Here is a 60948-nt window from a genome sequence, read left to right as displayed (position 1 = left end):
CCTCTTTCCTTGAAGTTCTTGATGATCCTATAAATTGTTGATTTAGGTGCAATCTTAGTAGCCACAATATCCTTGCCTGTGAAGCCATTTTTATGCAACGCAATGATGGCTGCACGCGTTTCTTTGCAGGTCACCATGGTTAACAATGGAAGAACAATGATTTCAAGCATCACCCTCCTTTTAACATGTCAAGTCTGCCATTCTAACCCAACTCCAGCCTTGTGCTCGTCAACATTCTCACCTGAGTTAACAAGACGATTACTGAAATGATCTCAGCAGGTCCTTTAATGACAGCAATGAAATGCAGTGGAAAGGTTTTTTTGGGATTAAGTTAATTTTCATGGCAAAGAAGGACTATGCAATTCATCTGATCACTCTTCATAACATTCTGGAGTATATGCAAATTGCTGTTATAAAAACTAAAGCAGCAACTTTTCCAATTTCCAATATTTATGTAATTCTCAAAACTTTTGGCCACGACTGTACAGTTTGTTTAAAGCTGCAGTCTGTAAGTTTTGCCTCTCTGTCATGATCTCTGTTTGAAAACCTGCAATTGCTGCTGTGTGTGGAATTATGCTCCTTGCCTGGGTTGTGCTACGGCGCAGAAGAATGTAATGTTTTGAGGAGAACGTGTGTGTCTTGGAATAATGACCCTAATAATAATCTTCACTGTATATTGTCATCTGACGAGTGAGTAACAAGTCTGCCACTTTTGTTCTGACCAACTGAGGGAAAAATCATTACAATAAATCACGCTACCAATGGTAAATAAGTTCATATCACAACAGAGCATGCAAATTATTATTATTGTTATAGTTTATTCCCAAATTGTTAATGTTAACAACATCAGCATTAAGTGACTATGTGAATATAGTGTGCATAAGCGAGTAGATTTCATTTTCTGTACAGTCTAATATCTGATTGTCATACCATTCAAATTTCATATTAAGTAATTCTTTTAACCCAAAAAGTAAATTATGCTCCCTTCGAACTGGTTGTCTTTAAAATAAAAATATAGTGTAGAACCAGGCTATTTGTAATCGGTAGCACATTTAAAACTTTAATATCATTTAATTTCATTCACATGTGTTTCATAAACATATTTTTTTCCTGTATTGCAATCCGCCATCAGAATGATACATTTAATTATTCCATCTGCTGTGAGAAAAGGCTATAAACGATCTGCTTCCTGCAGGATCCTCACATGCGATAGCCTCTTAGCCAGGACAACATCTTTGTTTACAGACGTGATGTAATGACAGGGCAACATGCTCCAATTTCTGACAAAACCTACCATTACCACTCAAATTAGAAAACATTATGATAAGCTAACCGATTTGAAACAGGCTGAAGTAAGGTGATAGTTTTAAATACTGGCTGGTTATGTACTTGCTCAAATATTGATTTCAGATAATTTTTAACCAAAAAAGATGACAGACCGCAGCTTTAAGTGATATTTTACAGACTCATTTCTTTACTGTTTTCATCGCATTTGGCACTATTTGTGTGTCTTTTCTGCCATCTTCCGACTGAAATAAACATTTAGTACAGCATGTGAGGAAAATATAAGATGAATTCATTCAGACCTGAGCGATTTGAATGATTTTGTGTGTGTGTTTGTGTGATTGTGTCCATATTTGGAGTGTGAACTGTCAATGTCAAGTCAAAAGTCAAAGTTTGCGATCTGTGAGGAGAATTGATGGGAATTGACCTCAAGTGTTGCTACTGCCACTTTATTTATTTATTTATTTTACTCTTTTGACATTTTTGGATCAAATTTGTCAGTTACTTTACACTGTTAAAATACACTTATACACAGATACTGCTTAATAATTTACTACTTAATAATTTACCTTGAGCCTATACGTGAGACCTTTTAAATCTATAAAGAAATGTTAATCGATAAATATGAATATATTATGACACTGAAAACATTGTTTAGGTTCCTTTTATTTTTGGGTGTATAATTGTCGTCTGTTTCTGCACATACAGAAATGTAACATACATTTTCTATAAGCTTGTTTATTTATGTTTATTCAGCTGTTTTCCTACAATTTATATTTTGAAGAATTGACATTATTTGTTTCAAATAACTTTATGTTTCTATATTTCTATATTTATTTCATTTGGAAACCAAGGTCCTAGAGTCTAGAGGAAGAGTGGAGAAGCTCATAGCCCAAGTTGCTTGAAGTCTAGTGTTAAGTTTCTACAGTCTGTGATGATTTGGGGTGAAATGTCATCTGCTGGCATTGGTCAATTGTGTTTTTTGGTAACAAAAGTCACTGCACCCGTTTATGAAGAAATCTTGGGGCACTTCATGCTTCCTTCTGCTGACCAGCTTTTTGAAGATGCCAATTTCATTTTCCAGCAGGATTTGGCACATGCCCATACTGTCAAAAGCACCAGAAGTTGGTTAAGTGGCCATGGTGTTGGTGTGCTTGACTGGCCAGCCCAACCTGAACCCCAGAGAGAATCTATGGGCTATTGTTAAGAGGAAAATGAGAAACAAGAGACCAAACAATGCAGATGAGCTGAAGGCCACTGTGAAAATAAACCTGGGCTTCCAGACCACCTTAGCAGTGCCACAAACTGATCACCTCCATGGCAAGTGAGGCAGTAATTAAGGCTAAATGAGCCCCTACCAAGTATTGAGTACATGTACAGTAAATGAACATACTTCCCAAAAAGGCCAACAATTCACAAAAAAAAAAATAATAATAATTATTGGTCTTATGAAGTATACTAATTTGTTGAGATCGTGAATTGGTGGGTTTTAACATGAGCCAAAATCATTACAATAAAAATAACAAAAATCTAAAACCATTTCAGTCTGTGTGCATTGCATTTGTTTAATACACGAGTTGAATTGCTGAAATAAATGAACTTTCCACGACATTCTAATTTATTGAGATGCACTTGTATTTGCAGGATCATTGGAGATAAGGAACCAGGAACTGCAGAGAACAGCACAGCAGGATGGTTCAGAGTCCAAGATGAAGGTTTACCCATGTAAGTGCACACAGAGTCTGGAATTAGTTTGTGTGGTGAATGGTAGACCGGACAATTGGTGGTGAGGGTGAAACACTGTGGTGAGGGTGGCTTTGTAGCAAGGCCCGTAGCCAGCTATGAGGTCACAGGATCATCAGAAGATGTTAATTCAGGAAAATGTCTTACTTGACAAAATCACTGCGACCATGAGGTCACAGAGGTCAGGACCTCTGTACATTTTTCATGTTCGAAAATAAAATGTGTTCTCTGATTGACTAATTTGCTGCTAAACTCCTCATATGAATTTCTGCATGTATAATCCAGAATGTTAAGCGTTTGTGATATGAAAATGATCGGTGCGAGACGCTGCTGAAGTGAACGAGTCTTTGGAGAGTTGTGAGAGAGAGAGTGAGATGCAGCCTCCATGTTGCCAGATGCAACACGTTTTGACTTGTTTTTCCACTTATTTTGACACTTTAGAAAGTTAATAAAGTAGGATGTTGCGGTTTAGAGCCAGTGGTAACTTTATCTTATCTAATTTTCAAAATATTTGAAATAATTTAGGTTATTTTATTTATTTATAGGTTTATGTTTATTTTAATAGCAATATCTGGCAACATTGCATCGCCGACTGTTAGTCTGGCAGTAATCAGAAAAGGCAGCGGCTATTTACACTAAGTGCAAATAACTGTAGATACCATGTTAAAATAGCAGGATTTTCTGCTATTTATACTACTTACTGCAACTATCTGCTCCTCAGTATTGTATTAAATTATAAAACATTATGCAATAATAACTTATTGAGTGTAAATTGTAATTTTAATTCAAATTATTAAATGGATGCCACCTTATTGGGACAATAAAGACCTCCCTACACCTACCCTCACCCCATCCAATACTTTTTAAACTTTTTGATTATTTACTTCATTTTCATTGAAAATAACCTCTCTGATTTGATTTGAAATTTGAAAAGGGAGAAAAAATTTCACCAAAAGGCGGATTCGAACCAGGGTCGATCACGTCAAAATATGTAATTTTTTTTCCTTCTGCGCTACTGGAGCTAACGTTCAAGCATTGACTGCGCTTACATGCAGCCAATAACCCATTCAAAACCGGGATATTAGCAATAACCCGGTTGCGCACGGCCATGTAAACACCGGCAAGAACACGGATATGCTCATATCCCGTTTTTTAAAAACCGGGATATTATATCTGGGGTACCCCTTTTCTAACCCGAATATTTGGTCTTGTAAACGCGTTTCGGCATATCCCCATCAAAATATGTGTTCTGCGCATGTTCTATTCGCAAGGAATCTTAGTCTTTTGAGTAGAGACGCCACATAAAAAAACCCTGCGTGGAGTATAGAGGCACAGTAGTGTCAAGTGCTGCTGGTGGATCAGTACCAGCACCAAAGCGCAAACAAAGACTATCGCTATGTGCCCCAAACTATTCATTATCCGCCTGCTGCTGCTGTTGTTGTTGTTGTCTTTGGATACAGGAAGAAGAATCGGAAATGACGCATATTGCGTCTTGTTGTCTGTACGTCCAGACGCTAACCGTGCGTCGCCGTTTACATCGGGATTGGCGACTGATTACACATTCCATGCATACAGGAGTAACTCTCTCTGCTCACGCATATAAACGGGTTATCCCGAATGTTTCAGAAACCCGAATAGTGACCTTAACCCGACCATAACCCGAATTTTAACTGCATGTAAACGTAGTCATTGTAACATGTTTGGTGGGTGAAGTTAGTGTAAACAGACACTGATCAAAAAAGTCCATGGACAGGGTATGACATTCGGTAAGAAAAAAAATAAAAAATACCTGCCAGAAACGTTATCAACGCTATCAAAACGCTGTCTAACACTAGTGCAGAGATCTGTAGAACAAGTAGGGTACTGAATGAAATGAAATACGCAAACACTAGCCATTAAAACCCTTTAACTGTCACCACGCCTACATTTACTTCACTATATTACAATTAAACCTAATCTAATCTTGACAAACTATATATCGTTGGAAATGTATAAGACTCCCTAATCCCTATATATATATTTTACCAATGTTTTTTGTTAAAATTTATGTAGGAAAAGTAATAGATCAATTTATGACAAGAGTGCACCCTCAAAATCTACATTATAACAGGAGCTTTGTCCTTTGTTTAAAAAAATACTTCTTCGTTGCTTTTTTCTCTATAACATTTTAGAAATCATCAGAAATTACATATCGACTGAAAACTTGAAAAAAAAAACTTAAATAAAGAAGTCATATTCAGTAATATTATAAAATATTATTCTTGTTTAAAATAGCTCTTTTCTACGTGAATATATTGTAAGATGTAATTTATTGCTGTGATAAAAGTAGTTGTGTTGCTTCATATATCTGTGGACAGCTTTTTTTTTAAGGGCATTAATATGTTTATTCAGCAAGGATGCATAGATTGATCAAAAGTGACAGTAAGGGAATGTATAATATTACACAAGATTTATGAAATGTTAAGCCTTTTTTTTACTTTGTATTCACCACTGAATCTTGAAAAAACTGTATCAGGCTTTACACAAAAATATTAGGACATTATGAGAGAGAGAGAGAGAGAGAGAGTGAGAGAAAATACCGCAACTCAGTTCCTTCTTTTGAGTTTATTCTGTTTATTCTGTTTAGCTGTGATTACAGCATAGTAAAACTCAACTAATTCAACTAATGCAGAGCTTTACAACCTATTTCAGTTCTGCATATTGGTAATCAGACTAATAAACATAAAAATGATTGAAAGAACAGAAGCATCCTGAAGTTCATTATTCTCTCATAATGTCAAGCAATCTTTAGGAAGTGAGGAAAAGGGAGAAAGGAATGAGGGAGACTGTGAGAGAAAGGGGGAGTAAGAGGAGGCTGGGAACGCTTCCGAAGTTGGAGTTGGATGTTTGAACGAATTGAACAAATCCAGGCGGGTTGGTACCCGTGAAAGACTTGATCCAGTCCTGATACTCAGAGACTCTGGCGTACACACCAGGATATCTGGGCTCAGCACATCCTTCTCCAAAACTCACAACGCCAGACTGAATCCACAGGGAGCCATTCTTGCTGACCATTGGACCTCCAGAGTCTCCCTGTATTGACAAACATTCAGCATTTATATCTCTGACAGTATACAGTCAACAGCTGTTATAGATATAAGTATGCATTAGTGTAGTGCAATAGTTCAGTGTTAAAAGTGTGCCAGCCATGTGTCCACAAAAGCATTTATTTTCTTGAGGCCAGCGTAACTTTTTCAATTGTTTGCATTGGGAGTGCTGAGCAGTTTTCTCTTGTCACCAAGAATTGAAATATGTTCAGTTTTGGTAAAACCAAGTGTCTGACACACATCCTATAAATGAAGCTAAAACATTGTGATCATATTCCCCTGGTTGCTGGCTGCAGGAAAGGTCCTCATTCACTCCATGTAAATGAATGGGATGTGAGACGGGGAAAGAAAATCCAATTACACTTCAAATATAATTTTTTTCTTCCCAAAGATGGTTTCTGCCATTTTAGGTAGTTCCTATATTACTCTGATGTATGTATAAGTATTGTTTCTAATAATTTTGCTTGTAGTTTGTTGTTTGATGCTATAATAATGTTTAATGCTTGTGATTGGGTCTGAGGGAGTTTAGGGCAGGACTTTGACACCGCGCGCCTCCTCGCGATCACTACTGCACAGACTTGGGCTCCAAATGACAGCATCAGCACAAGACGACAGCGCCATTTCTGGGATATTTTAGCTTAATTCTTCTACAGTGACAGGAACTGTTGATGTGTCATCCATCTTTTTCATTCTAAGTGTAAAACGCAGCACTCATCACTGTCACTTTTTACCCAGCTGTCCAATCATTGTGGAGAAGGGGTGAGACAAATGCTACAAAAGCCAACCTTCACATGCTACTTGTCAAATATAAATAAGAATGGAGGATAAGTTCATCCATGATCCAAGATCATCCAGGTGGATGCTACACACTGGTGGTGGATGAAGAGATACCCCCTGACAATGTAAAGTGCTCTGAGTGATTAGAAAAGCGCTATATAAATGTAAGGAATTATTATTATTATTATTATATTATAATATTATAAATTAATATCTATGGTCAATAATTGTGGATAAAATAAATGATCTGTGAAATCAGATACTAGTAACACATTATTAAAATGGATTTTGCCTCCAAGGTGTTCTCAAGCGTGTCCAGCTGGGCGTTTCTACAAGAGCATTTTGCACATAATACTCATGACTACGGTGATGAAAAAATGTATTAATCCTTATTCTGTTGTGCAAGTTACTTCCAAACTGTAATAGATTATAGATTACTTGTTACTGTCATTTAAAAGTAATTCCTTACATTACAATATCACTGTATCAGAATTGTAATGCGATACATAACTCCTGTATTACTTCTGAGTTACTTTCACCAAAATAACTGACAGAAGTAGAACATTCTGAAATAACAAAATGTTCTGCAGAGCATTTCACCTCCAGTAGAGGAGTAGCATAATGACTGTGGGCTATCCAGGATACTAACAATAGAGCTTATAACAGGCAAAGTGAAGGATCAAGACAATGCAAGAAAGAATCAAGAACGAGCCAAGTCTGTTACAAGTGTGGTAGAGGTAAAGTGATTATCTGCCAATATCTGTGAATTGTTGGGTCTATTTATATTAGACGCAACAGGAATTATGTAAACTCTAATGCCATATGCCATTGTAAAATGACGAGATGCGCACACATCCATCTCATGAATGTACAGTCTTCTGCCATCTTCACACACTGGCTTCTTTTCTACTGTCCAGTGTGAGCCGAGGCTAACCGCGAGCCGGACGGAGCTAATAGCCTCAGACCTCAAGCACAGAGGACGAGATTGCCTTGCCGCTGTCGCCTATGGCTTGCTTAGTTGGGGACACTTCATCTACAGCGATATCGTTGACTTGATTGCAAATAAATGCACAGGCACTATTAAACTGAACAGAGATGACATAACTGAATCCAATGATGAACTGCCTTTAACTATCATTTTTGCATTATTGACACTGTTTTCCTAATGAATGTTGTTCAGTTGCTTTGACGCAATGTATTTTGTTTAAAGCGCTTTATAAATAAAGGTGACTTTGGCGCGTTTCCACCGAGTGGTACGGTACGGTACGGGTCGGGTCGGTACGGGTCGGGTCTGTTAACCATGATTTGGCTAGCGTTTCCACCGCCAACAGTACCCTTACTTGATAGGCGTGGTGTATGACGGAAAGTAGCTTGACGTCATTCGATCGCGCGGGAAGAGGAAAGTTCACCGCAAACAACAATGGAGGACATACAGCAGATCCTATTCTTGCTTCTCGGTGTGTGGCTGTTTATCTCAAGGAAGAGACAATATTTGTTTGAGCAAAGGCTACATGCTGCAAGGAAAAACACAGCGGAAAAATACAGGAGAATTTGGGAAATTTTAAGGAGCTGGGACGAGACAGACAACCGCGCGAGTAAAGACAAGGCAAGACAAACACGACGGCGCAGGCGGGTAAGCTTGAGCTAAGCTAACTTTTTTATGTCATGTATTAATGTATTTCGTCTTATGTGCTAACTAAGCAATATTGTTATAGATTAAATAACCCTACACTGAATAAATAAGTACAATAAGCCCTGCCTGTGAAACCAGATTTTAACTGTGCCAACTGTAAACTACAGTCTATTCATTAAGCACTATGAAGGTTACTTTTTAAGATCATTAAACTTTTACATGAATCTGTTGATGCCTATATTATTACAAGTGCAATACTAGTTGTGGTTAATGATAGATTAGAAGTATAATTTTGAGAAAATAGTTATATCTGTAAGCTATTTTTTCTTTGTGCTTTAATGACACCAAAGTTCCCTCTCTGGTGCAGTATATTAGATATTTTTAATTTTAACAAAATTATATATTCTATCGTGTCCAAGGGTAACTCTTACAATGTTTATAATACTTTATATAATAGTTTATGTATTTTTTCATCCGGCGTATGATAGTTGCACTTTTAATTAAATGACCCACCATCACTGCGACATTGTATTAATCTTAACTTTTTTGTTTGTTTGTTTTCTAGATACTCAATCTGGTGCAAAATCAGCGCCGCAGACCAACCGTTTGGACTTTCAGCCGCTCAAATGACTGGTGGGATGTGATCGTTCCAGGATTCACACACACACAGTGGTTGAACAACTTCAGGATGTCTGAAGAAACATTTATATTCCTTTGTGCCTTGGTGCATCCAGCAATGGAAAAGCAGGACACAAACTACAGAGAGTGTGTTCCCCTTAAGAAAAGAGTTGCCATTGCACTATGGAAGCTTGCAACCAACAGCGACTACAGAAGTATTGGCCATCTTTTTGGTGTCAGCAGAACAACAGTGTGTCGGTGCGTCCAGGAATTCTGCAAGGCCGCTAGCATGTTGTTAGTTCCAGAACAGATATGTTTCCCTGACCAGCAGAAGTTCAAAGAGATGGCAGCCTACTTTGAGAACCGGTGGGGGCTTCCACAGTGTGTTGGTGCCATTGATGGGTCACACATACCCATAATAGCCCCAAAGGAGTACCACTGCGATTACTTTAATAGAAAAGGCTGGCATTCCATCATCCTGCAAGGAGTAGTTGACGGAAAAGGACTATTTTGGAGTGCATATGCAGGAATGGCTGGAAGTTTGCATGATGCTCGGGTTCTGAGACTATCTACATTGTGGGAGTTGGTCGAGCGTGGAAGCCTCTACCCAGCTTGCACCAGGAACATCAGTGGGGTGAATGCTGGCTTTTATGTGCTAGGAGACTCTGCCTACCCTTTGCAGAATTGGCTCCTAAAACCATTCCCTGACAATGGCCGGCTGACAGCAGAACAACTGACCTACAACAAAAAAGTGTGCAGGGCTCGGGTGGTGGTAGAAAATGCTTTTGGGAGACTCAAAGGAAGGTAGCGATGCCTTATGAAGAGGAATGACAGCGACATCGAACTGGTGAAGTCCATGGTGTTGACTTGTTGTGCTCTGCACAATCTTTGTGAAAGGCATGGAGAGGATTACCAGCACGAATGGGATACACCTGTTGCTGCAGAGCCTGTGGTGCCACTGGCACAGGGTGCAGAGGAGGAGGGCAGGGATGTACGCGAGGGTCTGATGCGTTATTTGAACAGTTAAATCTGTTGTACAGATAGCAAAGGCACACCTGTGTAAACGCTAAGTTTTGATTTTATGGACATGAATAAATCCTTTTTACTTTTACCCTGCCTCTTCATATTTTGTGAAATATTTTTGCCGCTGCCTCTTATGTAGATGGTGTTTAAACATGAGGTATAATTCATTTTGGGTAACTATATCAAATGGCCAATCTGGTAACGCTTAAGATAATACTGCGCAAGTACACATAATTTACAGCATACCTTTTGGTAATTATAGAGTGTGTACATGTAATTATAGGGGAACAATTTATAATATTTGGTGAATAAAGGAGTAACAACCATGAAAAATACAAATAAAATGCAGTGTTTCATAACTAAGCTACCCAACTAAGGGCTACTTATTTTAATATTACATGGTATGTAGCTTATGACCTATTATGCTAAAAAACATGGAAAATTACAAATAATTTATGCAGTAATTCATGATTACAGCCCGGAAAGTACTGCGTAAGTACACCGAATTTACAGCGTACCTTTCTGTAATTATTGTACATACTTTATAAGTACACGTGTAATTATAAGGGAACAATTTATAATATTAATTTATAATATTTGGGGTAAAGGACTTATTACTCTGCAATACCTATGACTGTAAAAATAAATAAATTCAGATTTTGTTTGCAATAAATGTAAAGTAACACATTGCTAACTAATTTGTATTTAAGGCAAGCATAATCTCCCAAATGGCCATTATGGCCAAGGTAGCAAACAATAGATGTCATTGACACCAGATGACAGGAACATTAATAAAACGACCTCAATTTATAGAATGGGTAAGGGAGGAATTGTGTGAGATGGCCATTGAACACAGGACACATGAGGTAATGAAAAAGTACTTTAATTTAAAAAGTCAAACAAATGCTATTGACAAAAAAATGAGCTGTGCGACAGAAAAAAGGTTTTGTAAACAAGTGCAAACAAAAATTAAAAGTGCAAACAAAGTAAACGAGTGCAAACAAAAAACTAAATAAGTCCAAAAAAATTAAACAAGTCCAAAAAAGTAAACAAGTCTAAAGTGCTGTGTGCAAAAGAGCACAAGTGGCTGGATCATGGCACAGGGTTGGGGCGACTACTAAACGCCTGCACCAGCTGACTGAGCGTGCCGAGGAAGGCCTGATTGAAGCTTGCAGACTGCTCCATGTGTTGGCGAGTTAGTTCAGCCTCATGCCGCCTTGCCTCACGTGCATCCTCCAGCATAAGTTCGAAGCGCCGGTCACGGCGTTCCTCCATCCTCTCCAACCACTCCTGCTGCTTCTCATCAGCTGCCTGCATCTCAACCAGGGCCGCATGAACATCCTGTTGCCCCCTTTTCCTCTTGCCTGGAATGCAAAAGAGACAGGAATGTTGGTTTGTTTAGCGAAGCATTTTGATCCTTGTGATTTGAGAGCCAACCAATATTATGGGGAGATATCTACAGTACTACAATACAATGTCTAAATTGGACATGTATATATTAACATATGACGATTATGAACTCATGATACAATATTGCGATACTCCACGACATATGATAAAAGGTAAAAAAAAAAAATTATTGTCGATTAAAATGAAAACTTGGATATTACATTGTGGGTTTAAATGGATAGGCTTGGACTTGGTGCTTGTAACCCAAGGACAATGGTGACACCAGAATAAAAATATTCATGATTCTGAAGCTGAAAATACTGAATTATTTTAGACGAATATTCTTAACGTTCTGGTAATAAGACATTTGCCATTATGAGGACCCACAAATATTCCCCCATTGCATTAGTATACATCATAAGCAACATTATATAGTAATTTAATGTAGTACTGACACTCTGAAAACATGAATTTTTTCTCACACAGTAATTTTTATTTTGGGAGAACTATCCATGATACATATTGTCAACATCCACAATACGTATTGTTGCGGTTTTGTATAGCGAAATATATTATGGCACGATATATTGTTACACCTCTAGTATATATTATTACAGTATTATACATTTCTTTTCACTCTGGTGTTCATGTCTTACCGATTGTAATACGCCGAGGTTCACTCGAAGTTGATGGAGCAGATTCTGGTGGTGGTGTCGGGGTTGATGTCCTGGCAGGCGAACTTGAGCTTTCAAGGGTGGAAATCTCATCAAGTGCCTCCATTTCCTCCTGACAGCTAGGATGCTCAACTGAAAATTTACAAAAGTCACGTTAATAACACAAACGGCAACAATGCGGTTGAGATAAATACAGAACATACAACGTAGTAGGACTGAGTGGGTAGCCAAACAAAGCATTTTTACTTTGTATAATGTACATAAGTTTTTTTTTTTCAAGTATCTATAATTTTATAAGAGTAACTTTTATTGCACTACATTCCAAAGCATAATATTGTACTTTTTACCCCACAACATTACTGTACTGTTTAAGCCTATTGAATGTGGACATTTTCACCTTGCTCATATTTCATAATAATTTTCAGACGGAGTTCTTACTCTTTCCTTAAGCTATATCATTGGACCCATCTCTCTTTAATATATATTTAGTAGAATATGTTTAGTAATAAAACAGTTGTATTTTATTAGGGTATCTGTAGGCTACAAGTAACGTTACTGGACATGTACTCCGTCCACCACAGGCTAATAAACTAACGTTAGCGTTTTGCTAGCTTGCAAATGATCGGTTGATACCACACTGGCTGGCTGACAGACAAACAACAGACTTGCACAAAAGTTGTGCATTGAACGTAAGCTTTCCCGTGATCGATGTATACTAACGTTATATTTCACAATTACAAACTTACCGGGAGGCTCCATCATCGACTCCAGCAACGAGGTAGCCGTATCGATGCCTCCTTCTCGTCCCAAACTCGCCGGTCTGTGCCCGTAGATGGCGTCCATCATTTCTAGCCACTTCCAATTTTTTCTGTGAACACCACTCCGGCTGTTGTGGTCTTTCACCTTACGATAGTCACTCCGCAGTTTCTTGCATTTAATGCGGCACTGCTCGGACGTCCGCTGGTAACCCTCGACAGCCATCCTCTCAGAAACATGCTGAAAAACCTTTTCGTTTCTCACCATGCCATCGAGTTCCCTTTGCACCCTTTCTTCACCGATGATACCCAAGAAGGTCTGCACCTCCTGGGTCGACCACGGTAAAGTTATGCTGCGCGGCGACATTGTTGCGACGTTGTTGTAATTTAAAAATGGCGCCTCGTGTGTTGTGTCTTTCCCCTTGCGGCACGCGCAAATGACGATTCTCTGTCAACCAATCAACGTTCTGCAGTGAGTCTAGCTCCACCCTTTAGTACCGTTCCACTGTGCTAGGTACCCCAACGGAAGGATACCCAAAAAGTGGTATGGTACGGTTCGGCTTTTTGGTACCATTCTCAACTTTTGGCAGTGGAAACGCAAATAAAAGGGTACCGACCCGTACCGTACCGTACCACTCGGTGGAAACGCGCCATTTGACTTTGACTTTGATGAGATCATTCTGTGTCATGACAGTATCCTCACACACTCCTGTAAACTACGTCACACAATACAGAGTTACACCAGCGAGAGAGAGATGAATGAAATATATCGCTAAAAAATATATCAGAAGCTGACGTTTAGTCTTTATTTCCAAAGTTGGACACCACACGCAGCTCTTGACTGACCACGAACAGGAAATATAACTTATTTGGTGCATCTTTGATTCGTTAATATCTTAAAGTTTTTTTCTTTTTTCTTTTCTTTAAGCAATTTTGGGCTAAAAGTGTGTTGTAATGCGAACATGTATTGAGTAAAATATTACTGAAAATTGATTAGTAATGCCTAGTAATTAGATTAGTAATTGATTAGTAAATTGATTACTACTGCGTTACAGAAAAAAGTAATATGTTACTGTAATGCATTACTTAAGGGGAAGACGTGGCCTAGTGGTTAGAGAGTTTGACTTCTAACCCTAAAGTTGTGGGTTTGAGTCTCGGGCCATCTATACCATGACTGAGGTGCCCTTGAGCAAGGCATTGAACCCCCAACAGCTCCCGAGCGCTGCAGCATATATGATGCCCACTGCTCCAGGTGTGTGTTCACAGTGTGTGTGTGTTCACTGCTCTGTGTGTGTGCACTTTGGATGGGTTAAATGCAGAGCATGAATTCTGAGTATGGGTCACTATATTTACCTGACTGTCATGTCACTTTCACTTTTGTAATGCATTACTCCCAACACTGCTGTTGATATACATATTTGTGTGGCATCCCATTGCAGCAGTGTCCTTCAGGTGTGGGGCAGGTTGCATAAACATGATCACTATGTTAAGACTGTGTGTTTAGAACTAGTTTGACTTAAGGCAAGCTCACACTACACAAAGTTTGGCTGGATATGTATGTATATATATATATATATATATATACACATACATATACAATGTGAACACCTGTGAAATAGGCAATATTTCTTTAAGTTGTTTGACCAAAATTGTTTGTTAATACAGCATCCAGCCTTATAAGAGTAGATTAAAACTTTTAAATAGATTTCAGTTGAATGTTGTCTATTATAAAATCTGCCAGTTGATTCAGAGATGTTGAAAAAGGGAATCAACTACTCTCCAAAAATTCCCCACAGTATTACAATAATATTAAACTCAGGTAATTAAGCTGACCAGAGCAGATGATAAAGTTTATTTTAGTGCTCCAACTGTCCATGTTTTATGATCATAACACCATCTTTTTCACATTTTAGCAGTGTCGTCTGAGATTTAAAGTTTTAGCAATTGCAGTTCACTGGTGTTGGCTTTTTGAAGTTTTCTGTGGTCAGCTTTTGTGAAAACATGATCTTCAGGATAAATACTGAGGTTTGCTGTCACTTTGCTGCAGTTGTTCTGTGTTATTTGGTCAACTAGTTCCTAGAACTGAGTTTCTAGATCTATGCGGTGCTAAAGACCCTATGGACAGCCAGCCATTGTGTATTCTGTGCAAACCTTTTTTTTTCTGCACATATGACTTAAACAGCAAGCATGAGCATGTCTCTAAAGTCTTGTGTGAATTCACAGGATTTTTTTTTTTTTTTTTTCATTTATGAGAGGACAACAACATTTTTACTGCTTGGCCAAATGTCTTGTTTGTGCATCTTATCAGCATTGTGCTATGTAGTATAAGTGCTACTAAAACAAGAAGTTTACAGATGACTAGAAAACGTGATTTAATATGAGCAACATGCCGGTTTATGTAGTCTTGTAGCGTGAGCTTGGCTGATCTACAGTAAATAGTGGTACCAAGTGCTAATCAGTCTTAAAATCAGACCTGTTTATAGTTTTATGTTACTGACTTAAAAGTTATTAAGAGTCTTGCAGAAAAAAATATTAGAAGACAAAATTTGAAGACTATAGGGGCCCTATCATACACGCAGTGCAATGCAGCGCCAGGTGCAGTGCAAGTATTTTTTGCTAGTTTCAGCCCGACGCAGTTATCATTTTCACATCCTGCGCCACATTGTCTAAATAGCAAATGCATTAGTGTTCCCATGGGAGTTACTGGTCTGAAAACGAGCTGTGTTCAGGCGCATTGTTGGCACTTTGTCATTTTGAGGCAGCTGAAATGTGATCAATAGTGCAATATTTATTTATTTATTTTATATTATGTGTGTTAGTAATATGTGTCTATAGACGGGTGCACAATGGGTTTACCATTTTTTTAAATAAAAAATTAAAGGGTTAAAATGTAAAAGATCATTATTTTGTACATAAATATAAAAATGCCTAAATGTCATCATGGATAGTCTTTGCATGTATCAGACTTACGCAGATCCGTTCCCTCAGAGAAGCATTCAGTTTTTCCGCTTGTAAATTCCACCATGTAAATAGCAAATCTGCCATGGCATGAACACAACAGGATTTTAAATAGAATAGGAAATGAGTCTGATTGGTTTATGGCACGTTACGGCCAAATCACACCAATTAATCATTTATAAATAGGGGCAACCCTTTTAGACCAAGCTCCGGGTGCGCAGTGCATTTTTCTAGGCATTAAGCTAACAAAACTAGATTCGGACTCCCTAGGTGCTATTGTGGCATGAGCTTTAAACCATGAAATTACATCGTTAAAATAGGACCCTAGAAAGTAATTAAGAAATTAGACTGGCAGTGTAAAGTTTGCAGTTGATAAAACTGGTGAGTAGTGTTGTGAAATCTGCGTTGGATTAAAAAGGTTTCAAATGAATGAGTGATGTCTTACCTGACATGAATCTTTTCCTCCCTGATTTAACAATCCAGCACAAACCATATTGCCCGTAATTGTGTACATCCCTTCATAAGCTTTAGCACAGGCACTGTTATTCACAACTGGTATCATCACCTAGTGCAGTATGTCAGGAACGCTGCCTGTGACACAGATCAGAGGACAAATATTATAGTTTTTAAAAACATTTCTAGGTAAACGGTCAAGGTTTACAGTAATATTTGCATTCAGTTAACTGTCAGTCAAATGTTTACTCACCTCCAGATTGTAGTCTGTCCCTCCACCAAACACACTCCCAGTCGCTGCCAGACAGACCGGCTTAATGTAATCAGAGAAAGTCACAGAGGAGGAGAGCTGGACCAGAGCTATATCATTGTCTTTAGAACCACTATTATAGTTAGGATGGTTGATGATTCGGCTCGCTGTACTAGACTTCTCATCAGGGTTTGAGCCGGACTGGCTCAGACGACCGAAGTACATCACAACTTTAGACAATACAATACTGCAAATAGAGAGACTCTGGTTTAATCCGACTATTATAAATATACAAGTATATCTTAATCTTTATTTAAGCATTAAACTTCATACCTCTGGAAGCAGTGTGCTGCAGATAACACCCAGTCTTTATTGATGAGAGTCCCGCCACAGTTATGTCCAAACCCAACGACATGTATGCTGACCTGCCACGGCCAAGCTCCTGCCGCCGCATTCCCTCCTCCAACAATCTTGTTACTGAGAGGGGCTCGACCACATACTGACGACAGAAAGACAGATATGAGAAATATTTCTTAAAGCACCTCTCAGATACAGAAGATTCACAATGTGTGAGTTTTGGAGTCATCATGAAAACTTACCATCTAACTGGCAGAGTGAACCTGTTTAAGGAAAGTCGTGGCCTAATGGTTAGAGAGTCGGACTCCCAATCGAAAGGTTGTGAGTTCGAGTCCCGGGCCAGCAGGAATTGTGGGTGGGGGGAGTGCATGTACAGTTCTCTCTCCACCTTCAATACCACGACTTAGGTGTCCTTGAGCAAGGCATCGAACCCCCAACTGCTCCCCGGGCGCCGCAGCATAAATGGCTGCCCACTGCTCCGGGTGTGTGCTCACAGTGTGTGTGTGTGTGTTCACTGCTCTGTGTGTGTGCGCTTCGGATGGGTTAAATGCAGAGCACAAATTCTGAGTATGGGTCACCATACTTGGCTGAATGTCACTTCACTTTCACTGTGTGAAAGACAAAGATAAAATAAACAGACAATCATTCAGACAGAGCTGATAAACTGGTTTGTGTAGTTCTCCTGTTGCATCAGTGCTTGTGCAATATGCATGAAAATAAGATAAATTTAGTATAAAAATAAAAAGTTATAAGTTTAGTATAAAACTAAAAATAAGATAATATTTCACCTAAATAATGTTGTTTCTGGTCTTAGCCAAAATACCGGTTAAATGATTTCACATTCCTGACATGAATGAAGTAACAATGAATGAAGTATATTACAAGTATTTTGATTTGTACAAGTTTGGACTGTATTAATTCTTTATAATTATCACTATTTTCCACAGTTTTGGGATAATATTAAAGTCATAAAATCTATAATTAACATAACAAAAAGAATGAGGTATGTATTGACCAAAACATTAAACAAATCAAAAATATCTAAACTATACAGATCTGCATATAAATATTTAACATTTAGCCTAAATAAAACATTTAATAAATCTATAAACCATGCATTTGTAAATTAATCCATACAAATGCAGAATTTGTACTTATCTACAAAACCAGTTTCAAGCATTAAACTTTAAGTCTTCAGATCCAACACTTTTATCATGAGAAACATTAAGTGTCAAGTGTGTTTACAAAAGTTCTTAGGAATTAAATGGAATTAAATGGAATTAACCATTGAATTAGTAAATGTACATACAAATGTACTAATGATTTTCTGTAAGCTCTCACCTGTTATGTAGAGAAGTGTGATTACAGAAACACTCAAAGCCCTGTTGAACTTCATCCTTCTGCTCTGCTCTCTGATCTGACTGTTTCTTGACCGTCAGCTTTCTGATCAGATGGAAAACAAGAACTACCGCTTTTATCAAGAGTTCTCTGTCTCCACCCCAACTGTACATTAATCTCTGACTCATAATTCTTTGGCAAAAAAAAAAAAAAAGTTTTTTAGCTTTTCAGAGGCATCCTTTTTGGATGTGGGTGGGCCATGTCACCACTTTACTCAAATTTATTTTGTCCCCAAACTTGAAATTCTTTAATAAAAACAGCATACATGAACACAGAAAAAAATCACCCCACAATCCATTCTTCTACATAATTTAATTTACACATGCATCATGAAATACATGTGTAAATTAAAAATATAAAAATACAAATACTGTACACTGTACAATGAGCACATTTCCATATTCACTTTGAAAAAAAAGAAAAACAAACTAAAAATTCAAGATCAGATGTTCTAGTTCATTTTATTTATACAGCATATTTAAGACAGCCACTAGGTTGATCAATGTACTGTACAGAAGAGAAAAAAAACAATCTCACAGAAAGCAAACCAAATACAAATAAGAACAACCCATTTAAAAATCACAGAATAACTGTAATCAGTACACTAAGGAAAACAAATAGAAGGGACTTAAAAACAGACAGAGAAAGGGCCAATCTAATTTCTAAAGACAGGGTTTTCCAATGATGTGGCCCTGCCAACACAAATGCACACTCCATTCTACACTTAAGTCTAACATGTGGAACTACCAACAAAGCCTGGTCGCAAGATCTTAAGCTTCTAGATGGAGTGTATACATGAAGGAGTTCAGAGATATAGACATAAGTTGGGTTATGTAAAGATTTATATGAAAAAGAATAGAGATTTGAAGTCTATTCTCTGATGAACCAGCATGGAGTGATGTGTTCATGTTTGCGACACTTCAGAAGAAGTCTGGCCACAGTGTTTTGGACTAGCCTAAAACTGGAAACTGAAAACCGAAACCAATTAAGTATGGTAGCTTTTAGACCCACCCAGGACTTTAGTCTGGATAATAGTGTGGAGTGGTCTAAAAAAAGAATAAGAACCACAGAGTCTCCATAATCAGCGGAGAGATAAATATTGTTTAACACCCTCAAGAGGGCAGACTCAGTGCTATGAGCAGACTTAAAACCAGATTGAAAAAATTCATGAATACAATTATTTATGAGGTTGATATCTAATAAAAAAAAAATACCTGCAATGTACTTTCCTCATTCTAACTTGTGTACATAATCACCTCTACAATGTGAGAAAGCCGTAAATGTTTATGTTTATGTGCAGTAAAAAACATTGTCACATCAGAAGGAAGATATATTTCAGGGAAATCTTGCATGTGGCTTGAGTCACACTTCCTCAGTTTTCAGCTTTGCCCTACACCTGGGGCCTGAGGTATAAACGTGTTCGCACAAGCAAGCATGGAAATGTGCATATGCAATTTTCCATGCACATATCAGGATTTATAAAAAACTTGTCATAAAAAAAGAGCACACTGATGCTCTAGATCAGGGATAGGCAATGTCAGTCCATGAGTGCCGCTGTCCTGCAGAGTATAGCTCTAACTCTAATTAAACACAGCCGAACAAGCTAATCAAGATCCTCAGGATTACTGAAACTCAGGGGGTTTTATTCAGTTCAATTCAATTCAATTCAATTCAAATTTATTTGTATACCGCTTTTTACAATACAAATCGTTACAAAGCAACTTTACAGAAAATTATGTTTCTACAATATTTAGTAGTAGCTTATGATGGTGGCTGTCAGTTTGTGCACGTTTGACAGGATTTTTAGAAAAAAATGAATACAAGACGTAGTCAGCTAGACGATGAACATTATTAATATTATTAATGAATAATTATTATATGATGCAGTCACACATGTAGCAATATGTGTTAGTTCTGTTTGTTGATTCAAGGTTAGAATCATCTGGGGTCCTCTGAGGATCAGCATCATCTCTTCTCAGGTGTTCTGGATCCAGACTGGACCTTGTGTAAATCCTAGTTACCACGGGATGTAAATCCGAAACATAGAAACAAAATAGAGACATCATTAGCATAGCCCCTAGATGGCACTTTGAATATTAGGTGATGCCATTCGGGCTCTCCAACTCGCCAGGGGTTTTCCAAGCACTGGTCAATGACGTGTTGCGAGACATGGTAGATCAGTTTGTTGTGTTGTTTGGACCGATCATAAAAATTTAGAGTACATTAGAACTGCCAAAAGACTCAATTCCAGGCAGGCTCGGTGGGCACTTTTTTCCGGCCGCTTTGCTCTGTCGTACCGCCCGGGTTCCAAAAATGTTAAACCCGATTCTTTGTCACGTCTTTTTGATCCTTCCGAACGCCCGGTGACTCCCGAGTGAATTTTACCTGAGAAAATAGTCGTCTCAGCACTCGTATGGGAGGTCGAATCGAAGGTCAAGACGGCCTTTGAAGGGGTAACGCCTCCGCCCGGATGCCCACCGAATCATTTATTTGTGCCGGATGAGTTACGGTCCGAGGTTATTCAGTGGGGTCAATGCTCTAATATTGCTTGTCATCCAGGGATAAGCCGAACCAAGGGTTTAGTTAAGCAACGATTCTGGTGGCCACTTATGGCTTGCCACGTCCATGATTTTGTTTTGGCTTGCTCAGTTTGCACCAGTGGTAAGTCATCTAACCGACCTCCAGATGTCTGTCCCTTCGAGAACCTGGTCACATATCACTCTAGATTTTGTTACCGCCCTCCAGCCCTCTAATGGCATGATGGTCATTTTGACCGTAGTTGACCGGTTCTCGAAGGCGGCACATTTCATTCCCTTGCCCAAATTACCTACAGCCAAGGAGAAAGCGATCACTGTCATTGATCATGTCTTTCGGTTACATGGCCTCCCGGTAGACATGGTTTCTGACAGGGGATCCCAGTTTATATCCAGATTTTGGAAAGAGTTTTGCAAATTGTTAGGAGCGACGGTTTGTCTGTCTTCGGTTATCATCCCCAGAGTAACGGGCAGTCTGAGCGAGCCAACCAAGATTTAGAGAGAACGTTTCGATGTTTAGTCTCCAAGAATCCTTCTTCCTGGAGCCAACAACTGTCTATGGTGGAGTACGCTCACAACTCGTTACCAGTGTCAGCCACGGGCCTCTCTCTGTTTAAGTGTAGCTTAGGTTACCAGCCACCGGTTTTTCCTAGTCTGGAGTCTGAAGTCACGGTCCCCTCCACTCAAGCGTTTGTCCAGAGGTGCCACCGCACCTGGACCAGAGCCCGCGAGACACTGCTCCAGATGAGGGAGCGAACTAAGGCCAAGGCCGATCGCCACCGGTCGAAGCCTCCCGTATACGTTGTGGGTCAAAAAGTGTGGCTTTCTACTAACAACATTTTGCTCCGCTCCGTTTCTAATAAATTAGCTCCCAAATTTATTGGCCCATTTCCTGTCACCAAGATCATTAGTCCGGTGACAGTCCGCCTCAAACTACCTCCAGCATACAGGAGCATTCATCTCGCCTTCCATGTGTCCAACATTAAACCCGTGTTTTATTCACTTATTAATCTGCCTACCCTGGTTCCCCCACCGCCGCATCTCGTAGATGGGGAGCCAACTTATTCGGTAAATTGGATTCTAGACTCGAGACAGAGGGGACAAGGATTCCAGTACTTGGTGGACTGGGAAGGTTACGGTCCGGAGGAGAGGAGTTGGGTACCTGCTACCTGCTAGGGACATACTGGATCACTCCCTTATTGATGATTACAATCAGCAGGTAGACTCCAGGAGGCGTTCCTAGAGGGGGGGGGGGGGGGGGTTACTGTCACTGATCTCAGGGATTTTCACTATGTGGGTGAAGTCTGTCTGTTATGCATCAGCCCTGATTGTTCTTGTGGACCTTTAACGTTAATGTGCCGCTTGAACTGAGGCACTACAAAGATCTGAAATGACACATTAAAGAGCCACAAAACAGTATTTATTGTATGAATTTATTTAAAAAAATGACAAAATTTGAAAGCGAAGACTTTGTTTCATACCAGAAGTAACCTGCTCTCTTGTCTGTGGGCATGTTGTCAGTTTCCTCTTTGCTCCGCGATGTATTTTTCTCTTTGTGGGAACATGATGTGTAGTGTCCCTTACCAAGTAGTATACTTCACGTTTAATTTATTAAGTATACTTAAGGAAAGTTCAAGCATATTTTAAGTATACTTTACGTATCAAGTACACAAATATCAATGTTCTAGTAGTATACCTATAAGTGTATTTATTTTCTGGATGTATGTAGGTTTTAATTTGTATATATTTTGTTATATGAATATCTGAACATACAAAACATCCAAAGAAAGAAGAGGGTATCTGATGTGAACAAAAACATTTGGATCTAGCTTCATGCGTTCTTTTTTTGAACACTTTAATATGGGTATATTTCATAAAAAATAAAGACAACATTTTGAACAAAAAGCTTTAAAATCACTATGAATTGGATTCAGAATGATAATCAAAATGTAGATGGAGTCGATCAACACCCCAAAGCTTGACTGTAATTACTACTTCTTCATCGTTTTATTCCATAACGTTACAGTTTTGATGCCGTTTCATGTCAGATGATCATGTTACATCTGTTAGTATCTGTTGTTTCTTCTTCACTTGTGTTTTTTTTTTCTTGGAAATTCTGTGCAGAGGATGTGTACTAGCGCCCTCTACCATATAACAATGAAAACACAGATTCTAGGAGTATAGCTCAAATATATTTACAATTTTTGTAAGTATAAGACAAGTTTACTTAAATATAATTTAAAGTATATTTCTGAGAAGTAAATAAAAAGTTAACTAAAAGCTTACTTTCCTACTTTTAGTTTAAAGGAAACATACTAATAGCACACTTGAATAAACTTATTTTTCGTTAGGGGTGTGTGAGAGCGGCATGGCCTGTCGGACATAGCAACAGTAACTAAGGAGGGAGGGTTCTTGCAAAGGGTCAGTTTCAGATATCAACAGTTAATCGTCGGTACTATACAGTTTCTTTTTTAATTTTACGAAAGCTTCAAGTGTTGTTAATTATATGTCATGCTATACGTTCAAACAGACGACGACAGATAAAAACGTGCCTTCTTGCTTGAAGCCTTGCTCTTTTGTTTTGCCGTCAAACTGTCGTGTGTGCAGTTCCTAAAATAGGAATACTCCATGTCCTAATTAGTTTTGTGTTTACTTCAGAAGAGAAAAATTCTCAGCGCTCCCACTGCAAATGATTGTAAAATGTATGTTTGTCGCTGCAGGAAAAAAAGAAAACATTTTGACGGATACACAGCCAGCCTACCTTTACCCTTGGGCTACACTATTGCATACTTGTGTCTGTAACAGTTGTTGACTGTATACTATCAGAGATATAAATGCTGAATGTTTGTAAATGCAGGGAGACTCTGGAGGTCCAATGGCCAGCAAGAAAAGTTCCCTGTGGATTCAGTCTGGCGTTGTGAGTTTTGGTATGCAATGTGCTGACCCCAAATATCCCACTGTGTTCGCCAGAGTCTCTCCGTTTCAGGACTGGATCAAGTCTTACACGGGCAGCAACCCGCCTGGATTTGTTCTATTCAGTGCAGCATCCAACTTCGGAAGTGTTCCCAGCCTCCTCTTATTTCCCCTTTCTCTCACAGTCTCCCTCATTCCTTTCTCCCACTTTCTCGCTTCCTAAAGAGAGTGATTGAACAGTAATTCTCAGGTTTGTTCGATGAAGAGGACAGTTGTGCTGTAAATGCTCTCATGGTCCAGGAGAAAAGCAAGACACATTGAGAATATTCTGCATGTAACTTTACTTGTAGGCAGTAATTGTGTGGTTGGTGATTCTTTAGTTACAGTAGCTGATGCATGTGAGCTATTGCTAGCTAACTGTTAATTGCAAGAGATTTACTTTTCACGGTGAAGGTATTTGATCATAATAATAAATAAAAAAAATGTTGATCATAATTATGATCAATGATCATAATACACAAACTACACAAGAAGGAACTGATTTGGGGAATTTTCTCTCACTGTCTCTCTCTCTTCATACTGTCTTAATATTTTTATAATAATATTTTTCCCCCCAAGATTCTTTGAATACAAATTTTACCAGTTTAAAAATAAAGGTTTCAAAGTTAATATATATATTGTAACATAAAAGTATTTACAGTGACTTTTTATCAACTTAATGCATTCTCGCTGAATAAGCATTAATGTACACAAATGTATTAACGTACACAAAAATATTGTGCAGCACAATGGTTTTCAACATTGATAATAATCAGAAATGTTTCTTGAGCAGTAAATCATCATATTATTATGATGATCATGTGACACTGAAGTCTGGAGTAATGATGCTGAAAATACAGCTGCACATCACAGGAATAATCTTTTTACATTTAAAATTTATTTTAAATTTACATAGAAAATAGTTTTTTTCATAATTCTCTGAAAAAGCAAAGGTTGAAAAAGCAAAAAAAAATAAAAAAAAATCCATCCCCTTTGGATCCCCTTTTGTATTATGTAAAACTTATCATGCAAATTACATTTTTAAATTATCTACTTAAGATAATTCACGAATAATCCAACCGTGATGTAATGAGCGCATGGACAGCAATCTCTTAAGGTTTTCTCAGAAAGAGATGATTTGACCTTAGAAAGAAGACGTAGCTGGAAGAAACAAGAACTAATCACCGCATTTATTTATTTATTTATTTGTGGTCCCAGAGAACACCTAAGTTCTTAGTGCAAGATGAAGTTGGAGAAAGGTAATCCAGATCAATGTTACTCCAATTAAAGTTGTCATGGGGGCCAAAGACTATAACCTCGGTTTTGGATTCATTCAGAAATAAAAAGTTTTGAGAAAACCACATGTTTACTTCCTCTAGGCATGCAAAAAGAGATTTCAGAACAGAATCTTTGTTGTGTTTCACAGGCATATAAATTTGTGTATCATCTGAATAGCAATTAAATGATACCATGTTTTCTCAATTGGAGACTTTTTCATAAGTCTCCAATTGAGGGGGAATGCGGGTGGATGGCATTACTCGGTTGAAAAAGCAAAAAAAAAAAAATCCATCCCCTTTGGATCCCCTTTTGTATTATGTAAAACTTATGCAAATTACATTTTTAAATTATCTACTTAAGATAATTCACGAATAACGGTGATTGGCTAATCAGTACTCGGTTCTGTAACAAGCTGCACACAAGCAAAAGCAAGTTTTCATCATTTTTCACACAAAATGTTTCAAACGCAACTTTTGAATTGCTTTAAAAAGAAGACAAAAGAAAAGGTGTGGTTTTTCCTTGATAAGAATGTAAAAAAATTCCACTGACATGATGTTATTGTGTTGTATGTGTAACTGTGAGGGACTGAGAGATGATAGGAGAGCTGACATGAGTCGTCGAGCTTGAAACATCAAACAAAAACACGTCTTGAGAGTCCAGACGCTTATTACAGTACAGGTAAAATAGTCTTATAATTCAAGCAATTAATGAAAAAAACCCATGTATGAGTTTATATGTTTTTATAATTATTGCACAAGCAATGTACTTTTCTGAATATCAGTAGGCCTACATGAGCGAGCACATGTGCTATTAATTTTATACAGCAATGCATGGTGTTTCATTCCATGAATGAATCAGTTTTTGAACAAATCAAGTGAGCCAGTGATTTAACGGCCCATTCAGATGGACACTTTCCCTGTGTCCCAATGTGCATACTATCCAGCCTGTCTGCCCTAAATAGTGTTGAAAATTACTAATATCACATAGAATTTAGGATGGATAGTATGCACATTGTGACGCGGTCTTGTTTCATTTCTAATTGAATCAGCTGTTTTGAACGGTTCGTATGATTTGAACGATTCAATAAATCATTTATCAAAACATGGGCCTGCTGCCACCTACTTTGCTTTTATTGTCATCATCACCATAGCAGGATAAGGTGAACATCCTCCGCTTGTTCGTGTTGTAGTTAACATAAACTAATAAAACAGAAACTAAATAGTAGAAATGAAACTGCTGTAAAATATCTAGTCAATGTGGTCAAACCATAGAAGAGTACTGAACCGTAGCAATCAAGTGATATTTTATTTTATTTTACCATCCAGACCCATATTTGACTAAGACTGTTTGTGCTGTACACTTCATGTTTAAATCAAATAACAAAAAGGCATGTGTGATTTTGTAAATATTGGCACTATAAAAATATAACCTTTAACTACAATTCAACTACACATAAATAAATTGTGTGTAGTTGATGTAGAAATGTTTTTTCTATCTTTGGGTGTTAAGAAGATTGGGTAGGGTCAGACCTCAACTGTTTAAGCAGCTTGTTGCAATAAAAACCTTTGCTGCCATCAGATTAAAACTCATGCAGCTCCAGTCTGACCAGCGTTACCGAACTGGGTTTGATGAATACTGAAAATTTAAATTTTATCTCGTGTTACATACAGTATTTTCTTTTCATCATTGCAGACAGTCTACTGAAAGCTGTAAAGTTTTTTTTTTTTTCTTTCTTTTTTTCTGGACTATGAAAAATGTGATAATAATAAAGTGAAAATGTAGAAGTTCTGTCAGGATAGATAATGATCAAATCTGATCTAAAATGTTAGACCTGCAAAAAAAAAAAAAAAAAAAAAAAAAAAAAAAATTGAAAGTTACAGTAATATCTGACAAACATGAGATTGCTGTTTGATGTCACCACATCAGATATTTCACACCAGGGTTATCATCGCCAAAGAAATTCACAGTTTCAAGTTTCAAGTTTGTATTTATTTATATAGCTCATTTAAAAACAGGAAGCAGGGCTGACCAAAGTGCTAAACAATACACAAGATAAAAAAAAAACACTTTCATGAAATGATGTCTCATTGAATTAAAAGCAGACTGGAAACGTTTCATGAATTTGATTTGAGTTAAGGAAAGATTGGAGTTGATGGAGAACCGTTTTTTCCAATATTTTTGTAATAAAAGGAAGTGCCGAGATAGAGATTTTAATAATTTTCGACCTATCATCAAGTGAAGAATTCTTAAGGAGAGGTGTAACAGTAGCTAATGACCTTGAGAAACCTTCACATAATGATACTCAGGGATTTGAAATCACATTTACAGGAGGATTTAGAGCAGAATTTAACACAGATAATAAGGCTTTTGAACTATGATGATATTTTAAAATTAAATTAGAAAAGTACTTTGATTTAGAAGATATCATAGCTTTCTGAAAAGCACTGAGAGAGTTTTTCAGCATTTCATAAGAGATTTGTAGCTTGTCACTGATTATAACTTTTTTGCTAGTATTATACCACATTGTGCGTGTATATTAGCACCTTTTGTTCTTTCTTCTTCGCGCGAAAATGGTATTGATCGCTACTTACCACACCGATCAAGTAAGTGTATTGTTGGCAGTGGAAACGCAAGCCAGATCAAGGTTTACTGTACCGAATCATACTATACTGCACTGTTCCCTTGATGGAAATGAGCCATAAGTGAAGCACAAAAGGTGGCAGTTATCGACAAAACACTACAGAGGATGCAACTATACATCTTCAGGAGACCAGGCTCATGGGTTTTGGGACCATCAGAGAGAAAGATTTCCCCTTCTCCTGGCAAGGCAAGTCTGAAGAAGAACAAAGTGAACATGGTGTAGGCTTCACAATTGGGAACAGTCTAATTGCCCCTCAAAATATGGGATCTGAGCAAGGTTTTTCCATGCAAATATTCTCTGTGATTTCAATGCCAGAGTGGGCATTCACCAAAACACCTCACCAACTTGCTGGGGTCAGTTTGGTCTTGGTGAGTTTTGCTGCCAACAAGTTTTTTTAACACCAAGTTACATCACCGTTTCCTGGAGACACCCAAGGTCCAAGCGCTGGCATTAGTTATATCTGATTCTGACCAGACGCTTAATGCTGTCTAGTGTCAAGTTCACATGCAGCTACAACCAAGAAGACTGCATCACACAAAATAGGAAGGTAGGCCTCGAACTGGCACCAGCAAGACACACAACCAGGAAAGAGGGGAAAAGTTTGAATTAGCGTTGGATGACATCCTTCCAGAGAGATGAGAGATGACAACACCTCAGGGATGCTGTGCATGATACTGCCATTTCCATCTTTGGCAAAAAAGACCAAAATGTATGCAAAATGGTTTGAAACCAATACCAAGGTGATGATGCCAGTCATCGAAGCAAAAGGACCTGCACTGGTATTTTTGTAAGACCTGCCCAAGTCAACAAAACAGCAGGTGGCTCGCCGATGTGCCAATGATTATTGCCTATAAGAACAAGGACATCAGAAGCGATTGTAATAAATATTGCAGCATATCTACACCTAAGCGTAGTTAGGAAACTTGCTGATCTCACCGAGGCCTTTGCTCTTGTTAGCAGAGATGGCCTGTTCAAGATCTTGGTCAAGATAGCTTGTCCACTAACGCTCATAATAGCATCAACAAGTCCTTTCATGATGACAAGAAGGAAACTTGTCTTTGACAGCTCAATCTCAGAGGTCTTTGACATACAAAGTGGAGTGAAACAGGGCTGTGTTTAGCTCCCACACTCTTCTGCATCTTTTTCCCTGTCCCTACCTTCATACTAGACCGGATGGAAAGCTTTTCAACCTGTCTAAATTAAGGGCATAGACCGGAGTCTGAATTAAGAGTATAATGCATGTTTAATAAATGTTTGCTGACGATGCAACTCTCACCACACAGATCTGTGTATTAATCTTAAAGTCACAGCAGCCTATTGTACCTCCTGTTGTCCGTCATTAATCAAATGACAAAAGAAAAAAGAAAATCACTTGATGCTCTTGACCGTATAACTTCACTTCATTAGCTTTTAAGGATTAATCTGCATTTATTTATACAATGTCTGTTTGAAAGAATGAAGAATATTGTGTGCATGTTGAACACATATATCATTAATTGAAAAGAAGATCATGTCTTTGTTTCTATGATAAATTATTTTAATTCAATTTCAATTTGTTGTGTTTGTGTTGCAAATTCAGTGACACAGGTAGTGACAATTCTCTCCTACCAATCCGTCATCGGCAGTCTACATGTCACAATTTGGTAACAGTAAGGTTCACTTAGAACCTCAACCGAGGTGGTACTAAAAAAAGTACCAGGAAGTGTACCCAGTGGAAAACTCCCCATTCCGTGCCATTCAGCGGAAAAGCAGCATAAGTAGACTAAAACAATTCAGATGACGAAAACTAAATCATAATTAGTCAAAAATAACACTGCATAATCCAAGTACATTACAGATATTAAAACAGATGTATAACAGGGAAAAAATGCTTTATAAATGACATGCCCCCTAATGTTGATTGACTACAAGTGTGTTGTGGGGCTCGGTCTGATTTATAGAGCGCCTCCTTAAAAAAATGTATTACTGCACCTTTAAATTACATTACTGCAGAGGTTAAATGGAGTTTTGAGACTAATTTTTCACTAAAAGTTCTTCTCACACAGATGACATGCATAAAGTATCGCTTCAGTGTCAATTCTTATTTGACTATTAAATCCTTGTTTACAGGTGAAACACTTTCCACACTGAGAGCAAGTGAAAGGCTTTTTCCCCAGCATGAATTAACATGTGACTCTCAAGGCATCCTGTATGTGTGAAAGTGTTTCTACCCATATGGAAATGTAATATATGTACACATATGAAATATACATATATTAAATATATCCACATAGAAAGGGAAACATATATGTACATATATATCTGCCCATATATAAAACCTATTAGAAAACTAGCCCATATATTTTATGTATGTATAATAGTGTTTTTTAATATATGTCACATATATAATTTTCAATATACATGAAATATATTTCTTTGTATATATATTCAACATACAAACTAAACATATATGCATAGCATATTGCTTACATATATGTGACATATATATGTCCCTTATATGTTTTTATATAGGCTTAGTATATATTTTACATTTAAAATGAAATATATATATATAATATATAATTTTGATTAATGTATATGCAATATATAAATTACATATAAAAACATTGTGTGCACATTTATTTTAAATGATATATTCTTATATTATGTATATTACTTGCAAAATATCTTGAATTAATGCATGATATAAACTAAACAAATGTAAAAAAAAAAAAAAAACACATGATTTCAAAAATTTCGTACATATTTTTAAATATAGGTTATGGATATGTACTTACAAACATGTAATGCAATGAACATGACATGCCTAAGCCTTAAATGTTAAATGGTGCAGTTATCAAAAAATAATACAGTAAATAATACAGTAAAACAGGTAAAACATTAACATTTTATTAAAACATTTTTAATTTAAAAAAGAAAAATTGTTAAGCTGTGCAAAATTAGAAAACTACTGAACACTCAACACACAACTTTTTTATACAAATACAATATTACAACAAAACATAAAACAGGAAAATCTATCAACAGGTACGATACAGCCTGCTAATTCTTTAAGTTTGACTCTTTTTGGATGTCCGCAGCTCAGTGAATTTTTATTAATAGCCACCCCTAGTTGGCCCCTGGTGGTTCCTGGAAATTTCTGGATCACTGCATCTGTATAAAAGACAAAGAAAAGCATTTTAATTTTATTAAATTAATATAAGGACAGCCAAATTATAATCACCTAAAACACAAAATTAACACAGTACATACATTGGTTGGTAGATAAAAACTTAATCTTACTGAAATTTAAGCATTATTCAGAACCCGGTGTAAGTGTCATCACACTGAAACACCAAGCTGAAACTAATCAATTCTGATGGTTTTACTGTCACATTTGGTTTTACACAATTCAAGCCCATTTAACCAAGTAATATACAGGGGTGCGTTTCCCGTATAACATGCAACGTCAACTGGCGGCCCGCGGGCCAAATCCGGCCCGCCAAAGATTTCCATCCGGCCCCCAGAATAATACTGAATTCAGGAATAGCCTTGTAAGAGGAAAAAGTTTAGGGCTGGTCCGAATACCATTTCTGAGCTTCGAAGCTTCGGTAGTAATGAACATTGACTATTCGAAGCATCGGAGAGAGGGGCTGAACTTATTTTTCTCTCTAATAAAGGCAGGAATCTGTGTCTGTATTTCCGTTTGCATTTTTATTATTTCGAGAACCGTTCATCCAATCGACTTCACAAGGGAGTGCAGTGTTGCATTTGGTGCAATATAGATGGACACGCAAGACCCGACATATTCAGAATTAATTAACTTTTAGTAAACTACAGTCAGAACAGCGCGAGCGGGAAGCGGCGCACCTCACGCGGGCAGGGCTTATGCTCCAAGAACGGACACTGCACTAGTGATATAAACGCACACACACAGGTCTGTTAAATTAAGCAATACTTAATATTTTTCTGACTAACAAATTGGCACAGTAAAGGTAGATTTAAATAAAGAAAAACGAAATTTAAATAAAGAAAAACGAAATTTAAATAAAGAAAAAACGAAATTTAAATAAAGAAAAACGAAATGAATTTAGATTCATAATAACGGTAAAAATGCTAATACATTTTGTTTCTATTACTCTATTTTCCACAATGTCAAAGCAACAAAACACAAGCTCAGACATGCACTTCGGTCCATTCAAACTCCGCTGTTCTACGCTCTAGCCAGAGAACACTCCCGTTGCTGGAACAAGCGTCGGTTCTATTTCTAGCATGCACGTGTGTCTCAGTGTGCAAACTCCAACCTGTTAAATATGGGAGCCAAAATAAAAACGGACACGCAACGCAGCTGAGACGCTCACGCAGCCAGTGTGTCGCCGGCCTTATTCAGGGTGGAATGAGAACCGTTTCGCAGGGGATCCCAGGTGTGCCAAAAAAAGAAAAAAAGAAAAAGAAAAACGATTATTCGAATGTCAAATTTTCAAATCGAATACCAACCCACCGAATGAATATTCGGGTCCGTTCCATATTTATTTATTTTTAAATCTAACGAAAAAAAAAGCAAAAAGCCTACTAATAGGGCGCTGCCGGGCGGGATTTTTTATTCGGAATGTAAAGTTTTTTTTTATTCTAAAATAATTCTGTTGATATAGCGATAATTGTAACCTGATGTGGAACAAAAAAATAAATGAATGATTCTCTCTCTCTCTCTCTCTGTGCGCATGTGCGAGTGCGGAGCGTTTGCGACGATTGTGTGCGTGTTTGAGTGAGTTTCAAAATTTTTCCTTTTTTCTCTTTTTAGATAAGGTATTGGTTGAGCTTATTGAAACTACGGCAGTTTTTTTATTATTTGCTGACTCTGTCGGCAAAAGAGAGTAGCAATGGGATCTAATTCTGATGGCTTTGCGTCTTTGACTGCACGCCATGGGTGCAAGTGTTTATCAGACGAAACCGTGTCAGTAGAAGATTGTTTAATTGCTGTTAGCAATGCAGTTGGTGCTTTAAACATCTTGTCTGCATCGAGAATGAATAAGGCAGTTGTAATTTTTTTGAGGGAAATGACTATGGTTGCTGATTGGTTGAACGTGGATTATCTGTGAAAGATGCATTCATTCCTGTTTTGCCGCTGTCTAACCCCTCGAAAAAAGTTATCCTCTCCAATGTTCCTCCGTTTATTCCAAAGGATACACTTGAGCGCATTCTTGCGCGTTATGGCAAGTTAATGGGACCGATTAAAATGATACCGCTTGGTTTAAAAGCCCCACAATTAAAGCACATAATGTCATTTAGACGTCAAACGTACATGATTTTAAATCCCGAGTTTCAAAATCTGGAGGTTGCTGTGAAACTGGCATTGAATGAGAAAGATTATACGATCTTTATCACTGTTGATTCAATGAAATGTTTTACTTGCTCGAAACCGGGTCATGTCAGGCAATCGTGTCCTTTAAATATGGAAGCTGAAAAGGAGAAGGAAAGTAATCCTGTAGTGGATCAGGTGAATACTGCTGTGGCAAATGACACTGGAGCAGAAAATACTGATATAATACAGCAAGATGAAACCGCTGTGTTACTTAACAGTGGAGAGGACTCTGATGTGCTTGCACAAGATACTGAAGTTACAGACAGTGCTTCCATCATTACTACACATGGAAGTGTTAAAGTTGATGAGGAGCTCAAAGTTGACGGGGCAGTTAGTGATTTAATAAAATACCAAGGAAATCAAAATGAGATTGAGAACATACAGGTACAAAGCAGCAGCTTGTCACAGGATGAAGACCTACATCTGTTGTCACAGAGAACTAATGATTTATCTGAGAATGACTCTGAATGTGAAGAGTATGATGTAAATTCACAAGGGAATTCTGCTGGGAATTTTATTTCCCAGTCAAAACTTCCTTTTTATACATTTCAACAGTTGAACAATTTTCTGGATGCTACTAAGAATCAGAGAAAACCCAAACTGGAAAAATATTTTCCTGATTTGGAACTTTTTGTTGAATCTGGTGCTATTGCAATGCGAAAGGCGACGTTGGAGGAACTGGATCAACCGAAACGCTACAGGCTTAAAAAACTTGTTAGTGTAGTTAGAAGAAGCCTAAATTGACGTCTGAAAAAACACTGATTCTATGAAAAGTGTCAAAAGGCAGATGTGGTGGGTTGCTTTATACCCCATTGTGATTATTGTCATGACCTTTTTTAATATTGGGTCTTTAAATATTAATGGTTGTCGTAGTATAGTTAAAAGAAATGATCTTTTTAATTATTTAATTCTTAAAAAGGCTGATGTGATCTTACTCCAGGAAACACACACGGATTTGCAGAATCAGTCACAGTGGCTTAGCGATTGGAAGGATAATGTGTGTTTGAGCCATGGCACAAATGTTAGTGCAGGGGTTGCAGTATTGTTTTCACCCCGGGTTGGTGGTAATGTTAAGAGTATTGAGATAATACCAGGGAGAATTTTACGAGTAGATGTTAATTTAGGTGACAAAGTTTTTTCCCTGTTTAATGTATATGCTCCAAATGATGGTCGGGAGCGTATTCGTTTTTTTGAAAAGTTATCAGATGTGTTATCGCACTGTCCCCAGGATAATATTATTATACTGGGGGGTGATTTTAATTGCACTTTAAATCAGCAATTGGATCGGAATCATAATGAACCACATTCCCTTTCGGCGAATACTCTTAAAAGAATAGTTGATCAATATAATTTTGTTGATTTGTGGAGAGATGCATTTCCTGGGCTTAGACAGTATACCTGGATGAAAGTGAACTCAAATAATATGTCTGGAGCCAGGCTTGATCGGTTTTATACAGAAGCACGTAATAGGGGAAGATTTTTTAGAAATTCTATTTCACCTACTTTTCTCTCAGATCATCATTATATTTCTATGGCTATTTCTGTTGAGTCCACCAAATCTTATAAATCACTCTGGCACTTTGATAATAGGTTACTTCAGGATCACTGTTTTATTCACTCTTTTCACCTTTTTTGGGATTCTTGGAGAGAGGAGAGAGTAAATTTCCAGTCTTTAAGTCAATGGTGGGACGTGGGCAAGATACAGATTAGAATTTTTTGTCAGCAGTTTACTGCACATAGCAGGGGTGCCCTACTAGAGAAAATGAAAGCTCTTGAAGAAGAAATTCTTGGACTAAGTAGTCAAAGTACTACAAGCTCTACTTCCACTGATTCTTTCGAAAGGAATACATTTCTTTTACGCAATTTAGCGGAAGAACAAGGTAAAACTGCCCTTTTAAGGGCAAAGTTCACTCGTCTAAATGATATGGACTCTCCTACTGCTTTTTTCTTCGGACTTGACAAAAAAACAGCAGCACATAAGCATCTTCATCAACTGAAACTCCCAGATGGACGAGTATTAACAACACAAATGGAAATTAATTATTTTGCTATGTCTTTTTATGAAGAGTTGTATTGTGCAGAGCCTTGTAATGGAGTAGAAGCAGACATACTTCTGACTGACTTGCCACAATTGTCAAACAAGGATAAGATGGATCTTGAGAGTCTTTTAACAATGGCTGAACTTTCAAGAGCTGTTCAGGAATTGAATCCTGGAAAGTCACCTGGCTTGGACGGTCTCTCAGCCGAGTTTTATAAGACTTTTTGGAACTTAATTGGTCAGGACTTTTATGACGTTTTGATGGAAAGTATTGAAAAAGAGACCCTTCCTCTAAGCTGTCGGAGAGCAGTTTTAACTTTGATCCCCAAAAAAGGAGACCTTGGTTGTTTAAAAAACTGGCGCCCTGTCTCCTTGCTGTGCGTTGATCTTAAGATATTTTCAAAAGCCTTGACCAACAGATTGAAGAACTGTATAGAAACCGTCATTCACAATGACCAGTCTTATTGTATTCCTAACCGAACAATATTTGACAATGTTTTTTTGGTTAGAGACATTATTACAGTGGCAAAAAGGCATAACCTGGACATCGGCCTTCTTTCTCTGGACCAAGAAAAGGCCTTTGATAGGGTGGACCACTCTTATCTATTCAAGACACTTGAGGCTTTTGGATTTGGTCATAATTTTGTGTCCTTTATTGGGCTGATGTATAATGATATTTTTAGCATGTTAAGAGTTAATGGTACATTAACAAGACCCTTTTCAGTGACAAGAGGAATAAGACAAGGGTGTCCTCTATCGGGTTTACTCTATGCTATTTCGATTGAGCCTTTTTTAAGTCTGCTGAGAAAAAGACTGTGTGGCATTGGTGCTTCTGGCTGCCCTAAAGTTCCCCAAGTAAAACTGATAGCATATGCCGATGATGTAACTCTGATTATTAAGAATTCAAATGATGTTGATAATATTATTTCATGTTTGAATACTTTTCAGAAAGCTACCTCTGCATGTATAAATTGGGAAAAATGTACTTCTTTGTTGATGGGAGACTGGCATGGTTCAGGACCTCCTCAGTTGCCAAATCAGTGTAAATGGGCCCATGATGGCTTAAAAGTTCTTGGTATTTATTTTGGAACTGACCAGTACATGGAGAAGAATTGGGAAGGAGTGGTTGACCGGGTTATTGGCAAAATCCAGAAGTGGAAGTGGATTCTCCCACAGCTGTCCTTTAGAGGGAGATGCCTTATAATTAATAACCTGGCAGCTTCAATGCTGTGGCATAAGGTTACAGTGCTAAATACCCCTAAAGAACTGTTACTAAAGGTTCAAAGGCCATTTGTTGAATTCTTTTGGAATGGGAATCATTGGCTTCCTCCTGGGGTTCTCTATCTTCCCGTTTCAGAGGGAGGTCAAGGCCTTATACACGTTGAATCCAAAATTGCAGCAATGAGATTGCAAACATTGCAAAAACTGCTCTACTGTTCAGATGGAAAGCCATGGATTGATTATTGCTTGTATATTCTTAAAGATCTTGGAGGAACAGATCTTGACAGAGAGTTATTTTTAATTGAGAAGCCTTATGTTGAAAATGCGAATTGCTCTCTTTTGAAATTTCATGAATCCATTTTTCATTCATGGAGTTTGTTAAAATTCTCAAGAGTAGATGATGAAAATTATGGGTGTGCAGAACCTCTGTTTTTTAATCCTCTTTTTAAGACACAGTTTTCATTATCGGGTACTGTAATTAAGTTGTTTCTGAATGCAGGAGTAACTAGAGTTATGGACCTGCTCGATACAACAAGAGGTCAGTGGCGAACGGATCAGTCACTTGCTGACCAGGTTGGGATAAGGTCAGTAAGAATGGTGGAAGGGATGGTTAAGAGCTTTAAAGCTTGTTTTCCCCAGTACTAACTTCACTTATAGATTCTGTTTTAATTGATTGTATGGTATTTAAGACTTTTCCAGCATTAAAAGTTGTTCCAAAAAAATTGGAACTTGAAGAGAATACTAATAGTTTCTTGTTAAAGGGGTTTGAATTTTTGGATTTCCAAAGAATGGGGAAGAAAATAATTTACCATATTTGTGCTAAATCCGCACACTTTGACCAACTGAAGGTAAGAATAGACACTAAGTGGAGAGCTTACCTTTCTGTGCCCAGAGATGTAAATCCCTCATGGAGGCTGTTGTACAAACCCCCAGTTCCTAAAAGATGTGGAGATCTACAGTGGAGAATACTTCACAATGTCTTGGCTACAAACAACTTTGTTTCCAAGTTCAATGAAATGGTTTTACCTGAATGTTCTTTTTGTAAGGCCTCTGACACTGTGTTTCATTTATTTTGTGAATGTTCAAGACTGGCTCCACTTTTTGTGCTTTTGGGAACACTAATTACGAAATTGGGATTTTCTTTTACAAATACCCTTTTTATCTTTGGTTGCAAGTATAACCAATCATGTCGTGAAAGGTGTGTACTTGCCAATTTTTTAATAGGACATGCCAAGTTGGCAATCCTGAAAACACATCAATGTAAAAACGTGGGTCAAGATGTTGACTTGTTGCCTCTTTTTAAATCATTGGTAGAATTTAGGGTTGCTGTTGAATTTGCGTATTATAAACAAACTGATAATGTACTTTTTTTCAAAACAAGGTGGGGTGTGAGAGATGCTTTAGTGACAATGAGTGAGTTTGGAGACATGGTTTTTAATTGGTAAAACTGTTCTGGTTTTTTTTTTTTTTGTTTTTGTATTAGTTTTGTCATGTTTTGAAAAAATGGTGTAAATTAAAAGAAGTTTAAAAGTCGAAAAGTCTCTCTCTCTCTTTCTCTCTCTCTCTCTCTCTCTCTCTCTCTCTCCCTCCCTCCCTCCCTCCTTCTCACTTTCTTGCCGCCCTGGCTGAGCTGCCTAGTTCGCCTATAGGCACGCGCCGGCCCTGAGAAGAACTAATAGTAATGAAGAGCCCTGCTCAATGAAAAATAATTAATGATACCTGATGATTCAGCAATACATTAATGAAACTGAGATGATAGCCTACTGTCGTTAGAAAGTGCAATACATTTTATTTTAATCTTTATTTTTTATTGTGTTTTATATATTTGTTTTATTCAATTTTTTTTCTTTATTTCAATGTTTGGATATTTATGAATACTAAATCTTAAAGAAAAGAGATTCTTACACTATCCTGTTATTTACTGTTCTAATAAATCTTCACCTTGAAGCAAAACTTAGGCTATTGTTTTTGCACTGAATTGGAAATGATGATGTTTTTAAAAATACAATGAATTACAAGGCTGTAAGGAATTATATTCTGAGGTTTTAATTACATTTTTTTAATATAGTCGATATAGTTGTGAGGTAAAGTGGGCCGGTCTAAGGCATGAAACTCCAGGGGCCCGTTCTTCGTACATCGCTAACTCAGTTAGCTGGATTTGAATGTTGACGATTTGGCGTGATCTTGGATCGTTTGGTTCTTCGAAGCTCATCCCGGAGCTGCTGTCATAGCAACAGGTCCGTAAGCTTAAACCTGCTCGGGAGCAGCTTATTTCATGTAAACAGGATTAGATCGCTTCTTTTCAACCAGAACTGATACTCAAAATATGACTGCTACCACCGCTACTTTATTACAAGAGTATCGTACTGATCCAGGGACAATAATTTAAAATAATAATCATTAAAAAATTTTTTTTAAATAATACAAAAATGCTGTGTAGTCCATAACAGCCTACTATAGACACAGCCAGTTTTACTCACTGAAATATTTATTTGTCATAAAAGTATTACTTCATAATTGTATTAGAGTCTTACACACATGCTATACAGATAATAGAGTCGTGCATTATTTTGGGTGATGACTGCTATTATAAGAGTGGCTTGATGGAGCGCAGGAGATGCAGATAACATGATATTGACCCTTAAGAAACTTTCATTAATGCTGTCACGTAACAAATCTGTCCAAATATAAAATGAAATGAATAGATAATTTCTACACTGAAATAAAAATGTAAAGACTGCACAACTATTATAAATTGCGAATCTAAATAATTGGGAATCATGAAAAAAATTCTAAAAAAATAAAAACATGCATCTATTATCTGTTTCATGTATCTATTATAACATTTATGTAGTTTTGTTTGCTTGGCTGTTTCCTTATAAAAGTCCAGAAATTTGTCAAGTTTTTCATCAGGTGTCGTTTTAAATTATATGACGTCATTACATTGCCGTCTTGCCACAAGCCAATCGCTGCACTGCTGATCATGGTTTCGAGTATCGATACATATCCCCCTTTAGCCAACACATGAACGCGCAATTATCTCAGATAACTCAATCCGGCGATACTAATCATACACAACAGGTGTGTTCGAAGAACCCAATTAGCCGGATCATGATTAGCACGATGATATCATCTTGGATGTGTCCTTTGATCTCGGATGTAATATGCGACATACGAAGAACGGGCCCCTGGGCTGAAAACGAGTCCCAATCCGGCTCTGATGTCACATTACGTAACCAGCTAGCACCAGGGATAATTTTTGTTATCATTTGTCATTGAAAAGTTAGGCTATATGTTAGGTTATATGATAATCTGATTAGTAAACCATTTCAAAAATGTTTGATGTAAAAAATAATTTCTCCATTATAGTTAAACTGCAAAATCAAACAAACAGTTGACCTAACATAAATAAATAAAGACAACCTATTGAACTCGATCAACTTAAATTAACTTAATTAGCAAACGAAATATATAAACATATAATCTGAATAAAAGTCAATCTACTTAATTTTTTAAAAGGTGTTAAACAACCAAAGACACTTAGAATTTTGCACTGCTTAACATCTATAATAATCCTATATATATAATAATAATAATATAATGTATAATAATATATATATATATATAGACAAAATTAAAGTATATTGTTCTTCTACATAGTATATGTACACAGTTTAATTTCTCTTTCTTACCATCCCTGTTACTGTTGCTTCAGCAGAGCGCTCATTTTCAAAACTGAAACTAATAAATTATTTGCGGAGCACCATGTCGCAAAACAGACTGGCAATTCTTTCCGTAATTTTTTTTTTGTATATGGGCCCGGGACTGACTTGCTACGCCACTGATGAAGGCCATATTACTAAAGCTGTCCACACGGTGGAGCCACAGGATAGCAAATCCGGCAAGATCTCAGTTTAAGAAATGTGAAAATTGTTCAATAAATAGACTTACAGTATAGTAAGAAAAGAACAATTGCATATGAATGGTGTTCAAGTATGGGGTTGTGCTAAAAATGCTTTGTGCTTTGTACCTAGTTACTAACACTACAAATATGGGCCCTGACACCATCCTACATTTGATCTTATGATCATTTCTCAATTGTGCGCACAGGTTATTCAGAGAATGAACATACACACAAAAAGCATACATATACCTCTCTTTCAAATTTGAAATGTATAAATCTATAGTGCACAGTTAGATGTTTTTGAAAGAAGTCTCTTCAGCTCAGCAAGACTGCATTTATTTGAAAAATAAAAAAAATAAAATCATATTCAGTAATATTATAAAACATTATTGTAATTTACAATACCTATTTTCTACATGAATATATTGTAAGACATAATTTATTGCTATGATCAAAGTAGTTGTGTTGCTTCATATATTTGTGGACACAGCTGTTTAAAGGTTTTTTTAGTCATTAATATGTTTATTCAGCAAGGATGCATAGATTGATCAAAAGTGACAGTAAAGGAATGTATAATATTACAAAATATGTATGAAATATTAAGCCTTTTTCACTTTTTATTATTACTTTGTCTTCATCAATGAATCTTAAAAAACCTGTATCAGGCTTTACATAAAAATTTTAGGACAGTATGAAAGTGAGAGAGAGACGGCAAGAGAAAATACACCAAGTCAGTTCCTTCCTTTGTGTTTATTCTGTTTAGACAGTGTGATTACAGCATAGTTATACTCACATTTTCAACAACTAATGCAGAGCTTCAGAACCTATGTTGGTAATCATACATATACACCAAAAACTGATTGTTTTTGTTATTTAAAAAAAGGACAGAAGCATGCTGAACTTAATTATTCTCTTATAATGTCAAAAAGAGCTTATCAAGAATAGTACATTAAAAAAAGAATAAATGACAAATCTAACGATTCAATGGCTGTTTCTCATATTTATGAGAGCATGTACAGCAGAACTGTCCTCTTCATCAATCAAACCTGAGGGTTACTGTTCAAGACATCTTTAAGAAGTGAAAAAAAGGGAGAAAGGAATGAGGGAGACTGTGAGAGAAAGGGGGAGTAAGAGGAGGCTGGGAACGCTTCCGAAGTTGGAGTTGGATGTTTGAACGAATTGAACAAATCCAGGCGGGTTGGTACCCGTGAAAGACTTGATCCAGTCCTGATACTCAGAGACTCTGGCGTACACACCAGGATATCTGGGGTCAGCACATCCTTCTCCAAAACTCACAACGCCAGACTGAATCCACAGGGAGCCATTCTTGCTGACCATTGGACCTCCAGAGTCTCCCTGTATTGACAAACATTCAGCATTTATATCTCTGACAGTATACAGTGAACAACTGTTATAGATATAAGTATGCATTAGTGTAGTGCAATAGTTCAGTGTTAAAAGTATGCCAGCTGTGCCTTTTTCAATTGTTTACATTGGGAGTGCTGAGCATTTTTCTCTGGTCACAGAGTGTTGAAATCTGTTCAGTTTTGCGAAAACCAAGTGTTCGACACGCATCCTAAAAATGAAGCTAAAACATTTTGATCATATTTTCCTGGTTGCTGGCTGCTGTAAAGGTCCCAAATTACATTTCAAATATTTTTTTCTTTCCAAATATGGTTTCTTTCATTTTAAGTAGTTCCTATATCACACCAATGTATGTGTAAGTATGCTTATAAATTTGCTATTAAGTTTCAGCCCAACGTAGTTATCATTGTTTTTTTTTTTAAAGAGTGTGTTAGTAATATGTACCTATAGGCGGGTGCACAATGTCATCACACAGACATTAAAATATAAATAAATAAAGGACTAAAATGTAAAAAATGTCATCATGGATAGTCTTTGCATGTATCAGACTTACGCACATAAGCAGACCCGTTCCATCAGAGAAGCACTCAGTTTTTCCGCATGCAAATTCCACCATGTAAATAGCAAATCTGCCATGACGCGAACGCAACAGGATTTTAAAAGGAATAGGAAATGAGACTATGATTGGTTTATGGGACATTACGGCCAAAACACACCCATTAATCATTAAGAGAATAGGGGCAACCCTTTTAGACCAAGTAATTAAAGGGTTAGTTCACCCAGATAGCAAATTTATGTAATTAAATAACTTACCCTTATGTTGTTTCAAACCTGTGAGACCTCCGTTTATCTTCAGAACACAGTTTAAGATATTTTAGATTTAGTCCGAGAGCTCTCAGTCCCTCCATTGAAGCTGTGTGAACGGTATCAGGGTGTACGGTCATCAAAGTAGTCCATGTGACATCAGAGGGTCAGTTAGAATATTTTGAAGCATCGAAAATATATTTTGGCCAAAAATAGCAAAAACTACGACTTTATTCAGCATTGTCTTCTCTTCCGTGTCTGTTGTGAGAGAGTGTTCATTTTCGGTGTTCATCTTCAGTTCTCTCTTCACAGCAGTTCAGTCAGTGTACTGTTTGAGTAAATGAATTACTCCGGGATATTGGTTTGTTTGAACTCAGAGGGAGTGTCAGCCACATTAAAAAAAAAGTTAACAGCTTAAATCATTTGTGGATTAATGCGTATTAGAGATGCGAACCGTTTAAAATGATTCAGTTCGATTGGTGAACTGAATGATTCGTTCGCGAAGTGGATATCCAGCTGCTTTGTTTTGAACTCTCTCACAACAGAAACGGAAGAGAAGACAATGCTGAATAAAGTCGTAGTTTTTGCTATTTTTGGACCAAAATGTATTTTCGATGCTTCAAATAATTCTAAAAGACCGTCTGATGTCACATGGACTACTTTGATGATGTTTTTCTTACCTTTCTGGACATGGACAGTAGACCGTACACACAGCTTCAATGGAGGGACTGAGAGCTCTCGGACTAAATCTAAAATATCTTAAACTGTGTTCTGAAGATGAACGGAGATCTCACGGGTTTGAAACAACATAAGGGTAAGTTATTAATTACATAAATTTGCTATCTGGGTGAACTAACCCTTTAAGAAATTAGACTGGCAGTGTAAAGTTTGCAGGTGAGATTTGCTTTGGATTAAAAAGGGTTTGAATGAATAACTTACCTGACATGAATCTTTTCCTCCCTGATTTAACAATCCAGCACAAACCATATTGCCCGTAATTGTGTACATCCCTTCATAAGCTTTAGCACAGGCACTGTTATTCACAACTGGTATCATCACCTGCTGCAGTATGTCAGGAACGCTGCCTGTGACACAGATCAGAGGACAAATATTATAGTTTTAAAAAACATTTCTAGGTAAACTGTTGAGTTCCCTTTCAAGGGAACTTTGAACTGTGTCCTCTAGGGGTCGCTATGTTGAATAGGTCGCTATGTGTGTGTGTGTGTGTGTGTGTGTGTTAGTTATTTGATTCAGAAGATGTTGTGTGCACTTCTGTATTTGTCCTCATTGTTGTACTGGTTTGATGTTAATATTATGGTAAAAATTGTTAATACCCCAGGAAGAATAGCTACTGCTTAATGGAGTAGCTAATGGGGATCTAAATAATAAACAAAAATAAACAAACTGTTCTGTTTGAAGCGTGCATCTGAAAGAACTGGTAAGAGCGATCTTTCTCTGTCTATTATGGCGACTACTAGCAAGCATTTAGACAATGTGTGCATCCGTGTCGGCATTATTTGACACCCGATGACACACACAATCTTTGCGTCATTTGTTTGGGTAAAGAGTACGCACGTGATGTCTTTGAGGATGTCATTGTGAATGTTTTATTCAATGAAAAAGCTCTGTTCTTGTTCGGGAAAAAAGGCAGCCATCTGCTTCACACGGTTCAGGAGAATGAGCTTGTGAGAATTACAGGTGGATCTGTCTGAATGGTTTAGAGAGGGACTTTTGGGCTCGTAATGGCGGCAGACGAGAGAGAGCCTCAGGAGGATGATGTTATACAGTAGGTGGACAACCTAAATGGGGATTACCGCCGACACGGTGCCGCGGCGTTAACTGCAAGTCAGTCGCGTGTTAAAATCATTCGCGAAACTACCACCAGGTGGCGCAAAGGGACGGATTGCGAAATGAATGTAATTGTAAAATTAGATAAAAGGAGGAAGTAAAACAACAATAACATTGTAACAAAGAATTTACAATTTGTTAATTTCAAAATGTAGGATAGTCTTAGGCTACAGTCTACTCGTCAAAAATTTAGAGACCTTACCTAACCCAAAAGTTTGGGTAAGGTAAGTTTGACCTTACCCAAACTTACCTTATGTTTTGCTTTAAATTATTATTATATTTTGTTTGTTTATAGCTAAGTCTATATTATTATATACTGCAATTATATTTATCCATTAAAAATTATATATTTTTAATTCTTGTTTTGTTCTGATATATTTGTTAAATTTAAAGGATTTTTTGTAAAGTGAAGGGAACTAAAAATATCCTGTTGGTACATTGTAACATTATTAGGCCAGCCGTTATGTCTAAATGTAATAAAATGCAACTTATACTTGAATTATATAATATAAAAAAAAGTGCAGCAAACGAAAATAGGTGATTAATCCGTTAAAATTCAACCTATACACGACTCATATATTTTTTCCTCTCACAAACTTATTTTTTTTTTTACGTGTTTAAAAAAATAAATAAAATAAAAACATGCAGCAAATGAAAATAGGCGATTAATCTGTTAAAATTTGTTACTCTAGGTTAATTCACTTCACGCGCTCTGGCGCAGATCCGTCTCCCAAGTTGCTCAGCTGTGGACGATTTAAAAATGTTTGATATAAAGGTTGCTGTCCCATTTTATACAGGAATTGTTCATTTAAAAAATCTAATTATATTGTTAGTTCGAATTATATTGTTAACACAAGTTCATTTATAATTATAATATATTATTAATTATTATTTAATAATTACATTATTAAAAATAAATTATTTCTATGAATTAATGATATGTTATCATGTTTATTCTTGTAGAAAATAAGGGGACAAATAAGGGACGATCCAAATATTTGTTTTGGTTCACCTGTTTATGTAGGCTACAATTATTCAAAAATAAATAAATAAATAATAAAATAATGTCACAAAAAAATGCCATCGGCCTGAGTAAATTTGACCATTATAGAATTGTGACTTTAAAGGTTAGTGATTTAGGAGGTGAAAATTCTGTGAAATTACAAATGGCATGGATTTGAGATTATAACAGTTGAAGGTTTATGAAACGTTAGCCAATAAAGCATTTTTTAAACAATGGAACTTAAAGTTGTGAACTAAAATATTATTTCAACCATACAGCCTTTGAATAAATAAAATGCATACTTTTCATAACATGTCATTATTCATAAAATGCATAACATTTCTGGTGTTTGGATTTGTACTTCAATATAATGAGCTCTAAGTTTAAGAATAGCCCTAGACTGGTTCTCTCTCTCTCTCTCTCTCTCTCTCTCTAATGTTGGGCTCATGATCAATATGTTTTTTTTATATATACACTAAAATAGGTTGGTTGTCTTAACATTATAATAATAATTTCATATAGGCTAATCTAGATTTATATATGGAATAAATAGCATAATACTAAATTAATATGTCTCATATAGCCTATTGAAATCAAGTTATTATTATAATTTCATAATTTTATTAAATTTATTTTTATTATCCAGACAGGCCTGGACCCATTTATCACTCGAGCGTCAGACGCGAATTCGCTTCGAATGGCTGAATGCACAAAAAGCACCAAATAAAATTACTAGAGCGAGACTCTCTCACCTCTTTCGCGCGAACTGGACGCGTCTATCGGGGACCTCTAGACGTTCACCAACACAACATGGAAATCACTCGCTCCAGATGCTCAATTCGAGTACCCCCTGAATAGCTGATATGTTATGTTGTGTTACTTAAAATAAATGTTTAAATAGCATTTATTTTTGTATTGTGTTATATGTGTATGCTATAAGTGGTGTTAAAAATGATTCTGCACATTAATGAGCCAATGTGTTATGATGTGGGATGTGGTCGGTTGCTGTGGGCCTGAAAGTCCAGGGCCACTTTTTGGTCCCAGTCCGCCCCTGCTACCAGCTTTCAATCGCTCTCAATGAGCCGCGGCATGGCAACAGATTACTCAATAGAGAGAATAAACTGAAATTGTAAAGGCAGCAAATAAACACTCGCAATTTTACCTTCGCGGGAACGTTTTTATAAAGTATTATTCTGGTTGAGTAACAATTGTTACACTTTTGAATCATGAATTAATCATCTCATAGGCCTATTACAAATGTAGACTTGGAATTAAGCCTTTCCCCCATTTTTATTTGATTCACGGGACCGGACACCAGTTATCTGGTTTTAAATAAATCAATAAAAAACAACGGATAATGAGTCTGACATGAAATTTAAGGTTCCACTTGAAATTAAAGGCCTGCTTATTGGAAATTCCAGGTTTCAATACATTTTCAGACCTTAAAGATCGAAAATTTAATTTAAGACGTTTCAAGACTTAAGGACCCGTGGGGAGCCTGTTAATAAAACATGAACACAATTGTTAGGCAAATCTTTTTATTGTGTTTATTATTTATTGTGGTTCACTGCCTCATCAAAAAAAAACAGAAATGTCAGGCCACTGTTCTGTGAAGTGCTGTTCCACACTGGCTTTATCATGTACCAAAAAGACATGGCTCTCCTTTCATTAGATAATTGTATTATTTTTTAATAGGCTATGTTTCAAATATGACCCTACTTTTTTCAGGCCTACTACACAAACAATTTCTCAGTCTCTCTCTTTTTCCAAAGTGACAGAAAAAAATCTCTCACTTTTGACCCAAGCAGGTGTTACTTTATGTGTATGTATAAATTTTTTAATTGTTTCTAAATAAATATCCTTGGGAAATTTGGCCCAAAGTAATCTGTGATAAACCGTATACGCTACTATGTTTCATCTGTTTATTTATTATTGTCAAAATAATCCAGCAATGATGTTTTTAAGGCTAACTTGTATGCCAGATATCCAGGAATTATTAACCGTATTTCCACTGTCTGGCCATGCGCGAGCGAGGGCTAATCAGCCCAAATTAGTAACTTGAGCGCTTACATTATACCATTGAGCACCACTGTTGGGAACGTTACTTTAAAAAAGTAATTAGTTATAGTAACTCACTACTTGTTCCAAAAAGTAACTGAGTTAGTAACTGAATTACTCTATAATAAAAGTAACTTGTTACCAGGGAAAGTAACTATTTGCGTTACTGTAAAAAACAAAAAGTTGCTATATGTCAAAGAATTTTTTTTTTTTAGCAGTTTTCACAAGTCAGTTGAAATAAGTAGAACAGACAGGTGTTCGTACATAACTTTCGAGATTTATTGCACGTCAACAGACAGCAAGAGTTTTATCCTGCACTCTTTGTAAGAAAAGTGTTTTTGGCCACTAGCTTTGTAGATGCGTGTGTCACACATTACATGCACGTTCTTGCCTTTGACTACAATGAATTTGAAGTAGTGCTTATATCTCCACCTTGAAAATGCGTTGTAACGACGGGAAAAGTAATTAGTTAGATTACCCCGTTACTGAAAAAATAACGTTGTTACCTTACGCCGTTCTTTTAAACGCTGTTATTCCAAACACTGTTGAGCACTTACCAATAGTGTGCGGCTGCACGCGCACGTGTCTTTTCGCGATCACGGAGTAGATTGAAAGGCTATAGTTTGAAAGGCGGAGGGTAGCACGGAATAAAATACCCGTCCGGGCCTTAATATCCTCCAACTGAGAGTTTCTATAGTCAAACGGCACAACCTGATATTTATCTGTATTTCTCAAAGAATAACACGCGTTATGATCCGCATCAACTCCATTGCAATCGACCACTTCAAATCACTTCAATTAGGCTTAGTCCAAAAATCTTGATAAGTTCTCATATGTTCACGTCTCATTGCTTTACAGAGAATAATCATTTCTATAAATGTGTTCACTAAATTATGTGCTCTCAAGTGTTTTCAGCGCTCTCTCCACTGCTATCACAATAGGAATAACATCAAAATGAAAAATAAAAAGAAAGACAAACAAAACATTTAGGTCTATTTATTTAGCTAGAACTAGCTAGACTCGTTTGAATAAAGGATTCAACTCTCTCATTAAGATAAAGACGTAGTGCCACCTACTGGCGGTGTTAGTTTCATAGTTAAGAAGACGTTTAATTTTTTTTCAATCATTTCATATTTCTACATTATATTTTTTTACATTAAAAACATTAATCTCTCAACACAATTTATGCAATTATAATTAGCTGTGTAAATCCACATGCCATTACTAAACAGCCTGTGTCAATCCAAAAATTGATACAGACTTCAGTTTACTTGGTCATGATAGCCATACACTGTGTCTTTGCATTCTGACTGAATTTGTTGACTAAATAAAAGAATCTGACATAAGAGGACAGATAGCTATGACAATGAATTTAAATATACAGTTTTCTCTTTCTCTTGGTTTTGATCTTCTCTCAACCGAGTGAGCACATCCTGCATTATATTGAATTATAATGATGATGTAATATTAGCCCACCGCTATACTTTGAATAAAGGCATGTTGCATATTGCTTGTTCTAGGAACCTCAAAGCATATTTAAATTTGTGTGTAATTTGTGCTACTCCATCATGATGTTTGTAGCGTAAGTAGGGCCCAAACATAAACTCTAACCCCCGGCCTCCTATGTCCTGCCCCCTAAATCCTGTATGTGCATACAGGCCTTAAATAACAAATAGACATTATAAAAAAAATATATATTATTGCTAAGAATTTAAGTTAATAAAAACATCTAAAACAAAGAATAAATGTATTTTTTTATTTGTATGATTACAACTGTCAATGCGTGAACATGTTTACATTTAGGCTATTTCAATAGATTTTTTCAGTCAGTGAAGCCAAATAATTTCATAGACTATTAATTATAATAGTCTAATTAAAATATAGACTATTAATTTTACAGGCCAAAAAATACAGTGTTGCGAAAACTCTTATTTTGAAAAACAATGACCAATCAGAATTAGCACCACCCTCAGGACCCAAACGGAATATCAAGTGGTTTTTCTGATTTCCATGCAAGAACACAAGTCAGCACAGCATATCCGCCAAAAGCAACCTGCAGCCATGCTCGTTGCTCGACTCGCCAAGCATTACTTTTGTAGGTCGCATGGCAGTAAATAATACAATGATATGACCATGCAGTCAATACAGATTTAATAAAAACATTAAAAACAAGCAGGGCTGAAACATAACCCATTAAAAAACGCATGCCAGGTCTACACCGGACACGAGTGGCGCGATCCAACAAAAGACAACAGAACCCAGTGATGGATACCCTGGACACGATCCCCATCAGTGAACTGATGCTCGTTCTGTTTATGACGAAATGTACTGACACTGCGTTCAGATGAGTTGACACTATAGTGTGATGTCCTCAAGTTTAGACACACTTTTAGCGCAATGGGGCATGGATGACAACTCTTGCGTCCCGTGTAGACACAGAGAGTGACTGATCTATTTACAAATAAGTTATATAAGAAAAAAAAAACCTAAACCAGCGGCATAACGAGAAGGAAATATAGACAAGAAATATATATTTCCCCTTGCTCTGTCCTCCGTCCATGACACTGCCTCACTGCAGTTTTAATCTGAACAGCTCTTAACGCTGAGTGGATGATTAGATGCATGATGGGCTAGTATTAACAAATAAAATAATAATAATAAAATAAAATAAAGGTCTTTCCAGAATTAAGGTAATAACATTACTGTTTTTTTTTATCATCTTGTCTCAGTTATAAATTTGACTGGTAAATAAATGATAAAGAACTATATTAAAACTTGTTTTGAAAAATGTCTTTGTCATTTGAATATTGATTTTAAAATCGATTTAAATCATAAATCAGATTTATTTTAGGCCATATGCTACTAAAAGCAAGTAAGGAAGGCTCCCTTTAAAATCACTTAAGTTGTCAATTAATAAAGCTCTTTTTTACATCGTGTGCATTTTATTGATTATAATGAGATAACTTGAGTTTAATCGTGAGGACATTTACTTAATCCATCCATTCTTTAGAGTTTCAAATAGTTAGCTAAATCGTGCAGGTTTAATTTATTCGTTTCTTGTTTTAGGCTAATTAGGCCTAAATAATGGGAATGAAGTTATACAGTGCTTCACGTTTAAACATGCAACAATTTCTTAATCAGTGTACAGACAAATGTCTTTTTCCCAAGAAGTTATCTGTCAAAATAAAGGACAGGTAACGAATAACAAAAGCGCATGTTGTTTTATTAAAGGAATTTTAAAATAGAAATTAAAATATAGGCATAATATATGAAAATATGGACATTTTATTAATCCATGTAGCCTACCCTTCTAAAATAGGCTACCACCTTTAATGCTCCGATGCAAAGTAAACCACAATTTATTTTGAATAATATAACACATAATTAATATAATATAAATAATACTGAACACCTTTTAAATGTGTCAAATCTAAAATATGGTTTAATACCATGTAGCTTAGAGAAAATATAAGCACAGGCTCAGGCACAGGCTTGACATTTATCCTGCTTGAATTCGTTCTAAGAAATGCACATAACTTCGTAAGTACCAAACTTCCATATGTGAATATTAAATATTAATTATATATAATAATTTAACTATAGTGTTTTTCTTTCATTTTCCGTGACTGAAGCCATCAAATGTAACACATCAGTGAGGCAAAACTGACGTCTATTAGCGAAAATGTGCTGTGATGCGCTTGTTTGATAACTTGTGGTTAAAGCGCCACTCAGCGGTCAAAAGCTGCAAATGCACTTTACAAACGCCGCAGCGGCGGTACCCGCGATGGTAGAACTGGTGTTTGGGATGGCCACCTACTGTATCTATAACACTTTCTGATACTGAGGTTAGTGCTCTGCTGTGTTTTTACCCAGGAAAAGCAGGAAATATTTGAGGATGGTGTAGAAGCTGAGGCTGAGCTTTCTCAATCCTCTTGCCCTGCGTATGTAGAGCTGTTGGAGGTTATGGATCGCACCACGACAAAGTTGGACCTGCCATGAAAATGCGCTAACAAGATGACACAGTGAGGCCGTCTTGATAAGCATTATCTTTCTGACCATAGCCCTCCAGCTCAGGTGAGCCTTCAATTTATGCCTGATCTCCATACAGAGATCAAAAAGAAATGAAAGAGGCCGTTTTCTTCTCGCATCCATCGGTTTTGTGCATAAGAGTTATGCCGACATCGAGGCAATGCACGAAAACAGCTCTGAGAGTATGCCCCCTGTAGAAAGAGCTTTCTTTCTGCGTAAGAGACATCCTCTCTTAATCTCCCTCCTTGCCATCTAAGCCCCTTCAAGAAATACATCTGGCTTAAATGGCAAGGCATACACGGCATACATTTATTCTATTTGAATAAATTTTTAGCATCATTACTACAATCACATGATCCTTCAGAAATCATGCTAATATTCAGATTTGCTGCTCAAAAAAAGTAATTATTATTATAATGTTGAAAACAGCTGAGTAGAATTGTTTCAGGTTTCTTTGATGAAAATAAAGTTCAGAAGAGCAGCATTTATCTGAAATATAAATGTTTTGTAACATTATGAATGTCTTTATCAATTTAAAACAGTTTTGTTAAATAAAAGTATTAATTTATGTAATTCCCATTTTTTATACCACGTTGGAGTTATATACTGATTTTCGGCCATGGACCTCCTGGATTAGCCTTGGCCACCCACTGGCCACCCCATGTATAAAGCTCTAGCTCTGCCACTGCTAACAATTAAGTTGGGTATGTAGCTTAGGCCTTTTTGGCTGTAAGGGGTACAGTCACAGACAGCTGTCTAAACGTCCCAGGGCAACTCCCACGGAAATGGTAGAGTTGGTTGGTACTTAGTGTTCGCCATGATTCTGGCCTGCACTCCCCTCAGCATGGTGGCGTGGGTATACTGTTCCCCATAGCGACCCCTAGAGGATGTAGTTCGAAGTTCCCTTGAAAGGGAACGTCTCAGGTTACGAATGTAATCATGGTTGAGTAGGGAATGAGACACTGCGTCCTCTAGCTCCCTGCCATGCTTCAGGTGAAGAAGTGAATGACGTGTTCTCCCGGTGCCTGTTTATAGTCTCGGCATTAGTGATGTCAGAGTTAACTGGCAAGTAAATGTTTACTCACCTCCAGATTGTAGTCTGCCCCATCCAGTGACCCAGCTCTCTGTCCCTCCTCCAAACACACTCCCAGTCGCTGCCAGACAGACCGGCTTAATGTAATCAGAGAAAGTCACAGAGGAGGAGAGCTGGACCAGAGCTATATCATTGTCATTAGAATCACTATTATAGTTAGGATGGTTAATGACTTGACTCGCTGTCCTGGACACCTCATAAGGGTTTGAGCCGGACTGGCTCAGACGACCGAAGTACATCACAACTTTAGACAATACAATACTGCAAATAGAGAGACTCTGGTTTAATCCCACTATTATAAATATACAAGTATATCTTAATCTTTATTTAAGCATTAAACTTCATACCTCTGGAAGCAGTGTGCTGCAGATAACACCCAGTCTTTATTGATGAGAGTCCCGCCACAGTTATGACTTAACCCGGAGAGATAAATGCTGACCTGCCACGGCCAAGCTCCTGCCGCCGCATCCTCCCCTCCAACAATCTTGTTATTGAGAGGGGCTTGACCGCATACTGACGACAGAAAGACAGATTTCCCTCTTAAAACGCCTCTCAGATACAGAAGATTCACAATCTGTGAGTTTTGGAGTCATCATGAAAACTTACCATCTAACTGGCAGAGTGAGCCTGTGTAAAAGACAACAACAAAGACAAAGTAAGCAGACAATCATTCAGACAGAGCTGATGAACTGGTTTGTGTAGTTCTCCTGTTGCATCAGTGCTTGTGCAATTTGCATGAAAATAAGAGAATAGAATATTTCACCTAAATAATGTGGTTTCTGGTCTTAGCCAAAATACATGTAAATGATTTCACATTCATGACACATCTACAAAACCAGTTTCAAGCATTAAAGTGTAAGTCTTCAGATCCAGCTTTTATCATGAGAAACATAAAATTTCAAGTGTCTTTACAATGAAATTAAATGGCTTGTCAGTTAATTAACAATTAAATTATTAAATGTACATTTAATTTTATGTTGTAGATTTTCTGTAAGCTCTCACCTGTTATGTAGAGAAGTGTGATTACAGAAACACTCAAAGCGCCGTTGAACTTCATCCTTCTGCTCTGCTCTCTGATCTGACTGTTTCTTGACCGTCAGCTTTCTGATGTGATGGAAAACAAGAACTGCCACATACATCAAGAGTTCCCTGTCTCCACCCCAACAGTACATTAATCTCTGACTCATATTTTTTTGGCAAAAAAAAAAAAAAAGACTTCTCCTGAGCTTTTCCGTGGCGTCCTTTGTGGATGTGGGTGGGCTATATCATTACCACTTTACTAAAGTTGATTTTTTTCCCCAAAATGTTTGAAATCCTTTAATAAAAACAGCTGAAAAAATCAGCCACATTAAAAAAAGTTAACAGCTTAAGTCATTTGTGGATTAATGCGTATTGGAGACGCGAACCATTTCAAACGTTTCAGTTTGATTTGGTGAACTGGTTCAAGAAGATCCGGTTACATCGAATGATTCCTTTGTACACTGCAGTGTTTTGAACTCTTTCACAACAGACCCGGAAAGGGGAGACAATGCTGAATAAAGTCGTAGTTTTTGCTATTTATTTTCGATGCTTCAAATAATTCTAAAAGACCGTCTGATGTCACATGGACTACTTTGATGGTGTTTTTCTTACCTTTCTGGACATGGACAGTAGACCGTACACACAGCTTCAATGGAGGGACTGAGAGCTAACGGACTAAATCTAAAATATCTTAAACTGTGTTCTGAAGATGAATGGAGGTCTCACGGGTTTGTTACCCTCTGATGTCCATGTGAGGGTCAGAGGGTCAGTTAGTCAGTTTTTCTTAACCATCGAAAATACATTTTGGTCCAAAAATAGCAAAAACTACAATTTATTCAGCATTGTTTTCTCTTCAGTGTCTGTTGTGAGCACGTTCACTGCTGTGTATGATATCCAGTTCGTGAATGAATCATTCGCTGTAACCTGATCTTCTTGAACCAGTTCACCAAATCGAACTGAATCGTTTGAAATGGTTCGCAGAGGACCACCACCATGGAGTCGATGGCACAGGAGAGCAAGTCTGGTCAGGTGGAACTGAAACAGAAAACATAAAAAGGTTAATGGCGGCCTCCGTGGCCGTGATAAGAGGGTAAGAGAACTCCCAAACGGCCTCCATAGCCATGACAGTGACAGAGTTTATGGGCACTCCAGCTAATGATCGTGACAGTAGCCTAAACGAGTCATGGGTGCAGTTATTGGATAGCATTATATTGTTGACAGATTGGAGATTAATCCTATTAAAAATGCTGCTACAATTAAAACCATTACTTTAAAATACATTTTAAACATTTAAAATGTATTTAAATAATTTCAGCAGCATGTAGATCCCTGTTTATGTCAGACAGTGGCTACAGCAGCGTGGACAGTTGCTTATCGCTCACATAATGTACCATCTATAATAAAAGGGAAACATATGACATTATGAAAAATATGTAGTTTTAACAGGAAAAATATGTTGTGTTAATGACATAATTATATCGTTTTTACAACAAAATCTCGTTATTAAGAGAAAATGTCGTTTCAGTGAGAAAACATCTAGTTTTTATTAGAAAATATGTTGTTTTAACAAGAAAACAAAGATGTAATTTTAACGAGAAAGGATGATATTCAAACGATCTCATTATATTCATTTATTCTGCAATTACAAGGTGTTTCTAAAAACATCCTCAATGATTGCACCCTGATATTCTCCTAAAATAATGTGACTAACTGGAAACTACTGACTTACTGGAAAGTCAACCGGTTTTACCTGTCATGTGTCTGTGGAGAAACTGCAGCGATCATCCACATCTTGTGAAAAATTCCACTTTCATGCTTCTAATTCTTGTCAAATGGTCATAAATGAGTAATTTTCATTTTCATATAACACCAGACCTGAAGTGCTGTTAACAGAAGAATCTTTAAAGATGTTTGACTGTTCTGGTATAAGTCAAGTCAAGTCACCTTTATTTATATAGCGCTTTAAACAAAATACATTGCGTCAAAGCAACTGAACAACATTCATTAGGAAAACAGTGTCAATAATGCAAAATGATAGTTAAAGGCAGTTCATCATTGGATTCAGTGATGTCATCTCTGTTCAGTTAAATAGTGTCTGTGCATTTATTTGCAATCAAGTCAACGATATCGCTGTAGATGAAGTGTCCCCAACTAAGCAAGCCAGAGGCGACAGCGGCAAGGAACCGAAACTCCATCGGTGACAGAATGGAGAAAAAACCTTGGGAGAAACCAGGCTCAGTTGTGGGGCCAGTTCTCCTCTGACCAGACGAAACCAGTAGTTCAATTCCAGGCTGCAGCAAAGTCAGATTGTGCAGAAGAATCATCTGTTTCCTGTGGTCTTGTCCTGGTGGTCATCTGATACAAGAGGTGTTTCTCAATGTCAAGGAAGGATCCTCGGAAGCCAGTATTTCAAGGATGCTACGTCATCGACATCCGTCGAAGGACTGTTCCAATGTCGAGGATCCTCGGAATTTCTACCAAGGACTGAGTCCTTCGTTTGAAAAATATCCCATACACAGGAAAGGATGCATATGTGTATCCTTCGCGCTCTCAAATCACCCACAATCCTATGCGCGCAGCTTTGCTATCTTGTTCAAAAATTCAAAAATGTCGAACGTTAGCGGAGTCGGAGTGTTAACGGTTTTTATTTACGTTACTAAACATTTGTTATAACTGTAGTAAATATAAGTAAAGTTTAACGTTTAAAGTCCAGTACAAGTTACTACCATATTGATATTGTAAATTATACAAATACAAATGGTTAACTGAACCGGACCTGTCATTTAACAATTGGTTGCGTCATCGGCATTTCTTTTATAAATAACTAGTTAAGTTGTCCAGTAATTAAACTATAAGTAATTTAACGATACCATTCACAGTGTTATTCAAACGGACATTTTCACTGATGTAATGACGCAACTACGTGCACTTGCTAGCCTGTTCCATTTACGTGTTCTCCGAATGCTTAAGAGGAGTCTTGCCTAGCCTCTGAAGGAAGTGACTTGGAAGGACCAGTCCTGCCAAGGAAGTATCCTTGACATTGAGAAACACCTCAGGTCTTTACAGGGGATCTGTATCTGGGGCTCTAGTTGTCCTGGTCTCTGCTGTCTTTCAGGGCAGTAGAGGTCCTTTCTAGGTGCTGATCCACCATCTGGTCTGGATACGTACTGGATCCGGGTGACTGCAGTGACCCTCTGATCTGGTCACAGACTGGATCTGGTGGCCACGGTGACCTCGGAACAAGAGAGAAACAGACAAATATTAGCGTAGATGCCATTCTTCTAATGATGTAGCAAGTACATAGGGTGTTATGGGAAGTGTTTCCGGTTCCGGTTTATCTAATTAATGCAGCCTAAAAATCCTTTAACGGATTTGGATATTAAAAGCATATTATTATGTTATGTGTAAGCCAGGTTAAAGAGATGGGTCTTTAATCTAGATTTAAACTGCAAGAGTGTGTCTGCCTCCCGAACAATGTTAGGTAGGTTATTCCAGAGTTTAGGCGCCAAATAGGAAAAGGATCTGCCGCCTGCAGTTGATTTTGATATTCTAGATATTATCAAATTGCGTTTTGAGTTTTGAGAACGTGGCGGACGTAGAGGATTTTTAATGTAAAAGGAGCTCATTCAAATACTGAGGTGCTAAACCATTCAGGGCTTTATAGGTAATAAGCAATATTTTAAAATCTATGCGATGTTTGATAGGGAGCCAGTGCAGTGTTGACAGGACCGGGCTAATATGGTCATACTTCCTGGTTCTAGTAAGAACTCTTGCTGCTGCATTTTGGACTAGCTGTAGTTTGTTTACTAAGCGTGCAGAACAACCACCCAATAAAGCATTACAATAATCTAACCTTGAGGTCATAAAAGCATATGTATGAATCGTGTTCACTGTACATACTGTTTTTTTCTCACATTGGGGTCATATGTATGTGCTTCCGTAAGTTAGAATAATGAAAGTACATGCAGGTCTTTTCACCAACCATTATATAAAGCACCATCAGGTGTCTCATAAACAGCACAATTTCCATTGCATAAACCGTGGCAGCCCACTTCTGACACAGAATAAAAAATAAATGAAAAAAAGTTATTGTAATTTATCACACTATTCAGACTTTTTTTCCCCTCACAATTGAGTTACCATCTTGCAAATTAAAATTTTTTCTTAGAATGCGAGATATTGGCTAGTTTCAAATTCAGAATTGCTGGATATAAATGCACAATCCTGATATTTTTTTCTCTATTGAGAATTTATATCTCATAATTCTGTAATTCTGAATGTGTATCTTTCACTTCAAATGACTTTTGTCAGATTTGTGAGTTAGAGAGACTTTATTATATTATATTATATTATATTATATTATATTATATTATATTATATTATATTATATTATATTATATTATATTATATTATATTATATTTATTATATTATATTATTTTATATTATATTATATTATATTATATTAGCTGAGGTGGAGCCACTGGGTCTACGGGCCTAGGCGGAGTCTGGGTCTTGAAGGCTGGAGGTGGAGGAGAGGGATACTCCAACAATGGCGACGCTGGAGGATGGCAGTCCCACAGAGCTAACACAGCAATGATGGTGGGTTCCCACAAACTGACGTAGAGATGTGGGAGTGTGTTAGAACAAGCCGTTTTAGGATGGTGTGGTTAATAATAATAGTAATAATCCTTACATTTATATAGCGCTTTTCTAGGCACTCAAAGCGATTTACATTGTCAGTGGGTATCTCCTCATCCACCACCAGTGTGCAGCATCCACCTGGATGATGCGACAGCAGTCATATTGCGCCAGAACACCCACCACACACCAGCTTACTGGTGGAGAGGAGACAGAGTGATGAAGCCAATCAGCAGATATGGGGATTGTTAGGAGGCCATGATGGTCAGAGGCCAATTTAATGTCTTATGACTTTGTAATGCTTGGTACACACTAAAAGTTAATCGGCTGATTTTGGGCCGATTTCCCCCCCTCTGACAATCCCAGCTATGTCCCGATTATCTTAAAGGTTCAACAGATTATTTTATCAGATTTTCCTTTGGTGTGAGGTGTGTTAAGAGTGTCCAAACCTGATTGGAAGAACATCGGAGCCGCCCCAATCGCGAATCGTAAATATTCAACATGTTTAATATAATCCTGATCTGTGGGGGGAACCAGAGGACAATATCCAATCAGAAAGCGAGTTGATGGGAGACGGACGCAGTCATGACCATTGCTCACCTCTAGCTCTCTCTGTAACTTGTACAGACCATGTCCCCGACATCGCCACGACTTCACCCAAACCCTTTTCTTTTTTCTGTGAACTGTCGCGTTGGGTTCTTTTGCCTCGAATCTAGACAGAGCCGAATATCTTTCACATGGCTTCTCGTTTATTCACCCATGAACTCTCCCCCCATAACAACATTGTGACCCCCTCTACCGCCCCCTGGAGTGCAGGCAATGTAACAATATTATAGATCACACCACATCTCCCTTTCTGAAAAGCAATAGACTGTGACCTACATTATTTATCACCTAGTTGCATCAAACTCTAAATCTCACTTTTGTATCACTGTGAAACATTTGGTCTACTATAACACTTCCCTTAACAGTGCTTATTTAACCTGTTCTTTCCGGAGAACTCTTATTTAAACCGGCTTACACTAAACAATATGAACTCATAGAGGCTTCTTTAAGCTACAAATGAACACACCGTAGCCACAATAAACAGTTAACCCACAACAGGATTCAACCCCTATTAAACCCTTATAAGACCACTTAACAAACCACCCTGCCTTGCCCCCAATACATTTTGTATTTCTTTTTTTTTTTCACATTTCCATTTCTTTCTTTTTTTTTCCTTTTCACATTTGCATTTCTTTCATTCATTTTTTTTTTTGCATTTGAGTTCTCACAGGTCCAGTCGATCCGGCTTTTTGATAGACCTGCCAGACCTGGTTCTCACAGTTTGGGGAGTGCCCTGAGGCCCCTCCGGAGACACCTGACCAGAGTCTGTCGAAGTATCCTGCAGGTCAACCCCTGCAGCATGCTCTAATGTTTTACTGCTGTTGTCTGCTGACATGGGCACAAGGTGGCGGCGATTCCTCCTTACGGTACCCTGTGATCCACTGACCAAGTAAGATCTAGGTGTTTCATGTGCAGATGACACAGTACCTGTAGACCTTGTATCTGTGATCCACACTTGATCTCCTGGTGACAGGTCAGAGAGATTTCTCACTCTGTGTCTGCAGTCATAATTGCATGCGTCCATCCATCTCCTCTCCCTTTCTTTGCACTGCACCGACCGAAGGTCTGGGATGGCTGGCTTCAACACCGCTGGGAAAGATGGCACAGTTGTGCGCAAGCGGCGACCCATGAGCAGCTGGGCCGGACTGAAGCCATTGCTCAAAGGAGTGGTTCTGTAAGCCAGCAGCGCACGGTAGGGGTCTGTTGCTTTCTTTAGCAGATTTTTGATGGTTTGGACGGCACGCTCGGCCTCGCCGTTGCTTTGAGGGTATCTCGGGCTGCTCGTTACATGCTCGAATTCATACTCAGTGGCGAAAGCTGTCATGTGAGCCCCTGCGAACTGGGGCCCGTTGTCTGTGACTAGAATCTCCGGTATGCCGTGCCTGGCAAAAATTGACTTGAGGTGCTTTATCACATCCACACTTCTTGTCGGGCTCAGCTGGGCCACCTCCACATACCTGGAAAAATAGTCTACAACAAGCAAGTAGTCTTTGTTTTTCAAAGTAAACAAATCAGCCCCTAGCTTCTGCCATGGCCTCTCAGGTAGCTTGGAAGGCATAAGAGGCTCAGTCACATTGGCACGTTCTTTAACGCACGCCGTGCATTTCAACACCAGCTCTCCAACTGGCTACTTAATCCAGGCCACCACACTGACTGTTTGGCTCTTTCACGGCATTTGACAATTCCCTGGTGCCCTTCATGAATTTTCTTACCAGAAAATTCTTACCAGCACCTCCAGTCTGCCGCGATCTGGCCAGCCCTCGATGCAGTACTTCATCACTTCCGCGCACACGCTGTCTGCACTCAGCTGTTTTCGCAGCTCGGACAGGTAAGTCTCACTTGCTGGTAAATTTGAGATTATAGAGTCAACATATATGTTAGTTTCCTCCATCAAACCGTCTCCATCGGTCACGCCATTCTTCAGCGGCGCCCGTGACAGTGTGTCTGCTGTGGTGAGGCTTTTCCCTGGGACGTGCATGATTGTGTATCTGTACCTCATGAGTCTCATTCTAAATCGCTGTATTCTAGGTGGGAGAGAGTCCAGCGCTTGTCCACCCAGCAGGCTCACGAGGGGTTTGTGGTCTGTCTCCAGCTCAAAATGGAGACCAGTAATGAAGTCACTGAATCTTTCGCATGCCCAAGTGAGGGCCAGTGCTTCTTTCTCCACTTGAGCATA

The 60948-nt window shown here is 37.6% G+C and overlaps 2 protein-coding genes across 3 annotated transcripts; both read right to left on the bottom strand.

Annotated features, from left to right (window-relative positions):
* Window positions 1-5587: 5587 nt before the first annotated feature.
* On the bottom strand, window positions 5588-53617 carry LOC132149712 (vitellin-degrading protease-like). 2 transcript variants are annotated; one of them, XR_009435052.1, is made up of 7 exons: window positions 53510-53617; window positions 53114-53134; window positions 52855-53020; window positions 52500-52768; window positions 43416-43561; window positions 41101-41663; window positions 5588-5680 (listed from the first exon to the last, which is right to left on the bottom strand). XR_009435052.1 is itself a non-coding variant. In XM_059559122.1 (6 exons), the coding sequence occupies exons 1-6, from the start codon at window positions 53562-53564 to the stop codon at window positions 41379-41381; spliced, it is 942 nt and encodes a 313-aa protein (XP_059415105.1). In that variant the 5' UTR covers window positions 53565-53617; the 3' UTR covers window positions 40914-41378. The 2 variants fall into 2 exon arrangements, 1 of the variants encoding a protein (XP_059415105.1); XM_059559122.1 differs by lacking the exon at window positions 5588-5680 and having other exon boundaries at window positions 40914-41663.
* LOC132149724 (plasma kallikrein-like) lies at window positions 5815-18446 on the bottom strand. Its single transcript, XM_059559134.1, is given in 6 exon segments — window positions 5815-6099; window positions 16386-16531; window positions 16643-16890; window positions 16977-17142; window positions 17243-17263; window positions 18342-18446. Coding segments are annotated over 6 exon segments (921 nt in total). The 5' UTR covers window positions 18397-18446.
* Window positions 53618-60948: the final 7331 nt, after the last annotated feature.

This window comes from Carassius carassius, chromosome 9 (assembly GCF_963082965.1).
Source record: "Carassius carassius chromosome 9, fCarCar2.1, whole genome shotgun sequence".
In the NCBI taxonomy this organism is placed as follows: domain Eukaryota; kingdom Metazoa; phylum Chordata; class Actinopteri; order Cypriniformes; family Cyprinidae; genus Carassius; species Carassius carassius.
The sequence above is the reverse complement of the archived record's forward strand: the minus strand, read 5'-3'. Positions and strand labels throughout refer to the sequence as shown.

Coding starts and splice junctions, on each gene's coding strand:
- LOC132149712 (XM_059559122.1), bottom strand. CDS start 53,564: ATGAAGTTCAACGGCGCTTTGAGTGTTTCTGTAATCACACTTCTCTAC. Junction 53,135..53,509: donor CACACTTCTCTACATAACAG/GTGAGAGCTTAC, acceptor TCTTTTACACAG/GCTCACTCTGCCAGTTAGAT. Junction 53,021..53,113: donor CTCACTCTGCCAGTTAGATG/GTAAGTTTTCAT, acceptor TTCTGTCGTCAG/TATGCGGTCAAGCCCCTCTC.